This window comes from Erythranthe guttata, chromosome 8 (genome assembly GCF_056151865.1).
Source record: "Erythranthe guttata isolate IM_541 chromosome 8, IM_541, whole genome shotgun sequence".
NCBI classification, from domain to species: domain Eukaryota; kingdom Viridiplantae; phylum Streptophyta; class Magnoliopsida; order Lamiales; family Phrymaceae; genus Erythranthe; species Erythranthe guttata.
The window spans coordinates 23,200,253-23,263,683 of record NC_142540.1 but is presented as its reverse complement, the minus strand read 5'-3'; the positions used below and the strand labels follow the sequence as shown (position 1 = coordinate 23,263,683).

The following is a 63,431-nucleotide window of genomic DNA, read 5'->3' as shown; positions in this document are numbered from 1 at the left end:
GAATTAAAAAAAAATAAAAAAAAAATCATTATATCCCTTTAAACAGGTATCATTCTTATGGTGCTCGTGATTTATTTCGATGTATTGTATATTCATGTGGAAGTCGCTGATCAATTTGAGCTTTGTGATGCTGTTATTTAACTTTGCATATAGGCTACATGTTAATGCTTTCACTTGGCTTGTTGATTGAAGAAGCATGTTACATATTTAGCAAGGCAAATCTTTTATTGTGTTCGTAATACTATTATTTTATTTAATTTATGTTGCATTTGTTTCATCAGAGGTCTTAGAGATCGTGTGGGGCTTACCCGATCAAGAAAATGACAACATGCTTACGTTGAGGGAGTTCTGCATTGCGCTCTACTTGATCGAAAGCTCTGTTCCTGTGGTGCCTTCCTCAGGCCAACCAGCTGCTGCATATGGTAATTATAAACTCTGAAGAGCTAATCTGATGTAGTTTTTACATCTCAAGACATTGCTTATACAGTTAAACCTCTATAAATTAATACAGTTGGGACCGACAAAATTCTGTTAATTTAGTGAAATATTAAATTATCGAGCTAAAAATTTAGTATGTTTTTACCGAGTTGGGACCAGAAGAAATCATTATTTAAGCGAGGTAATTAATTTATCGAGGTTCTGCTGTAATATGAATCTGGTCGCGTACATTCATCTCTATCGGACGTTAATTAGGTTTCCAACAATCCCAAGGAAATAAGAATGCACTTATTTTATGCATTAATTTCGGTGATGTAGGCCAAGAGAAGGCCGAAATTACGGTGCTGGAGAAGCATCATGTAGGCCAACTCGACACAGTGGAGCAGGATTCCTTGAACAATAAGTTCCAGGAGGCAGATAAAAAGGTAATTCTTATTTTATGCAGATTAGTTGCGGTTTTTTTTTTTCTCCCTTTTTCCTCGTTCACTTGTCCTTATTCTCGGTCTGTATGGGGAGGGGGTTCACCATTACACATATATTATAGCCCTTGATTTTTGTTGCTCTTGTGCAGATATGGAAGTATGCTGATGTAATTCGAGCTGGTTTCCTTGGTCGTCGTGAATTTGGTAATGGAGAATTCTTGAATAAAGATTCTGATCAACTGTCTCAGTATTTCGATTTTGATGCTGCATCTGAAAGAGAACAATTTTGGGATATGGATAATATTTCACAGTATTTCGATTTTGATGCTGCATCTGAAAGAGACCAATTTTGGGATATGAATAGTATTTCACATAGGTCTAGTAGATCAACTACCGAATCTTTAGTGGGTGGCGTGTACCGAATTAGGAAGGAAGACGATTTCAACGCTAGGTTAGCCACATTAGCTAACAAAGTCGAGGCGATGGAGTTATGGAAAGTCAACGGAGTTGCTTCTACGTCTATGCATACGCCTAAGGTTAATAAAAATGGTTGTAGTATTTGCGAGAACATGGAACATTCTACGAATTTGTGTCCGATGATTCCTATCTTTAAGGAAGTGTTGCGTGATCGAGAAGCAAATGCTACAAACACATCTAAGAAACCTTATCAAAATCCCTACTCCGAGGAGGCTTATAATTTTGTACCTTACAATTCCACACCTAAGAGGAGTTTAGAGGATACTTCGCAACGATTTATGGAATCTCAAACTATGATCAATAATCAAACTTCCGAAGCGGTTAATGATATTAGAATCACGCTTACTAAATTGACTGCCTCTTCGAGCAGTCTGGGGAATGGTGGTTAAAAGTCCGTTCAAGCACTACGAAATCCCGAATGCCAATCGTGTGTGAAGTCTAGTCTAATGTCGCACTAGCTCTTCTTTTGTCATGTGTACAATAGTATTGCTTGGATGAATTCATATATATAAATATATCTTTTTATTTGATAATGAAGGAACTTGCAACCAACCATACAAGTACACTGGGTGAACCTACACTTTCATATGATAGCTTGCAAAGCATAATGTTACTAGAAATGGATATGTGCGTTCCATGTTTTGGTTAATTTTTTATTTGAAGTTACTTATGTGATTGTAAGTGATATTTTGTATCAAAATAAGTGTAAAATAAAGTATTAATTATTTTGAATGCTTGATTTTCTTTGCAGAAGATATTTCATCAACTCCCCTTGCAATTAATTTTAAGCACTAGCTAGAATCATTAGTAATAATTCAAAAGGGAGATATATATATATATATATATATATATATATATATATATATATATATATATATATATATATATATATATATATATAACATTCACTAATGGGAACAAAAATACTATGAGGAAGCTAAGTGTGATATATTCTGCCATGCATACACTTCAGTTTTGCTCTATCTCTCTCTCTCTCACACACACACAACATAGTCGCGGCGCGGTTGAAGGGCTTTAATTTCATCAACTCGCATTTTTTGTACATAAATTGGTTCCCATCAGCTAGCTTTTGCAATCAGACATTTTTATATCAGTACTCTCCCTTTTCTCAGTACGGAGCTAGCTAGTATGTGTGCATTCTAAGTGCCTGCTCTATATATACGGAGAACAAATTAAAATTTCATTGTTCTGATCTCAAGCTCTTTCAAAAGGTATAATAATTTACATCTCTCTCTTATCTCTAGCTCCACGTTTCACATGCAGAATTACTAGGAATACTGTATTTCTCTCTCCCACTCACACATGTCAAATCACAAATGATTTTATTTTATTGTATGATTTTGTCTTGATCCAGACTTTCAGCATGTCTCATCTCCTGCCGCCCAACTATGATCTACGGACTTTCGGTGTGAAATTGTGCATCAAAGATCAAAGAAGCCATGGTAATGAAAAAAATATTTACTGCATGCGTATATAAAATAATATCTGTTAATTTAATAACTGGTTCTAAAAACGTTAATTTATTTCAAAAACAGATTTTTTTTGTCATGCTACGACAACTTTGGTGAGCTTTGAGCCGAAGAAAAAATTCTCGGAGAGGCAGGCGTACTTAACTTCCCCGCAACATCTACTGAACAACATCTACAAGAACTATCCGAAGAAGGTATCTTTCTTCAAACCACGCAAGTACACACTCTTCTGATAAGTTTACATGTAAACTGCACATGACGTGGACATGGACCATTATGGTTGTTCCGGGGTTACTGAGATGAAGTATGTCATGGTAAACGGAGTGTCATTAAACATGAACTACCGATACGTTGGCTAGATACAACGGAACCAAAAAATTCCAAACGTACGTATTTTTAATGATTATTTATAGTCTTTTAACTTATTATTATTTTATCTAATACAAAATTATATTTTGTAATTCATTTTTTGGTATAGACTGAAAAGATTAAAGTGAATAATGTTTCTTACATATTTAAACAACAGAATACATTATAAAACTACAATCATAATTTAAACAATAAAATGCATTATAAAACAACAATCATAATTTAAAAAATCGTAATTTTTAGTTGCTTAGTGGTTTTGTATGTGCAGTCCATCAATATAACATACGTAAACAGCCGTAGTAACTTAATAGAATCGGAACATGCAAATATAACATCCGTTATTGTGTTGCTCGTTTCACTATCGACGCGATGCCAATGTCGATACTCGCCTTGTTGAATGTTTTGCATCAGAAACTGAATAACAATCATCTCCTCCATTACCTAAGATTTAATCTTGGCCAACTCATTGTAGACATGCTTCATAGATGTTTGTATCGTCGGATCATCTTTCCTTTATCTATCCATGAGTAACATTGGCTTCACGTGAGAATTTCTCAATTCTTTAATTCTTGTTTTCTGTTGTGGAGTTATACGACTAGTCGTACCATGTCCTTGAGGAAACAAAGTCGGAAGATGAGTATGCTTGCCACCGCTGACAGTTAACCGCCATAATTCATCAAACCTTGACTTTTTGCCAATCAATTTGAACAAACAACCACATTTTTTTGTTCTAGTGTTTCTAGCATCTTCCACATCGATATTCGTTTGTCGGTCATGTCCGTATTTGTCACACGTCAAATACTGTGCATTATCCCTTCTAGACTGACAAATCAAACGGTGAGAATGAATAACTGTAGTTGCTTTGGCCCACTTGATTAATTCTTCTCTACTATCGAACACAATATCAACTTGGAAAAAATGAGAGAAATCTTCATATTCGTTTCGCTCCAAAACTGCGGGATCAAAATACAAGTTGTCTTTATAGTGCTGCTTAAAAAAAATAGTTAGATATTTGCACAAAGAAAAATTAGGGATTTCGTGTATAATTACACGAACTACGTGTGTACATTTTGGGTACAAATGTACGAAATATACAACAAAAACAGTTTACTGTTTGGTTCGTAATGTTTTGTACGAAATATGAGTTAACATTTCGTAGTGTTTTGTATGAAATTATTGGTAAAACATAATATGATATTAATTTCGTACAGAAAACCACGAAACTCAATGAAGAATTTCGTGATATCTTACACGAAACAACTAAAAATCGACAATTATCAGACAAAAACGTAATTTTTTAACTCATTAACGGGATCGATGTTGGCCATCTTGGTAATTGTTGTGTTCTAACTGATTGTTGCTAAAATAAATCACGATCTACAAAGTTCGGTATATTTGGAGGTCGAGAGAATTTGATAAAAGTTAACAAGTTTCTCTACAAATGAATTATTTTGCACTCTAACTGAGAAAAATTGCACTGATAATAGCAAACTCCTTTGTATTATCTTTCCAATTTTTTTTCTTTCTTTGTATCTTTCCATATCCATGCAATTGTTCCAATATGTCACTATCAACCACTATAATACCACAACGAAGGATTATTCATTTTATTTTAATTGAAAATAAAACAACCTTGTGTTGTCTTATCAAAAAAAAAACTTGTGTTTTGAAATAAAGCATCAAGAAAGCAATTGTTCAAAATATTATATATCACTAGATTATAATCATTTTATTTAACATTTACAACTGCAATACAATTAATTGATTAATTAATTAATTAATTGTTGTTATGCATTTAATTTATTTAGTATCTCTTTTTTTTTTCACAAAATCAGAGATAGCCAACAAATAATTAAAAGATTTAAAATTTCATGGAAACTAATTAATAAAGATTTAGGATAACTACAACTGGACATTAGAGATCCGACCAATCAAGTATCAAGCTGGCGGTACGTACACCTTTTGACTGATGATTAATTATTTTGAATGCTTGATTTTCTTCGCAGAAGATATTTCATCAACTCCCCTTGCAATTAATTTTAAGCACTAGCTAGAATCATTAGTAATAATTCAAAAGGGAGATATATATATATATATATATATATATATATATATATATATATATATATATATATATAAACATTCACTAATGGGAACAAAAATACTATGAGGAAGCTAAGTGTGATATATTCTGCCATGCATACACTTCAGTTTTGTTCTATCTCTCTCTCTCTCTCACACACACAACATAGTCGCGGCGCGGTTGAAGGGCTTTAATTTCATCAACTCGCATTTTTTGTACATAAATTGGTTCCCATCAGCTAGCTTTTGCAATCAGACATTTTTATATCAGTACTCTCCCTTTTCTCAGTACGGAGCTAGCTAGTATGTGTGCATTCTAAGTGCCTGCTCTATATATACGGAGAACAAATTAAAATTTCATTGTTCTGATCTCAAGCTCTTTCAAAAGGTATAATAATTTACATCTCTCTCTTATCTCTAGCTCCACGTTTCACATGCAGAATTACTAGGAATACTGTATTTCTCTCTCCCACTCACACATGTCAAATCACAAATGATTTTATTTTATTGTATGATTTTGTCTTGATCCAGACTTTCAGCATGTCTCATCTCCTGCCGCCCAACTATGATCTACGGACTTTCGGTGTGAAATTGTGCATCAAAGATCAAAGAAGCCATGGTAATGAAAAAAATATTTACTGCATGCGTATATAAAATAATATCTGTTAATTTAATAACTGGTTCTAAAAACGTTAATTTATTTCAAAAACAGATTTTTTTTGTCATGCTACGACAACTTCGGTGAGCTTTGAGCCGAAGAAAAAATTCTCGGAGAGGCAGGCGTACTTAACTTCCCCGCAACATCTACTGAACAACATCTACAAGAACTATCCGGAGAAGGTATCTTTCTTCAAACCACGCAAGTACACACTCTTCTGATAAGTTTACATGTAAACTGTACATGACGTGGACATGGACCATTATGGTTGTTCCGGGGTTACTTAGATGAAGTATGTCATGGTAAACGGAGTGTCATTAAACATGAACTACCGATACGTTGGCTAGATACAACGGAACCAAAAAATTCCAAACGTACGTATTTTTAATGATTATTTATAGTCTTTTAACTTATTATTATTTTATCTAATACAAAATTATATTTTGTAATTCATTTTTTGGTATAGACTGAAAAGATTAAGGTGAATAATGTTTCTTACATATTTAAACAATAGAATACATTATAAAACTACAATCATAATTTAAACAATAAAATGCATTATAAAACAACAATCATAATTTAAAAAATCGTAATTTTTAGTTGCTTAGTGGTTTTGTATGTGCAGTCCATCAATATAACATACGGAAACAGCCGTAGTAACTTAATAGAATCGGAACATGCAAATATAACATCCGTTATTGTGTTGCTCGTTTCACTATCGACGCGATGCCAATGTCGATACTCGCCTTGTTGAATGTTTTGCATCAGAAACTGAATAACAGTCATCTCCTCCATTACCTAAGATTTAATCTTGGCCAACTCATTGTAGACATGCTTCATAGAGGTTTGTATCGTCGGATCATCTTTCCTTTATCTATCCATGAGTAACATTGGCTTCACGTGAGAATTTCTCAATTCTTTAATTCTTGTTTTCTGTTGTGGAGTTATACGACTAGTCGTACCATGTCCTTGAGGAAACAAAGCCGGAAGATGAGTATGCTTGCCACCGCTGACAGTTAACCGCCATAATTCATCAAACCTTGACTTTTTGCCAATCAATTTGAACAAACAACCACATTTTTTTGTTCTAGTGTTTCTAGCATCTTCCACATCGATATTCGTTTGTCGGTCATGTCCGTATTTGTCACACGTCAAATACTGTGCATTATCCCTTCTAGACTGACAAATCAAACGGTGAGAATGAATAACTGTAGTTGCTTTGGCCCACTTGATTAATTCTTCTCTACTATCGAACACAATATCAACTTGGAAGAAATGAGAGAAATCTTCATATTCGTTTCGCTCCAAAACTGCGGGATCAAAATACAAGTTGTCTTTATAGTGCTGCTTAAAAAAAATAGTTAGATATTTGCACAAAGAAAAATTAGGGATTTCGTGTATAATTACACGAACTACGTGTGTACATTTTGGGTACAAATGTACGAAATATACAACAAAAACAGTTTACTGTTTGGTTCGTAATGTTTTGTACGAAATATGAGTTAACATTTCGTAGTGTTTTGTACGAAATTATTGGTAAAACAGAATATGATATTAATTTCGTACAGAAAACCACGAAACTCAATGAAGAATTTCGTGATATCTTACACGAAACAACTAAAAATCGACAATTATCAGACAAAAACGTAATTTTTTAACTCATTAACGGGATCGATGTTGGCCATCTTGGTAATTGTTGTGTTCTAACTGATTGTTGCTAAAATAAATCACGATCTACAAAGTTCGGTATATTTGGAGGTCGAGAGAATTTGATAAAAGTTAACAAGTTTCTCTACAAATGAATTATTTTGCACTCTAACTGAGAAAAATTGCACTGATAATAGCAAACTCCTTTGTATTATCTTTCCAATTTTTTTTCTTTCTTTGTATCTTTCCATATCCATGCAATTGTTCCAATATGTCACTATCAACCACTATAATACCACAACGAAGGATTATTCATTTTATTTTAATTGAAAATAAATAAACCTTGTGTTGTCTTATCAAAAAAAAAAAAACTTGTGTTTTGAAATAAAGCATCAAGAAAGCAATTGTTCAAAATATTATATATCACTAGATTATAATCATTTTATTTAACATTTACAACTGCAATACAATTAATTGATTAATTAATTAATTAATTGTTGTTATGCATTTAATTTATTTAGTATCTCTTTTTTTTTCACAAAATCAGAGATAGCCAACAAATAATTAAAAGATTTAAAATTTCATGGAAACTAATTAATAAAGATTTAGGATAACTACAACTGGACATTAGAGATCCGACCAATCAAGTATCAAGCTGGCGGTACGTACACCTTTTGACTGATGATTAATTATTTTGAATGCTTGATTTTCTTTGCAGAAGATATTTCATCAACTCCCCTTGCAATTAATTTTAAGCACTAGCTTGAATCATTAGTAATAATTCAAAAGGGAGATATATATATATATATATATATATATATATATATATATATATATATATATATATATATATATATATATATATATATATATATATATATATATATATATATATATATATATATATATATATATATATATATAAACATTCACTAATGGGAACAAAAATACTATGAGGAAGCTAAGTGTGATATATTCTGCCATGCATACACTTCAGTTTTGCTCTATCTCTCTCTCTCTCTCACACACACACAACATAGTCGCGGCGCGGTTGAAGGGCTTTAATTTCATCAACTCGCATTTTTTGTACATAAATTGGTTCCCATCAGCTAGCTTTTGCAATCAGACATTTTTATATCAGTACTCTCCCTTTTCTCAGTACGGAGCTAGCTAGTATGTGTGCATTCTAAGTGCCTGCTCTATATATACGGAGAACAAATTAAAATTTCATTGTTCTGATCTCAAGCTCTTTCAAAAGGTATAATAATTTACATCTCTCTCTTATCTCTAGCTCCACGTTTCACATGCAGAATTACTAGGAATACTGTATTTCTCTCTCCCACTCACACATGTCAAATCACAAATGATTTTATTTTATTGTATGATTTTGTCTTGATCCAGACTTTCAGCATGTCTCATCTCCTGCCGCCCAACTATGATCTACGGACTTTCGGTGTGAAATTGTGCATCAAAGATCAAAGAAGCCATGGTAATGAAAAAAATATTTACTGCATGCGTATATAAAATAATATCTGTTAATTTAATAACTGGTTCTAAAAACGTTAATTTATTTCAAAAACAGATTTTTTTTGTCATGCTACGACAACTTCGGTGAGCTTTGAGCCGAAGAAAAAATTCTCGGAGAGGCAGGCGTACTTAACTTCCCCGCAACATTTACTGAACAACATCTACAAGAACTATCCGGAGAAGGTATCTTTCTTCAAACCACGCAAGTACACACTCTTCTGATAAGTTTACATGTAAACTGCACATGACGTGGACACGGACCATTATGGTTGTTCCGGGGTTACTGAGATGAAGTATGTCATGGTAAACGGAGTGTCATTAAACATGAACTACCGATACGTTGGCTAGATACAACGGAACCAAAAAATTCCAAACGTACGTATTTTTAATGATTATTTATAGTCTTTTAACTTATTATTATTTTATCTAATACAAAATTATATTTTGTAATTCATTTTTTGGTATAGACTGAAAAGATTAAGGTGAATAATGTTTCTTACATATTTAAACAATAGAATACATTATAAAACTACAATCATAATTTAAACAATAAAATGCATTATAAAACAACAATCATAATTTAAAAAATCGTAATTTTTAGTTGCTTAGTGGTTTTGTATGTGCAGTCCATCAATATAACATACGGAAACAGCCGTAGTAACTTAATAGAATCGGAACATGCAAATATAACATCCGTTATTGTGTTGCTCGTTTCACTATCGACGCGATGCCAATGTCGATACTCGCCTTGTTGAATGTTTTGCATCAGAAACTGAATAACAGTCATCTCCTCCATTACCTAAGATTTAATCTTGGCCAACTCATTGTAGACATGCTTCATAGAGGTTTGTATCGTCGGATCATCTTTCCTTTATCTATCCATGAGTAACATTGGCTTCACGTGAGAATTTCTCAATTCTTTAATTCTTGTTTTCTGTTGTGGAGTTATACGACTAGTCGTACCATGTCCTTGAGGAAACAAAGCCGGAAGATGAGTATGCTTGCCATCGCTGACAGTTAACCGCCATAATTCATCAAACCTTGACTTTTTGCCAATCAATTTGAACAAACAACCACATTTTTTTGTTCTAGTGTTTCTAGCATCTTCCACATCGATATTCGTTTGTCGGTCATGTCCGTATTTGTCACACGTCAAATACTGTGCATTATCCCTTCTTGACTGACAAATCAAACGGTGAGAATGAATAACTGTAGTTGCTTTGGCCCACTTGATTAATTCTTCTCTACTATCGAACACAATATCAACTTGGAAGAAATGAGAGAAATCTTCATATTCGTTTCGCTCCAAAACTGCGGGATCAAAATACAAGTTGTCTTTATAGTGCTGCTTAAAAAAAATAGTTAGATATTTGCACAAAGAAAAATTAGGGATTTCGTGTATAATTACACGAACTACGTGTGTACATTTTGGGTACAAATGTACGAAATATACAACAAAAACAGTTTACTGTTTCTTACGTATTGTTTTGTACGAAATATGAGTTAACATTTCGTAGTGTTTTGTACGAAATTATTGGTAAAACATAATATGATATTAATTTCGTACAGAAAACCACGAAACTCAATGAAGAATTTCGTGATATCTTACACGAAACAACTAAAAATCGACAATTATCAGACAAAAACGTAATTTTTTAACTCATTAACGGGATCGATGTTGGCCATCTTGGTAATTGTTGTGTTCTAACTGATTGTTGCTAAAATAAATCACGATCTACAAAGTTCGGTATATTTGGAGGTCGAGAGAATTTGATAAAAGTTAACAAGTTTCTCTACAAATGAATTATTTTGCACTCTAACTGAGAAAAATTGCACTGATAATAGCAAACCCCTTTGTATTATCTTTCCAATTTTTTTCCTTTCTTTGTATCTTTCCATATCCATGCAATTGTTCCAATATGTCACTATCAACCACTATAATACCACAACGAAGGATTATTCATTTTATTTTAATTGAAAATAAAACAACCTTGTGTTGTCTTATCAAAAAAAAAACTTGTGTTTTGAAATAAAGCATCAAGAAAGCAATTGTTCAAAATATTATATATCACTAGATTATAATCATTTTATTTAACATTTACAACTGCAATACAATTAATTAATTAATTAATTAATTAATTAATTGTTGTTATCCATTTAATTTATTTAGTATCTCTTTTTTTTTCACAAAATCAGAGATAGCCAACAAATAATTAAAAGATTTAAAATTTCATGGAAACTAATTAATAAAGATTTAGGATAACTACAACTGGACATTAGAGATCCGACCAATCAAGTATCAAGCTGGCGGTACGTACACCTTTTGACTGATGATTAATTATTTTGAATGCTTGATTTTCTTTGCAGAAGATATTTCATCAACTCCCCTTGCAATTAATTTTAAGCACTAGCTAGAATCATTAGTAATAATTCAAAAGGGAGATATATATATATATATATATATATATATATATATATATATATATATATATATATATATATATAAACATTCACTAATGGGAACAAAAATACTATGAGGAAGCTAAGTGTGATATATTCTGCCATGCATACACTTCAGTTTTGCTCTATCTCTCTCTCTCTCTCTCACACACACACAACATAGTTGCGGCGCGGTTGAAGGGCTTTAATTTCATCAACTCGCATTTTTTGTACATAAATTGGTTCCCATCAGCTAGCTTTTGCAATCAGACATTTTTATATCAGTACTCTCCCTTTTCTCAGTACGGAGCTAGCTAGTATGTGTGCATTCTAAGTGCCTGCTCTATATATACGGAGAACAAATTAAAATTTCATTGTTCTGATCTCAAGCTCTTTCAAAAGGTATAATAATTTACATCTCTCTCTTATCTCTAGCTCCACGTTTCACATGCAGAATTACTAGGAATACTGTATTTCTCTCTCCCACTCACACATGTCAAATCACAAATGATTTTATTTTATTGTATGATTTTGTCTTGATCCAGACTTTCAGCATGTCTCATCTCCTGCCGCCCAACTATGATCTACGGACTTTCGGTGTGAAATTGTGCATCAAAGATCAAAGAAGCCATGGTAATGAAAAAAATATTTACTGCATGCGTATATAAAATAATATCTGTTAATTTAATAATTGGTTCTAAAAACGTTAATTTATTTCAAAAACATATATTTTTTGTCATGCTACGACAACTTCGGTGAGCTTTGAGCCGAAGAAAAAATTCTCGGAGAGGCAGGCGTACTTAACTTCCCCGCAACATCTACTGGACAACATCTACAAGAACTATCCGGAGAAGGTATCTTTCTTCAAACCACGCAAGTACACACTCTTCTGATAAGTTTACATGGTGCACAACACATGACGTGGACATGGACCATTATGGTTGTTCCGGAGTTACTGAGATGAAGTATGTCATGGTAAACGGGGTGTCATTAAACATGAACTACCGATACGTTGGCTAGATACAATGGAACCAAAAAATTCCAAACGTACGTATTTTAAATGATTATTTATAGTCTTTTAAGTTATTATTATTTTATCTAATACAAAATTATATTTTGTAATCCATTTTTTGGTATAGACTGAAAAGATTAAGGTGAAGAATGTTTCTTACATATTTAAACAATAGAATACATTATAAAACTACAATCATAATTTAAACAATAAAATGCATTATAAAACAACAATCATAATTTAAAAAATCGTAATTTTTAGTTGCTTAGTGGTTTTGTATGTGCAGTCCATCAATATAACATACGGGAACAGCCGTAGTAACTTAATAGAATCGGGACATGCAAATATAACATCCGTTATTGTGTTGCTCGTTTCACTATCGACGCGATGCCAATGTCGATACTCGCCTTGTTGAATGTTTTGCATCAGAAACTGAACAACAGTCATCTCCTCCATTACCTAAGATTTAATCTTGGCCAACTCATTGTAGACATGCTTCATAGAGGTTTGTATCGTCGGATCATCTTTCCTTTATCTATCCATGAGTAACATTGGCTTCACGTGAGAATTTCTCAATTCTTTAATTCTTGTTTTCTGTTGTGGAGTTATACGACTAGTCGTACCATGTCCTTGAGGAAACAAAGCCGGAGGATGAGTATGCTTGCCATCGCTGACAGTTAACCGCCATAATTCATCAAACCTTGACTTTTTGCTAATCAATTTGAACAAACAACCACATTTTTTTGTTCTACTGTTTCTAGCATCTTCCACATCGATATTCGTTTGTCGGCCATGTCCGTATCTGTCACACGTCAAATACTGTGCATTCTCCCTTCTATATTGACAAATAAAACGGTGAGAATGACTAACTGCAGTTGCTTTGGCCTACTTGATTAATTCTTCACTATTATCAAACACAATATCTACTTGGAATAAGTGAGACAAATCTTCATATCCGTTTCGCTCCAAAACTACGGGATCAAAATACAAGTTGTATTCATATGGCTGCTTAAAAAAAAGATAAATTAGTTAGATACTTGCACAAAATAAAAAAGAAAAAAAAAATAAATAAATAAATAAAAAAACCTTTGTATTTCGTGTATAAGTACACGAACTACGTGTGTACATTTCGTGTACAAATGTACGAAACACACAACAAAAACAGTTTACTGTTTGGTTCGTAATGTTTTGAACGAAATATGAGTTAACATTTCGTAGTGTTTTGTACGAAATTATTGATAAAACAGAATATGATGTTAATTTCATACAAAAAACCACGAAACTCAATGAAGATTTCGTGATATCTTACAAGAAACGATAAAAAATCGACAATTATCATACAAAAACGTAATTTTTTACCTCGTTAACGGTATCGATGTTGGCCATCTTGATAATTATTGTGTTCTAACAGATTGAAGCGAAAACAAATCCCGATCTACAAAGTTCGGTATATTTGGAGGTCGAGAGAATTATGAAAAAGCTAAAAGGTTTCTCTACAAATGAATTATTTTGCACTGTAACTGGGGAAAATTGCAGTGATAATAGCAAACCCCTTTTTTAAAAGTACATTTATCCCAATTTTTTTATTTAAGATCTTATAATGAGTAAAAATAGTTTGTAAGATCATTATCCAAACACTTGAAAACATTAATTCTAAAACTAAGACGTAACAATTTTTCAGCTCTTTAAACAGCTTATCAAATGTAAAAGATTATCAACTATTTAAAATAAGATTAGCCGAACAGGCCCTACGTTCAAATTCGAATCCCTAATTTCTAAAAGTAATTTTATCACTCGTAATTTTGAAGATCAATATCACTTAAATCGTCCTCATCCATCAATTTTAAACGATTGCCTTCATCTTCATCTTCATCAATCACAAAACCCAGTAAAAGAAACACCTTGAATCGCAAAAAAAAGTCGCAAGAATCTATAGAAATTGAATTAGGGTTGTGATAGTGTAAGGATTGGTGAAGAAATTGAAGAGAAAAGTGTGAATTGGGGTTGGGATATTGAAGTGATTTGTTCAAATCTGTTTTTCAGAGCTGTTGATTGCTTTTCCTTTTTTTTTTCTTTTACATTTTTTTCATTTTTCTTCAATTATGGACTAATATCGGAAATGTATCGTATCGTGATACGGCGATACGATACGATATCTCGTGATATTTAGCGGTATTTATAATAAACGATCTCATAAAAACTCATACTCCCATCATCCTGGCATGTTGCTTACTTCATAATTTTATAAAACAAGAAATGGGTGCTTACCAGTCTGATAGTGATTGATCTACAAGGCGAAGCAGACGTAGAAGAAGAAACTAAGAAGTGAAGTTGATGAAGATCTCGTAAACGTGATTGAACCTTCTAATGAATGGAGGACAACTTTTAGAAATAATCTTGCAGCTAACATGTTCAATAATTGGAGAGCACAAAGAAATTTTACATACACTTCCATTTTTTATGTGTTGCATTTTAGTAGGATAAAATATGTACTTACAAATTTTGATTTTTGTGAATAATATTGTTATATATATTTTTTTATGGTATATTATTTGCGTAATTGTTATCGACAATGTTTTAGAATTCTTAATGTTTATCTTGTAATCATTTATGTTCTTATTTTGTTAAGGATGGACACTCTATCTCAAGATATAAAGGGCCGCGGTAAAAATAAAAGAAAAAGGAAGCCTGAGAAAGATGTCAAGTTTGTTCAAGTACTTCTTGATATGGTAAATATAGGATTGTATAAAGTTAAAAATGGGTTCCAACCTGGCTATTTGAATTATGTGGAGGATAAAATGAAAGTTTGTTTACCTAATTCGGGTTTGAAGGCAAAACCACAATCGAGTCAAGAATTAAGACCTCAAAGAAAGATCTTCATATTGTTTATGACATGTTGAATGGCTCCAATACGATTGGTTTTCGTTTTGATCCAATCAAGAATTACATTACAGCCGAAAAAGCTATGGGATTCATATCTTCAGGTATATATTTATTCAATATTTATCTTGCTGATTATGTTGTTTTATGTAATGTAATTGCCTATTTTACACATTATTGATTTTTAGCCGAAAAAGTTGTATTAAAAGTTGAAGTATGTTAATATAAAAAGTACGGTAACGAGAACAAATGCTGAAGGTCCTGGTGATATGATGGAATATATAGAAAATGAGGAAACAAACAAGGGTGAAATACAGTTAGCAGTCATGTACTATTGAATGCGACAAAACAACCCCTCACCTTACCACTCAACTCTAACGGTGTTAGTTTTTGCAGTGTAGTTACATTTTTACCCTTAGTCTTATTTGATAGAAATTCAATGTAACTTAGGCAAAAAAAAATCCGAACACGTATATAAAAACAAAAGTGGTTCCATAAAAATATGACATGTAGTGTTTGGACCTAAAATATAAATTTTGAGAATTAGAACTACCGGAAGACATTTTTAAACCGAATAATTTATCTATAAATTTAAAAAGAAATTAAAAATAATTTGTAGAATATAAAATTTGTTCAGAAATTTTGGTTAAAATAAAGGACTGGGAACGAAAATTAGGAAGAAATTGGGAAGAAATTGAGTACAAATGAGTGAAGAATGATGCACACTTTTTATACACAATCAAAGGGGTAGTTTGGTCAGAAATTTTCCAACAACTATTGAAAGGGACAACTTTTGTAACATAGAATGACGACACGGGTTGTTTTGTGGCATTTCATAGTACATGGGGGTATATGGGACAATGATGATAATACAGGAGGTGCAAACTATATTTCACCCAACAAAAAATGACGCTATTGATGATGTGGAGACCACTATAGAACTTGTTCTTGAGGATTTTGGTTCTTACAATTCATTATCTCCAATGCAATCTCCAAGAAGTGAACAAAAGTTGCAGCCAACATGACAATGATGTCAGATATTAAATATGCAGCTGCAGCCATTGGAAGTGAAATTGCCAAATCTAGTCAAATTTTTATAAAGCGTTTGGAGTTGATGTAGAAATATCGGAAAGATGCAAAAAATTGATTCTGAGATAAGAAAGATTTCGAGTCTTATTGTAGGATAAGTTTTCAAGACCGTGTATCATATAGCTCATTCTCCCGAGTTAACAGACGTGTTCTTTAGTATCAGCGAAGAATGAAAAGATTAATTGGTCAAAGCTATTTTAAATGGCGATGCTTGAAGTTTTTCTATCGACTAAATTAATTTATTATGATTCATTAAGTACTAGAAATATTTGATTTTTTTATTCTTATTGTTTGTGTCAATAATTATGTTGATTATTTGAGACATGAATATTCAGTTTTGGTTCTTTTTTTTTTTTTCTTTTCGAAATGTGGTTACTATTAGTTTAACAATTATTATTATTATGTTTTACCTATTTTGATTATTATATATCTTAATTGATAAATTAATTTCAACTCTTGTATTGCAGCTATTGATTCATGGGTAAAATTCATTTTCATCCTTGAGGTTTGCACTCAACTTCAAATTAGTCCTTGAGGTTTAATTTAGCTTCAATTTCGTTCTTCCAACCCACAATTCACCTTATTTCACCACTAAATTTGAAGCTAAAAACAAATAAATACCTACCCTGCTCTCCAACGAAAAGTGACAGTTGCATTCAGTGGAAAAAAATAGCAGTTGGAAAAACTAGTTGAGAGAAAAACTGTTCCTGGAAAAATATCTCAATTTCTATAATATGAACCCAAACAATTAAGAAAATATATATTATGCATTCATCACAAAATCCAAGCATTACAATCAACAAAAATAATGGAAAGATAATTAAAATCCAAGCATTACAATCACAAGCCGAAGAAATATTCATTTGCAGCAATCAAACAACAAAAGTAATGGAAAGCTAGCAAAAAATAATTGATATTTAGACTCAAGTAATGCTTCTCAAAATAACTAGATTTCTTAAACCACATAGAACACTTCAAAAATATTTATTAAGCAAAAGCCTAGTTCAAAATACTTGCCAGTTCTTAAACAAAATTAACTCAAAAACCTTAAACATAGTCATTTAAATCCTTGATTGAGAATTTGTGTCACTATGCATTTGCAAATTATGAGCCAACTTTCTGCAAATTAGAAGAAAAAAAATATGAGAATAAATAATACAAACTAAAATATATAAAATCAATATAAACAATACCTGCCCTCTACTGGATTAGCTCAACTCTTGGATTACTCTATCACTAGCACCGCTCTTCATGCAAGTCCTCTTGTTATTCTCAACTTCATTGCAAATTTTACAAGTCACATGAATAGATCTTTTATGCTCTTTAGGAGCCTCATTAGGTTCCCTTCTTCTATTAGTTTGCAGCATGCCTTGTTTGAAAACTCTATTCTTTCTTTGTGCAGAAGAGGCTTCAATGGAGGAACCTGAGTATTCTTTGGCCATTTAGATTCATCGGATACAACATTTATCAATTCATTGTAAGTCATCAAGTATGTTTCTCTAGTCAAATATGGCCTGACATACTCCACTGGATCATACCTCATGTACAAAATGCAGGTCATTGCATGTTTAGAGGGCACTCCACACACTTGCCACTCATTGCATTGACAAGTCTTCTCCCTTAGATTGACAACATACTTTTTGTCATCATTCACTTCAAATAATAACTTAGAAGAAGATATTGCCAATAGTTTTCTTCCATGTCTATGATTTTTTTCTACTTTTGTATTCACATTTGGTGGTAATTTAGTTTGCCAACCTAAAGCTTTTTAATACCTTGTGAAAAATATTTTCATCACATTTGTTCTAATCATTCTAGCATTGATATAATTGGCATTTGTCTCATTTTTCCCATCCATCCATTCAAAGACTCTGTCATGTTATTTGTAACATCAACTTTTGTAACTGTATCAAATCCATGCTTTGACCAAGTACTTGGATGTTCTTTACATGTTTCCATCAACCACTTATATGCTGCAACATCAGCTTGTTTCATTGAGTCCATTGAACCTTTAAAATCTTCTTCGATACATGCATTAACCGCAATCCATAAAAGCTTTCTCATCTTAGGACCATGAAATTTTGCTCTAAAATTTGCGTACAAATGTCTTGTACAATATCTCTGTCTTAAGACAGGAAAATTTTACTTGACTGCCTTCTTCAATCATTTCTGTCTATCACTCATAAAAGTGATAACTCTCTCATCTTGCATATATGTTTTGAGGCAATCGAAAAAGTAGCTCCAACTATCTTCATTTTGCCCTTCACAAATCATAACTGAAATTGAAAAATAAAAATACAAAATCAAAAGAAAATAAATTTATAAATATATGAAAATATATATCAAAATTGAAACAAAAATACATGCTATATGAAAGATTCCAGAGTTAGCGTCTAAAGTAACTGCTGTAAACAATTCGCTTTTGTAGGGCCCTTTGAAAAAACAACAATCTACTTCAATAAAAGGCTTGCAACCTTTGATATAACCTTCGTATTGTGCTTCAAAACTTATAAAATTCTTTTAAATTTTGGAGTACAATTTGGATTGCTAATATCTAAGCCATCACACTTCAACTTCACAAAAGCTCCAGGATTTGATTCCTTAAGTGCAACAATATATCTAGGAATGCTAGCATAGCTATCTCATGATCTCCCAATGCTTCTTTCGTTGCAATTTGTCTTGCCCTGAATAATTTACTTCGACTAGCATGACTCAATTTTTTTTTCCTTAAAGAATTGTCAAGCTCCTCAGTGGATTTATTTGGATTGTCTTATATTCTTCTTTAAATTCATTAGTAATCCATTTAGTTGTTGCTCCACTTCCTTACAAATTTCTGACACAAGTATGAACTCCTTTCAAGCTTTTTATCTTGAAATTCCTCCATCACCATATGTTAATGCATGTAATCACCATGAACAATTCTTATCAGTATTACATACAACAGTGAGCCTCACTTTATCATTTTTTAGTTTCTTCAATTTGATGCCCTCTTGAATTGTATATCTACAAAGTATTTCTTTCAAATGCTCAACACTATCAAATATGTGCCCCTCATTTAACTCTACTATTTTATTCCCATTTTTATCACTGCTTCACTCAAAGTATTCCCCTTCCATGGCATCACTTAAAGATTCTACTGGAAACCTTGCTTGAAAGTCTTCATAATTTTCCAAATCTTCATCACCACTGGAGAAAACTTCTTGGTCTCTATCTGAGTTGTAATCACTCAAATCGTCATCCATACCAAGTCCATCATTTTCAGAATCACTCCATTCAATAATTTGTTCAATTTCTATGATCCCTTCTTCATCTGATTCATTACCTAGCACTATTTTGGTTGGAATCAAATCTTCAGATTGATATAATTGGGTAATATGCGAGTTATCAGCCATTTCTTGACATATTCCAACTTAAGTAGTCATAGCCACCACTGTCCAAATCTTTCAAAATATACTTATCTGCCAAATAGTTGATTTCAAGATTGAACCGCATCCCCTAAATACATGCCATTTAAAAAAAAAAAATCGAAACTTGTCGATATTAATGGCTAAAACAACAGTTATGTGCAAGAAATTGGAAAAAAAAATTACTCAAAAACAAACATAAATGAAAATTGACAATTGAAGCTAAAAAATACACAAACATTACCTTGTAGTTTTGACAGAGGGAGGTGCGGAGATGGTAGTGAATGAAACAAACGAATTTAGAGGGTAAAAAAAGTGAGATAAATGTTTTTTTTTTTTTTGAAGACTCTGCCGCAGAGGCTAGGGTTTGTGATTTGGGGATATTTTGTCGAGAGTAGTTTTGCGTCTTAAGGAAATTTTTGGTGAAGGGTAAAGGTTATTCTTGAAATTTCTGAATTTCCATTGAGATTTGACGGTGAAATAAGGGCTGAAGGACGAAATTGAAACTAACTGAAACCTCGTGGAATAATTTAAAGTTGAGTACAAACCTCAGGGATGAAAATGAATTTTACCCATTGATTAATTGGATTTGTTTTTTTTTAAGAACGGTCTTTATCTTGGTTTTGATAAACTTTAGAATGAAATCAATAAAATAACAATTGTTGATTAAATTTTATACTACAGTGTAACTTGGTAGTTTATAATAATTATATTATATTCATATCACATATTTTGACATACCAATCATAAGATTAAAAACAAATGAGGAATGATGTTTAATTCCTTTCTCATTTACGGTGGATACCAAGCTTCGAAAACGGTATAATTTTATAGCTTCGGAAAAGTATGACCCTTGTAACACATACCCCTGAAGTATATAATGAAACACTTACCCCTTAACTATCATAGAAATTGCACATTAAATTTTAAATGACACTCATAAATTATCATTTATTATTGGATGAAATATTTTTTTATTTATTTATATTAACTATCTAAATTAAAATAATAATTGAAAACGCCAAAACATTAATTTTTATTTTAAAATCATCCCAACTTATCGAATGAAATAGTTCAAAGAAAAAAAATTGATTCCCATGTTTATAAGAAAATTCAATTACTTACCATTTCCAATTTGCAGTTTGAACTGTTCAACAAACAAATTAATATATCATGTACCCACAATTCATGAAACTCGAAATCCAAAAAATAATTGATCCTAGCCTTTTGCAATTTTAAAATTTTGGATATATGTGGACTATCATTTTTGTCCTCAACTTATCTAATAAATTAATTATTTAATATTAATTGAATCATGATTTATTTTTTCTTTAAGCATTTATTTCAGTGCCACATAGATAAACATTTTAGATACCCATATAGTATTTAGTGCATTGGTTAGTTAGTTGAGATGTTTTTTGTTTTCATTTAAATTATTCACTAAATATTAAATAATGTGTAATTATAAGGGTATTTGTGCCTTTTAAAATTTAATATACTAATTAAATAATAGTTGAGGGGTAACTGTTACAAATGATACTTCAGGGAGGTAAGTATTACAAGGGTCATAATTTAAGGTGTAAAGTGTTTAATCTAATTTTATAACTCTTAAGGCTCTGTTTGATAAGATTAAGCGCTTAACACTAAATAAACATTTGAACGAGTAAGAGTTTGTCTGAATGCTGAACATTTAAGTTTGTTTGGTAATTTAAACATTTTTATATCTGAATGATGTGAAAATTACTATATTATCCTTTAGAACGTTGAATCAAATTTTATCCATTGAATTATGAATAATTTCTAAGTAAATATAATGTTTTTAGTTACTCTTCTGTAGTTAAGGAGTAAAAAGGAAATAGGAAAAAATAAAATTTGCTTTAAATAATTGGACATTTTTTTTTTCAAGTGACAATGTTTTAATTTATTAGAAAACATAAAAGAATAACATCACATTTTCGTACTCATTCATTTGTTACACGTGTACAAAAAATTCAGTGTTGTTTATATTTAATAAATATATAAAACTGTATTAAAAAGAGATGCACTCTACAAATCTAATTTATTGGCTAATAAGAGAAAAGGTCATTGAAAAACTCGAATCTTTATTTATGGATAGAATAGTCCAAAATCGTTTAGAATTATGCTGAATGAACAAGTTCAATATTTAGGACCGAATAAGCAATAGTTCTCATTCAGAGTTATTAAGCGGCAATCAAACACGCCCTTTACTATTATTTGTTTTAATTCGAATTGTGCTGTGGTTGTCTTCATTGAAAATGTAGTTCTTTATATTATTAGACTAGAGGTCTTGGGTTCGAATAATATTCCACCTCTACTTTCTCAATTTATAATAGGATTTAGATTTCATGAAAAAAAAAGAATTTTTTTCTTTATTTTTCATATTTTCGTTGTTAGAGCAACTCTAATTAGGGTCCAACATCAGTCGATTTTATCAGTCAACTGATCCACTTTCAACCTGTCCACTTCTAGGACTGTTGTTTTTTGTTCGATAATTTTAACCGACCCATATATAAATGAATAGGTCATAGTTTTCAGTTAACTCAAAAGTCGGTTGGTCGAGTAATATCGGTCAACCAAATTTAAAAAAAATAAAAATTTATTATAAATATTTTCGGAGTTTCAGCTTACAAATCACTTTTGCCTAGTTTCAAATATGATTCGGTCACCAGTAGTATACTTCGGGCACTGTACTCCCCCTTTTAGGTTTCGCTTACTGTTAGTTCCCTATCTACCTTAAATATCTTTAATGTCCCTCACTTTATATCATAATTATAACTACACTTCTTTTCAACTCGTAGAAGTGCTAGTGCTCATAAAAATGTGTTTCGCCAAAAAGTGTCCACGCTTTACTCAGAAATATCCAGTTAGTCATTCTGATTTTGATAATAAAGAGCAAGCATGACAAGTAATCTTATTAAATAAGTAAAACAATGAAATTCGGACAATTTTGATAGTTCGACTCAAAATTCATTTCTATGAAACCCTTCGTGAAAAATACTTGAAATTTTATCACATACTCTACTACAGGTGTAAATTATTCATCTAAAACACTTTGCAAATATATGTAGCAAATTAAGAGGAATAATTAAAGTGGTGCAACAACACAATTTAAAATACAGAACAATGGGGAGGACTTTGAAAATATCTTATAAATTTCCTACAAGATAAAATACCACCAAATTATGAAAAACAATTACAGTAAGTTAGTATTCTATTCCAAAATAATTCTGTCAATTTGAGTAAGTACAATATTGGATTGGATTGCAATTGCGACAAACTACACTTAGGTATAGTTGTAGAAAATAATTCATAGTCAATCGCTACTGATCTAAATCATACATATAACCTACCAAACTGATCATAGTGATCATAACTGAGAGATACACAAGTGCATAAAATTTCATAATTTTCTAAGCAAAATGCATGCATGCATAAAATATATTTTTAAACGTACGGGAATAACACAACGAAATACCATCCAAAAAGCATTTATAGATAAGTTGGTTAAATTTGCTTGCGGTTGGTTACGAGCTTACGAATTACCTATACTAAATAACTAAATTACTGAAACCCTTGCTCACTATCATACAAAATATAACTTTTTTATCAAGAAAATTAGAGCAATCCGGTTGATATTGCGGACATCGTTGTCGGCGGTGAAACTGCGTGCGTAAAATTGCACTGAAAATCAGAGTGTGGATTCTTTATACACTGTATGCACAATGTTTGAAAAATTAAGATAAATGAGGGTTTTAATGCACAATGTCAAAGAGACAACAAGAAGTTGCATCACTGCACTTACATCATACGATTTGCTGCTAGTGGTGTAAGTGGTTTTGACTTCTTATCATAGGATGTAAATGCTAATTGTTTCGACATATCGGCATTTTCCGACATTTCAACCTATTACAAGTAGGATTGCTAATTGAGTCAGGCCTATTCCAAATTCGATTGTTCGATCCGATTTTATTTGAGACAGACCTAATTAACATCTGCTTATGTTCGAATTTGAGTCATTTTATCAAACCCGAAAAATTTATTAGCAGAGTTTGAGCTTATTATGGCTCAATCCGAATAGAGTTTGATCCAATAAGAAATTTAAAAATTTATTTAAATTTATTATTTGACATATTTATTAGCACTTATATTATACAATTAACGCTAATTGACCGAAAAACTTTGATGATTAATGAAAATTTGAATTTACATCCATTCACTGTAGTTGTTTTTAAGCTGATATTAAAAAATAATTTAACAAGTATTCACGGTTTTCATTTAATTTATCTAAAATATTTCTCTTATTTGCCAATGATAGAAACAAAACATTCATTAAAAACTCGTTTTATGCAATTTTACGAATATTTGCAGTACATGGGTATATACATGATCTGTTTTTTAGAGCCCGATTAAAGCCCGGAGCTTGAAATGTTATGAGTCAAGTATGAGCCTTCAACTACAAAGACCGATGTTATGTGAGTTTGAACTTCTAATCATAAAATCCGATGATATTTGAAGGTGATCGAGCCTATCATGGCTAAGGCTCACATAGCCAGATTGTCACTCTTATTCACCGGTGTACCATTTTTGCTAAAAACTTTTTATTAGAGCAACTCCAATGGATTATTAACTGCGGTATTAAAACCGTTAATTACCCCATAAACACCTTTTCGATATCCCAAAATTAAAAATATCTACTCCAATGGAAGTATCAAAATGGATAAGTATATTGATATTCTACATCTTTGTATGTAAAAATACATCCTGAAAATTGTGTTATAAAAAAAGGAACTACCTAAACACCCAATCACAAAATAACACGTGACAATTACAAATAAAATCACTAAAAAAACTTCCAATTGATTATTAATTTTGATAACCATGATTGAAATATATAAACTTTGTAATTCATGATCATTTGATGCTATGTTTGAGACAAATAAATTCATATAAGTACAAAAATAAAATTATAAAAATAAAATTAAATATTTGATCATACTTTTGAGTTGGAGTTGATATAATCTAACAATATTTGTAGACCAATTAAGAGTGGAAAACAAGAGAGATAGAGAGAGAGCATTTACGGGGGCCGATCGCTAATAGAAACAAAATCATTTTTCCAAATCAAACAAAATAACAAATTGATTCTCCCAATTTCTCCTCTCCGCCCTCCGCCACTGAAAATTCACCAACGGCCCCCATCCACCGCTGCCACCGGGCGGCTCCCTCCTCCACCAATTCCGTCGGCAATCACCGCCGTCGCCGTCGCGTTGCTCGACGACGCCGACAATTTCACGCCGGAAAAAGTCGGTGCAGTGTTCTTCGCTGAGCTCCCCGCACACAACTTCAAAACGACGACGCTGTTGTAACTCTGACAATCGACTCCGTTGCAAGTCCTTTTTGCAGGCAAAGCTCTCATCTCTCCAGATCCTCGCCAAATTCATCGCATCTCGATCAATTTGGATCTGCGAATTGATCCGTGGTTTTGGATCCGACTTCGCGAACAGATTGAAGTGTTTTTGGACCGGAGAGAATGGCGGGGCAAAATCCAAATATGGAGCAATTTGAGGCATATTTTCTGAGAGCCGATATGGATCGGGATGGTCGGGTTAGTGGGAACGAGGCAATTGCTTTCTTCAAAGCCTCGAACTTGCCCCAACAAGTTCTCTTTCAGGTCCGTATATTCTTTTCTCTGTATTATTCCCTTTTTTTTTTTTTTTTTTTTTTTTTTTTCTTATAATGATACTTATACGTTATTCCTGAAGCCGGATTTCCATTGCTGTAATTGGTCTCATCGTAAGCAATTTGCGGATTAGTATGATGAGATGATGGACTAGTTTTTTGATTGTTTTGAATTTGTGGTTAGAGTTTGTGCAATTAGTAACCATGGTATTTGGGATAAGCACTAACTATAAGATTTAAGCATATCTGATGTAAATTTAACTCTCGGGGAAAATAGGGCAGTACAGTTAACAATGGCAATGGCAAGATGAAATTCATTGCTTGAGGTGGATCAGTTTTGTTTGTCGTGCGTCAGTTGGCTAATTTTCTGTTCATTTAGTATCGAGATCAATTTAGAAAGTTATTTGCTGCAACATGGTTCAAGGATTCCTTAAGTGTGATTGAATTGTTTGTCCTTATGTTATCTCATTTCCGTTATGAGTTAGAACTGGCGTAACAAATAAAAATCTACACTTTCCTCGTTTTCCTATGTCCTTCCTCATATTTCTCTACCTGTGTAGTTTCAGTTCTATACATATGACTAGGTATGAAATTCAACTGATAAAATCTATCTTTAAGAATACTTGATATAGTGTGTTGAAACAATAATAACGGATACTATGTTGAAAGGATGTGTAAGAACACGAGGCTGCTAGAAGAGGGTGGGAGGTGTTATAACCAACTTTCTCATTTATCATCTAAGACACTTTATTCCCCATATCTGGACGTCATGCAATGTCTATCTGATTCCTTTATTATGTTTACTTTTTTTTTTTTCTGGTGATTTGAGTGATGAGTAATTTGCTAATTTATTTTTCTTATAATCTAGAAGTTCTAAGAGGCCTCATAAGGTTGCTCGTAAAGTGGGGGTCATTATGTCTTTCCTTAATTAATATTTGTAAATTGTGGATTTCTACTTAGTTATTTAGTTCTCTTACAGCAGGGTCAAACTATTGTTGTTTCTTTAGTAGATATTATTGCTTCAGCTAAAGCATTAGATGATAATTAGATTCACATAAAACCAACTATTACCTTTTCAATCTTTCTGAATATGTTTTGATTTGGAACTGAAATTGACCTTTTTTAGCTTTCGTGCAGATATGGGGGTTTGCTGATCAAAAGCAAACTGGTTTCCTTGGTCGTCCCGAATTTTATAATGCTCTTAAACTTGTTACAGTGGCACAAAGTAAGCGAGCGTTGACTCCAGATATTGTGAAGGCTGCCTTGTATGGTCCAGCTTCATCCAAAATTCCTGCTCCCCAAATAAATCTTGCAGCCTTGTCTGGTCCTCAGTCAACTATGAAGGTAGGTGTGTCTCCGGCACAACCAAGTGGCACTCCTACATCCACCCAAGGTGTAGGTGTAAGTGGCTCCATTCGTTTTCCTTCTCAGCAGAACCAATTCGTAGTGCCACCTCAGCCTCGACCTCCTAGTTCCGGATTCCAGTCTCATCTAGGTGTTTCAGGCCAAGGAATCCCTGTGGCAGGTTCTCCTTACCCGACATCTTCTAATTTGGTTCCTGGGAGTACGGATGGTTCTAGAGCTGGAATTTCTGCTCAGGTTTCCAATAGAAGCTTAAATACTGCAAGTAAGGAAGGCATTGTCTCCGTATCTTCACCTATTACACAACCTAAACCACCAGAAAGTACGGGTTTTTTTCAGTCTGGTCCATCCATGCATAATGACACTGCTTCCCAGGTTGGAAAAGAAGAGTCCAAACCACTGTCAGCTACAGGAAATATGTTCTCAGTGGCACCTTCTCAACCGAAGCAAAACTCCACACAACTTGCATATTCTTCTGGTAGCATACCCCCCTCATCTAACGCAACCTTCACTTCTTTAACAGACTATTCTACCATGAAGCCAAATGATGTTTCTCAACCTCCAGCAATTCAAGCTCACCAGCCCCCATCCACAGAGAAGAAAGTAAATCAACATGTTCTGGCTCCTAATCCAGTTGGAGCTGGAAACCTTGCTTCTGCTCATTCTCAGCCTCCATGGCCAAGAATGACTCCGTCTGATGTTCAGAAGTACAGCAAGGTATTTGTGCAAGTTGACACTGACAGAGATGGAAAAATTACTGCCGAACAGGCACGGGACCTGTTCTTTAGTTGGAAGCTGCCACAAGGTAGGATTTCAGCCATTTATAATCTGGATTTAAATAATTTCTCATGTTATCCGTTTGAACTGGTATCAGTCTTTTGCTGCTTGTTATTTATTTTGATCTAATGAATCATCAGTCAGTTGATAGCAGATAATATCTTTCTCCCTAATGACAAAACGGTGTCCGGCAGGCAATAGCAATTTATTGGACTCTTCAGTATCTATTATTACTAGTGGAACAATACTGAATTGAAGGGTTATAACTTTATATTTTTCACATTACCCCTCTCAAAATTATTATGGAAAACCAAAAATGAGAACCATCGCTATTGATATACCTTGCTTTACGGAGGAAGCCATACATCAATTTGAGTTTTATGATGCTGTTATTTAAGTTTGCATGTATGCTGCATTTAATGCTTTCACTCGGTTAGTACATAGATCCTATATAATAACCAATTCACATATTTCATATCAGTTCTAGTTTCTTTTAGCAAGGAAAACCCTTCAGAAGAAGGGCTATTGGGGCATGGGGTTGAAGAAACATTGACCAGAGCAAGCATTTGGAATTTAAGATTGGCGTACTAGGAGTATAGTCATGGTAATGAAATGAAATGCCACACAATATTTGTTCCAAAATCAGGGTCTTTAGTTGCTCAAGGTTAGAATCAGTAGGACCACTTGCAATTTTGTTTTGGAGGGTTTAAATGGGAAAAAAGGAAAGTAGGAACAGGAGAAAAAATGCCAGAAAAGCTGTAATGTATTTGAATTTTGCAGATTCACTTTGTCTTCATTGATGTTTTTCTCTATGATTAACATAACTTCAGTCTGTTTCATGCTACATGTTGCTTCAGTATAAGAATATTTAATCAAGCCGAAAATTCAAGACGCCGGTATTAATTTGACGAAATATATTCTTTAATATTTTTGGATTTCTTATTATTATTATATTGAAAAAAGTTATGGCACTATTAAGTACATGTTTTTTTTTCGTTATTTTATTAATATTATTTTATTTGTTGCATTTGTTTCTTTAGGGGTCTTAAAGCTTATTTGGGACTTATCGGATCAAGACAATGACAGCATGCTTTCGTTGAGAGAGTTCTGCATTGCGCTCTATTTGATGGAACGATTTCGAGAAGGTCGCCCTCTTCCTAATGTGCTTCCAAACTCTGTTATTGATGGGTCATTGTTTCCTTCCCCAGGTCAACCAGCTGCGGCATATGGTAGGTTTTATTTCTCAATCAACATTCTTTATATCGGAATATAATTCACATGGCTTCATTTCTATCTGACTTTAATTAGGTTACCAACAACCTCAAGGGACTAAGAATGCACGACCACCCCCTTCTGCTGGTGGAAGAAAGCCACCTCGTCCAGTTCCTGTTCCCCAACCTGATGAGCCCATACAAGAAAAGGCCAAAGTCCCAGTGCTGGAGAAACATCTTGTAGACCAACTTAGCACAGAGGAGCAGGATTCGTTAAACAAAAAGCTCGAGGAAGCAAAGGATGCAGAGAAAAAGGTAATTCCATTCTATGCATATTAATTGCAGTTTTTTTTTCTCCCTTTCTCCTCCTTCACCTTCCATTATTTTCTGTTGTTATGGTTCTTAAAATAATTTCTCATCTTGTAAGAGTTTAGGACAATGGAAACTGGTGGCATATGTAGACGTGGTAGGTTCTGTGAGGTGTATATTGTATATATATACTAACTATGAATATTTTCCAACGTTGGTCGTTTAATACCTTTAATATAATTATGAGGAACATGTTAAGAGTTACACTTTGGTGGTACAGTGCCGTTAATTTTTTACAGGAACCCCATCCTAAAAACAATATGGAAGAAGGGCAGAGTATTTACTTAATTAATAAATTCTATGTATGTTGGTCATTAAAAAATTATGGTGCTTTTCTTGTCTTACTTTCCTGTTTCTTCAGGGGATGAATTACAACTACTTGCTTGCACTTGCGGCGATGATTCAAATGTTATTTGCCGCTCATGTGCCTTTCACGAGGCTTAATATCATACTGCATGATGTTGTTGCTACAAATGAAATGCCATTATTAGCTTCCTTTTTCTGAAAATGACATTGAAACTTGTGGAACTTATAGCCCCGAAATTCTGAGGGAGCCGTGATAGTTGCATGTATATTGCTACTATATGTGCTCTCCTTGTCGTTTTGAATTTTGATGGTTGCATATTTTTGCTGAATGCATTTTACACCAGTCGTATCCTCTATGTCTAGGTGTACTATTATGCAAGTAATTTGTGCTGATGAGACAATTCATTCGGTTCCTCATCCCAAGAAGTTAAATTCCTTTCCTTGGCATCTGTGCTTTCAAATTTTACGTAGCCCATCAGAACTAGGTGAAATATAACTTAGAGAAACACTTCTAGGCTAAGAACTTCTCACTAACGCTTTAATTTGTGTACTGTTTTGGTTAGCCATAGTGGCCATATCCTTGAAAGTAAATATTTGATGTGGGGGTAGAACTTTCTAATATGGCTACCTATTTTCGGATTTTGCTTTCTTCTTTGCTAACATAAATATAATCTTTTGATCATTGGACTATTATTGAGTTACTTAGTGGATGATGATTGACATTTTAAAGGTTCAGTCCAGGATTTCTGCTAATATTTGAAGAATTGATTTTATAGGGTTGGTTCCATAAGTTTATGTTTCTGTTCAGCCTTATTCTGATGTTTGATTCAAATGATAAACATAATATACTTAGACAAAAACAAGAAATAGTATCTTCCACACAAGAACAGTTCCCTTCAGGTTAGGTGGAAGGCAATCCCGAGTTAAATGAAAAAGTTTCTGAACGTGGGATCATAACTTTCCTCACCCCAGAACATTCAATAAATTATCTCTGTTTGCTTCTCTTGCAGGTAGCAGATTTGGAAAAGGATATTGTAGAAGCCAAACAAAAAATTCAGTTCTACCGTGCCAAGATGCAAGAACTTGTGAGTTGATTGCTCATCTTAGTTGCTACAAGGAAAATGTTCACTTACAGTTTCAGGCTTTTATATCCATTTTCATAGAGATAGTCATATGCATATGCACATTTGTATACATATTTAGTGAGAATCACATTTTTTGCATTTGGGGAGGTTGCTAAATGGAACTTATAAGTTCATTAATGTTCATCGTAGCTCTGGTCTCTGATCTGAGTGTTGCTCTTAGAGATTAGAGAGTATATTATTTGCCTTAATAATCTTGGTCATTTTAAGGCCCGTTGAAGTTTTCTCTTAGATTTTGAATATCCTCTCTTGGAACTTTATGCATTAAATGAAGAGAGTTTCAGCTGAGAATGAACTATTTGCTGCCTTTTCTAATAGCATCACTTGCTGCAGATTCTGTACAAAAGCCGATGCGATAATCGGCTGAACGAGATCACCTCAAAAGTTGTTGAAGACAAAAAAGAGGTACACTGTTTAAGATGATTGGCGTAGATTTCCATTTGACTTTGCATTTTGTTGGACTAACTTAGTCTGAGCTGTTTTTAGGCTGAGTCATTAGCAAAGAAATATGAAGAGAAGTACAATAAGAATGGAGCTGTTTCATCTAGATTGACCATTGAAGAATCCACATTTCGTGATATTCAGGTATTCTTGTCACCTTCTTTTGCTATATGCCGGTATAACCAATTATTTTGTGTAGAGAATTGCAAGCTTAAACTTTTAGAATGTTCACTTATGTAAATTTAACAATCCTGGTTGTAGGAGAAAAAAATGGAACTGTACCGCGCAATTGTTAGACTGGACCATGATAAAGCTGATGGTATTCAGGTATGTGGTGCCTTCACCTGACTTTACAAAGACTCGATAATATTTTCTTAATCTGGAATTTGGTTTCTACAGGATCGAGCTAATAAAATCCAGTTAGAGGTTGAGGAACTAGTTAAAGCCTTGAATGAACGGTGCAAAACTTATGGACTACGTGCGAAACCAACTTCACTTCTCGAGCTTCCATTTGGTACGTATTATCATGTGAATAACTATAAATTTATCCTTTTCTTTCATTTATTGCTGTAACTTGAAGTCTTGAACTATAAGAAACAATTGCTTTTACTGCTGGTTGGGAAAATCATTTAATTGAACTTCATATGTTCTTTTTCCTACTCTTAGTTACTCAAAGAAATTTGCATTTTAAGCTCGACAGCATTAAAGAATCTGTTGATTGCTATCCTTTCTGTATGACTTCCTCTTTCACCTCCACCCACGGCCACCTCTCCACCTCGTTGTTGTTTTTTTCTTCTCTTGATAACTTCCATTGCAAATGAAAAGCCCTGATAATCAGTATTTTCCTTATAGCAACCATGATCTGTCGTTATGATGAGTGGCTGGTCGGTTGATACTGGAAAGATCTTTGTTCTTTTCTTTCTTAATCTCATTTTTGTTTAAAAAGATAAATTTTAAACAACCAAATAGGGTAAAGTGTTAGTCAAATCGAACTTAATACGGAGGTTTGGATAATTAATTTTGTAAGGATCTAGCTGTAATGAGACTAATTTAGAGTGGGCGGTGTAAGTTCAACGAAAAATACCATTATTGTGAATGTAAAAATCTCATTTATTAGGTTTCGGATTGATTTGTAACCTAAATCGAACCGCAAGGGAGGTTTGTGTAATTGTTCAAACCTGAAGGTCTAGACCCATATATATGCTTTTTAAATGCACAGGTGCGTTTTCATTAGTAAGTAAGGTCAGTCAATTTTTATTAAAATATAAAATGGACAAAATTTGTTGATGGTTGAATTAGGGGGACTAAAGTTGTATGGTGTAAAGGGCTATAATTTTACTTCTCCCTCCAACATGCATAAGTTCACAGTATTAACCTCTCCTTGTCTAATTCTGCATCTCATTTCCAATTAGTGGGTCAAAAAGTTTCGGTTTTCTAAAATTTTCAAACTGTTTCTACGTGTCTGATTGGTCGGAGCTTAATCCTGCTAAACAACAGCTACAAAAGTCTGATTGACAACAGGAAAGTTCAATAAAGAGCATAACAAACAGCTAGATAGGGTGAAAAAAATCAGATTGATTTTGCTTTACCACCTGGCTAATACGATAAATGTTAGAATTGGACATCATGTTCTACGAGTGATATGCTTGATGATTTCCGTGTAACACTTGTTGCTAAAATTCTTCTCCAGGTTGGCAATCTGGCATTGAAGCAGCAGCCGCGGATTGGGATGAAGCTTGGGATGTGTTCGAAGATGAAGGTACTCTTACTGTTCGATAATTCTGATGCTAAAATAAAATGAGATTTTTCAATTTTTCGTTTTTTTTACGTATAATCTTCACTTATTCGATTGCTAAACCATTCACAATTTCAGGATTTATGCAAGTCAAAGAGCTTACTCTCGAAGTGCAAAACATCATTGCCCCTCCCAAACCAAAGACTTCATTGATTAGAGAGAGAGTTACTTCTTTAGATAGCAGCGATACTTCAAGATCACCATCTAAAGCTGATGACAAGTCAGAAATCACAAATTCTGAACTTGATAATGAGAGGCCAAAAGCCACCAACATTGAGAAAACAGCAAGAAGTCCACCTGGCAGTCCAGCTGGCAGTAATGCAGCTGAGAGCCCATCAAAGGAATTGCACGATCTGCGAATGAGGAACATCAATGTAAATGGTTCACCTCGTGCATTCGACACCCAAAGGTAGTTTATTCCTTCTGTTTCGTGATTCTTTTCTGCCTTTCCGTGTTTTTTGTTAAGTATTTAGTTTGATTTAGAGTCTCTTGATTTGCTAATACAGTGAAATTGGTGGAGCCGATTCTGTACATTCTGGGGAAAAAGGTTTCGATGAACCAGGTTGGGATTCCTTTGATGCCCATTATGACTCAGATGCACAATCGGAATTCAATTCTTTCAAGGTATTAAGGCATCAGTTCAATGCGGTGTATATATATATATATATATATATATATATATTCTTTCAAGGTATATTTTCCCCCATTGCATGCTCTTCCACTAAACTATTTGTTTCACTATAATTCAGGACTTTGAACGTGAAAGAAGAAACGGAAGCTCTTTATTTGGTGACGAAGACTGGGGTCTAAACCCGATTAAAACTACATCCACGGACTCAGATAGAACATTTCCAAACCAAGGACCATTCTTCGATTCAGTTCCGAGTACCCCACTCTATAATTCCACCAACTCTCCTAATGCAGATAACATTTTCTCAGGCAAGCCGTTCGGATTTGCAGATTCTATGCCAAGCACGCCAATGTACAATTCTAGCATCTCTCCTCGGAAATTCAACGAAGATCAAGAAGAACACTATTCATTCGAAAGCAACAGCTTCTCGAGATTCGATTCCTTCAACATGCACGATAGCGGTCCTTTTGGTTCACGCAATGATTCCTTCACGAGATTTGATTCCATGCGTAGCACTCGAGATTCTGAGTACGACCAGGGCTACTTTGCACCACAGGAATCTTTGACCAGATTTGACTCTTTTCGTAGCACGGCAGATTCCGATTACAACTTTGGGCAGTTTACTCCACGTGATTCTTCTTTCAGTAGATTTGATTCCATGCGTAGTAGCACAAGGGAATCTGAGTATGGCCACGGTTTTCCATCGTTCGATGATGGTGCGGATCCTTTTGGATCCAGCGACCCGTTTAAGGTATCGAGTGAGGATCAAACTCCGAGGAAAGATTCTGACAGCTGGAAAGCTTTCTAAACTTTTCCTATTTTTTTTTTCTTTTGCCATTCTTTCTCTTGTGTGCGCCCTATCGTCATTCGTCTGTTGTGTTTGTAACTTCTTCTGTTGTGACCCATTTTCGAGGTATGGCAGTTTTCTTATCCTTTGATTTGGCGGGAAATAGTTGATTGATCGGTTTTATCTGTACCATTTTCACCTTAGTATTGTGGTTACCTAGAACATATTATTTTTTTTTAGTTGATTATTGTTTTCCTTTTTGTTGATGTTTTTTTTTGTGGAGAGATTGTTGATGTTAATATATTCATATTTTTTTTTGTATCCTGGTAGTGTTGTAACATTTGTAACAGATATGAAGTGACTTCAATTGATTGGTGTTTGAGATGGTTATATTGATGAGAGATTTGCTATGGCAAATTATGTATTTTAGAGTTTTGTTCCTACATCTCTAGTATAAGTTCAAAAAGCAGCTTTACAAAGATTAAATTTAAGAAAATTAGTTTGATTTAATTTAAAAACACCCTCTTATTTACATGCCATCATCCCCCACCTAGGGGATAGGACCAGCAATTTAGCTGAACCTAACCAAAGCCCGATGACTAGATTTCATTATATAATTTTTAGTAAGCCGGATTGAGTTTGAACTATTTTATAAAACACAATTCATTTATTAGCCGAGTTTGAGTCTATTGTGGCTCAACCCGAATAAAATTCGACCGATTAAGTTAATAATTAAATAAATAATACATTTATAATTTTACGTTTCTTCATTTTGGACTCTGATGCATTATTGGTCATATGAATTATTTAGGGATTAAACATTTGCAATGTTAAGCTTCGTTTGTTTTAAGGAACAAACTACGTTTTTTTATTTTATTTTGCGACTATAGTTTTTATCTTATTTTACTTGTAATAAATATCTTAGATTTTCCACTTCAGCTGTGAAGTTTTTTTTTTCTTTTTTTTAACACATGCGACTGCAAAGTTGTTCGCGCGATATAAATCCGAAACCTGAAAAAATACAGGAGCCGGGTTTGAGCCTATATTAATGTATCCGATAGGATAACAACTTGAGCCTATAGTAATAAAGTTCGATGGTATGTGAGTTTGAGTCAACCCAAGCTCGGCTCACATGTCCCGATTGACAGCCCTACACCCATCTATATCAATTCTATAATTATTTTCCTTGTCATATTCGGACTGGAGACAGAATACAACACACCAAAGAAAAATCTGAAACAATTGGGGAAAAAAAAGAACATTTACATAAATCGAAATACTTATTGAGATCACATTCTAACTAGACTGACTCCATGCCAATACAAATTAAAACCATCATACATCTATCCCTACAATTCCAAACTATTGATGACTAACAACTATTTAAAAAAGAAAAGAAAAAAGAAAAAAGAAACACAAACTCAAATGTGAGAGACTAATCTCAAGAATTACTAATAAGCACATCTTTCAAAAGATCCAACCCTTCGGCCGATATACTCCTCCTCTTATTCGATTTCGGTACAATGATTTGCGGAGGAGGATCCTTCGAGAAACAAACAACCACAACCGTCAGATTATCGCACGTGTTTCTCTTAAGAGCCTCTTTCACAAGCTCCTTCGAACACTTGTGCGGGTCGTTGTGCACCATAAGCTCCTTGCGTACAATTGTTACCGCGTATTGGCTACTCATCACATCCCATAGACCATCGCACCCGATTATCAAGAACTCATCTTCTTCGGTCAAGATCGTCTCGTGTAGCTCGGGTTCCGAGCTCAAGGGACACTTGGCACCTTTAGAGCCCTTGATGTGCCAGTCACCTAGTGCACGAGCCACGGAGAGTTGACCGTTGAGATAACCGTCGTAGATAACTCCACCTAACTTCTCTATTCTAACTCTTTCGGATGTGCAGTTGGGCTTGTGGTCTTTCGTCAGTTCTATTGCTCTTCCTCTTTTTCCGAGCACGGCTCGTGAATCGCCGGCGTTCGCGATGATTACAGTCCTGTCATATTAGCGTATACCAAGAAGGACGAAAAAAATCCCAATAAAAAAGTTAGATATATACAATATGATCACTAGATTTGTGGGTTAACTTCATTCAACACCCCTTAGTAAGACCCCCGGTGATATACATGTTAGCAAAACCCCCCATGATTCAAATTTATCAGCAAACCACCCCTAAATTCGCATCACTTAGGGGGTTGAGTGCTACAAAAATTTCGGGTAGGGGTAGGAGCGGGGTGGTTGCTAATTGTTGGAGATATAAATATTAAATGATGCATCTCACTAATAACTTAAACTTTTGGCTGATATGGTCATTTAACATGACTTCAGAGCCACCCGAGTCCGGTCAAATGGAAGGTGTTATGTTCGAATCTCATAGGCTTCAACAATTCCAAAATTCTAAATGAAAAACTTCAAATTTAATTCACCTGCACTCGAGGGGGCGTGTTGAGATGTTAAATGATACATCCCATTAATAGCGCAGTCATTCTTCACTAAGGGGGTGTTTGCAAAAGCTTTTTAAAAGTGATTATGAGCTTTTTTTTTCTTCTCATAATCTGTTTTTCAGGTGTTTAAAAAATCAACTTTTGCTTTTGCTTCTCTTAAAATAATCTTCTTTAAGTTTTTTTATTAAAGTTCATTTTTCGGAATAATTGCATCCACGCCCAACTTTTAAAATAAGCACTTAAAACTGGCTTAACTCACAATCACTAACTTCTACTTTTAAATAATCATTTGAAAACACCACCTAATATTTATAATAACTTATGCTATTGGTTGAAGTGGTCATTCAACAGTTATATTTATAACACGAGCAATTTTTTAGCAATTCTATATAACACAAGGGTGATGAATGCGATAAACTCCTAGATTTTTATAGTCAAATTAATTTGTTGTACCTTCCCAACATGAGAGCGGTGAGAGCCGTGGTGCCGGATGAATGGTCGAGATTCTTGGCATCCAAGAGCGCATGATCGGCTTTCACGAAAGCATTCTTGAGTGCTCTTTTCACACCATCCGGAAAATTGAAATCCTCGACGATGAACTTAAGTATATTCTTTTTAGTGAATGATGCCGCATCTGTGCCACCATGACCATCAAACACCTTGATGAAAAAAAAGTGAGTTAATTAATTGTTAACCACTTTTACGTCAAATACTTGATATTAAATTAGTTAATTAACAAGAATCGAAAGTATTAGGGTACATATATATATATATATATATATGTATACCCCATAAAACGCTCGAGGAGAGGGTAAACCATTAGCTGCACCGAGATGTTCAGAAAGATCGTCAACACATATGTACTCATCCTCCATATATGGCTTTGGGCCTATCTCGGAGCAACTTCCCGAACGAAATATAGGTACGAATCCCGAGTCCTTGCTCGATGATTTTGGACCAATTTCGATAGGACACTCCTATACATTGAAATGAAGTCGAATGATTTTCGAAATTAAATTTCCACTCTAAAATCGTATATGATAATACCAACAATAGTACAAATGACTTGCTTTTAATTTCCCCAAAACAATCATATCTTCTAGTGCTAATCTTAATTTTCATGAAATTGGATCAAGTGCAAAATCCAACTAATATGAAGCTAGAAACTTTGTCATAAGTTATCCGATTTATAGAAATCAAACAAACATATAAAGATAAAACTAAGGTCGAAAATTGACCAAACTATCGCCTCCTCAACTTTGCACGGAAAAGCTAGTTCAAACTTTGTTTACGGAACACAACAAACCAAATTTGAATATTTCCGTCATTCAATATTACCTGAAAATTCAACTCGAGCTCGATTGGACAACAAAAAAAAAAAAAAACAATAATAAAGAAAGAAAGAAAACCTATGCATAAAACGATCAAACTACTAAAACGATCAAACTACTGTTGAGTGATCACCTCAACCAACAATTTAAGTTAGTGAAATGCATAATTTAATTCTAGTATCTCCAATACATCTTCCAATACAACAAATTACATTAGAAGCCTTGCACTTGAAATATTTGAAATGGACAGTTGTGGCATAAAACACAAGACCTTTTCATTTGGTTGGCTCTGATATGTGGTGGGTGGCTCTGATATGACACTATACCACGTTGAATGATCATCTCAACCAAAAGTTTAAGCAGTTAGTGAAATAGTTAGTGAAATGTATCATTTAATATTAATAACTCCAATAACCACTACTCAAACTTAGTTTACGTCAAACTCGAAGAAAACTCGTTGTAACTCGACTCACAACAAATATTTGAAAGAAATCCAAAGAGAGAAAACGTTGAACAAAAAAAAGAGAGAAGGATTTATGGTACTGACCAGTGTAAAGGGATCAGCCAAAGTTGCATGGCTGATGCAATGCCGCATCAATGGAGGGCGTGACACTTTTGCTTGGGCAGAATCGTCATTTTCCTCTTGCTGTATTTTCTTTTCAATCTCTTTCGAATATCCATTTTCCAATTTACCTTGATACGATATTGCATCTGTGCCTGGACCCATCTAATTTATTTTTATTTATTTATTATTTATTTTTTAATTTAATTTATTGATTTGAGCTCATGAAAGAAGAAAGTAACCCATAATTAATTTTAGAGTTAGAGAGAAGGTGGAAGAAAAGAAGAGGCAAAGAATGGGAGTAGGACAAGGTTTGTTGGTTGTATGTGAGTGGCTTTCAATGGCTTTTAGCTTTCATGCACACATTTGTAGGGAAACCTTCTGAGTTTCTTACACGTATTTTTTGTGACTTGGCACCTTTTTCTTTTCTTTATACCAGTACAACCTCCATAAAATAACCTCGCTTAAATAATAGATTTTCCCGGTCCCGATTCGGGGACAACGTGCTAAATTAATAATTCGCTAAATTTATAAGATAATACACATTTGAAAATTTTATGAAGCCCCATATAATATATAAATTAATAATGCATAAAATTATAATTCTTAAATTACATCGTACAGATCTATGAAGGCTTAATACAATACAATACAATATAATATAATAGTCGCTTGTTTCTTGTTGAAGTTCACATTAACATCAATCTTGTCCCTCACTTTTCTTAACATGGTTAGAACTTTCGATATAGTTTTCTCATAACTCAACATAAAATCGTTATATACCATTGCTACTTTAAGAGCTTTCGTTCGTGAAACAGGCTCTATATATAGTGCATTTAACTAATAATACTATGAGTAATATACACGTAATTAAAAAAATGTATTTATTGAAAATAATAATAAAAGTAATTTCATAAATTAATAAGTTATTAACTAATGTATAAATTAATAATTATTAATTTATTGATAAGTTAATATTTCACTAAATTAAAGAAATTTTGACGGTCCCAATTGTATTAATTTATAGAGGTTTAACTGTATATTTGACATGGAAATCGAAGAAATTTTCGTTTTCCACCGATTACGTTTTGATTTTTTTCTTTTTCGAACTATATTTTTTTTCGTTCTAAATTTTGAAATTTCGATTTCAAAATTTTCTCGACTAGGATTGGAATAAATATGAGATTCTGATTTTCTCTACGGTCCGATTTCAATTTTTGAAAATTGTGATTTTTTTACTGAAATCTACACTTATAATATACTCCCTCCGTTCCTAAATAGGTGTCGTTTTTCACTTTGGCACAAATCTTAAGAATCTTAATAAATATGTCTTGATTTTAGGGAAATAGATATTGATGGACCAAAATATCCTTGTTTATTAATTAATGCAGGAATAATGCTATAGAGTTAACAAGGGTAAAATTGAAAAATAAGCAATTAATGCAGCATTAGAATTGTAAAGTAACTAATAATATGAAACAAAAAAAATTCTCAAAAGAGACAGATATTATGGAACAGAGGAAGTACATATTGTTATGTATTTTTGTTGAAAATTTCCATATTCCACCGATTCCGATGCAAAAGTTTCCAATTTTCAAACATTTTTTTTCATTCCAATTCCCAAAGTTCTATTTTTTAAGTTATATAGTTTTCCACTTTTTATTTAAAAAAAAAAAAAGAATCAAGGGGTTTTGCGCGTAAAATCCCTTTGGTCTAGTTTTATATACAATTTAGTCCTTAGTAGTATGCTTTGGACACTGCCACTACCTCTTTTAAATTTCGCTTACAGTTAGCTCACTACTCAGCCTAGAAGGGGGGAGTGCAGTGTCCAAAGTATACTACTAGGGACTGTCCCATATATGAAATTGCTTTCATTAAGTTTTTAATATTCAATTTATGGTGTATTGAGAAGATCCATTTTGTTTGACGATAGAAAAAACTATTATTTTTTTTAAAGATACAAAGTGCCAAAATACCATATTTTAAGGGTGCAGAGTGGAATTAAGGGATTCATTAATTATTAGGGGTATATGTTAAGAGCCCCTCAAATCAAACCTAATTTGATCTAAATTACAACCTTAAATTTAATCTTTTAATTAAATCCCTACTTTCAAATAATATATGAGCAACATCCTTTAATTTTTTTTAATCCATAGTTTACCCTTATACCCTAAATATAATATCTATGTATTCACGTTTCTACTATCAGATCTATTTCTTTTATTTTGTTTTTTTTCTCTGCTTCTCTCTCGTTCTCTCCCTCTCGTTCTTTCCCTCTCTCAATCTCTATCTCTCCACATCCCTCTCGTCGCTCAGTAATGGTTGAGCTGGTGATGGCGGCTATGGCGGTGGCTATGGTGGCGGAGAACAACAGATCTGCAAATTCCGGCGGTGGAATCGAGAGAGTTTGGTGGAGGCGGCAGCGACGGGTGGGGGCTGAGGTTGTGATTATGGTTGAAATGTTATGGAAAGTATATTTTGACTAATCAATTGAATCTAATTTCCTTGTGTTTGAAAGATTTTTGTTTGATTTAGGTTGTTCAAATGTCAGATTTAGGTTTTTCCAAAGTTGGTAGGTGACTACAGTCGCAGTGGCTATGAGCGTGGGTTGCTAGGGTTGGCGGCGGCTGCGTTGACTGCTAGGGTTTGCGACGTTTATGAGTTTTTGGTGGTTAGGGTTTAGTAGTAAAGCATAGTACACCGTAGTATACTATATTACACCGTAGTATACTATAGTACGCCACTACACTATAGTATACTATAGTACGTCATAATACACCATAGTCTACTACAAAAAAAATTTAAAATATATAAATTGAAATTAAAAAAAAAAATAGCATGTCTTTTTTTTTTTGTAATATTTAATTTTATGTAGAAAAATAAAGAAATTTTTATAATAGTGTATAAAATACCAAAATGAATAAAGAAAAAAAGGATGACAAGCGGATATTCTGAAGAAAAAAATATTAGATGGAAATATGAAAATATTAAATGCATAATAAATAAAATGACAAATACAGTTTGAAATTTACTTAATGAATATTTCGAATTTGTGAGTGGAGGGAATTTTTGGATGAAATTTGTAAAGGATGTGAAACAATTGTTTAGTTAGACTTGTCATTAAGTTCAAATAAGTTTTGTCACCAGAGACCTATATCCCGATACCCCTAATTATTAATTATAAGATGTGTGTGAATTATATTTCCTATGAATTATGCGATTGGTTACCCTTTAGCCTTTAAGGCTAAATTTACATTATTAGCCCTTGCAATTTGTGTTCCACCCAAATTTTGAATCGAAATAGACACGTCACACGATAGGGAGAATTACACTTTTGGTCCCTCAATGTTTGGCCCGATTCCACTTTTGGTCCTTATTGTTCCAAACTGAGCAAAGTTCACATCCAAGGTTCAATTTTAAACACTTTTGTTTCCCGTCGTCACATGTCCGTTAGCAAGTAACGGAAAACACTATTTTTGGGGTAAAAATTGAAATTTAAAATTTTTTTGGGCTTGAAAAATAATTAAAAAAAATTAGCTAATCAAATTATTTTTAAAAATTAAAAAATATATGAGACCATAAAAACAGATCCCAAAACTCAAAACTCTTCAAAAACCAACCACAAAAAAATAAATAAAATAAATCCCAAACCGAATAAAAAAATTCCCAAACTGAAGAAAAAATTAATTAAAATATTTTTGGGACTGGAAAATAATTATAAATTTAAAATATACTACAATTATTTTTTTATTATATTAAGTATTAATGAAATTTCTAATTATTTTCGAGCCCCAAATATTTTAATTAATTCTTCTTTTTTCAGTTTGGGAAAAATTTCATTTTTTTCTTTGGTTTGGTTTTTAAGGAGCAAGGTTGATGAATTTTTTTACGTTGTCAGAGAGTTTGTAATTATTAAAAATAATTTGTTAAGCTAATATGTTTTTTTACTTTTAAAATTTTTAATTATAAGTAGTACACTTCAAGTTTTTAATTATTTTTCAGCCCAAAAATTTTTAAATTTCAATTTTAGACCCAAAATAGTGTTTTTCTTACTTGCTAACGGGTATGTGACGGCGTGGATCGAAAGTGATTAAAATTGAACCTTGGAAGTGAACTTTGTTCAATTTGGAACAACGGAGAACAAAAGTGGAATCGGGTCAAACATTAGGGACCAAAATTGTAATTCTCGCTCACACGAATACACTAAATAATTTAAAAATAGTTTTTACCCTATCTTTTTGCCTAATCACTATCTTTATATATAAAAGAAAGGTTTTGCCCCGAAACCCTAATCCCATTTTTGTGATATATTTGTAACCATAAGGTCATTTTTGGAAAAACATTATTCAATCATATTTTGGACGGTTTCTTTAGCACCGTTAGAGTAGAGTCCTTATTTCCATCATTTATTCTGTTTCTTTAGCCGGTAAGTTTTTCCTTCTTTTTCTCCTGATTTTTTGCAGACGTGTTCCACCTAAGTAGTTGTGTGTGTAGTTTAGTTTATTCGACAACTTCTCACGTTCTAATAACTCCCATGTTTTCACTCATATAAACGTTTTATCATCGATCGTGTCCTGCAATTTCTCATGGCTTATGAGATTTTTTTTTTTTTTTTGCATTCTCTGACATTCCACCAGTTATTAGGACTTTGTATGCTGCCCAGTGAAATTTGAGTATTTGTTGCTCAAGAATTCAAATTGTCCTTCAAGGAATTCAACCTAAAAGTTTTGAAGAGTTGGCCACTCGAGCACTGATATGGAATTGAGCATAACTGCAAATGAAGTCGAAGAACCTTCATTCCAAAAGTTGCACCTGCTCAAAGAAGAACATGTTGAAGAAGAACAAGAAGATCATGAGGATGGCGGCAAGTCTTTTGAAGAAACAACATCCTATGCAATATGACAAGTCAAATCAAATTAAGCACTCGTTGACACGAGTTTAAAAGGTCTACATGTCCAAATCAAGTTAAATACTCGTTGACACGAGTTTAAAAGGTCTACAAGTTCAAATCAAGTGAAATACTCCTTGACATGAGTTTAAAAGGCCTACATGTCCAAATCAAACGAAGTACTCCTTGACACGAGTTTAAAATGTCTACAAGTTCAAATCAAATCAAAGCTCCTTGATACGAGGATAAACTATCTATATATCCAAATCAAATCAAGGCTCCTTGATACGAGCATAAACTATCTATATATCCAAATCAAATCAAGACTCCTTGATACGAGCATAAACTATTTATATATCCAAATCAAATCAAGGCTCCTTGATACGAGCATAAACTATCTATATATCCAAATCAAATCAAGGCTCCTTGATACGAGCATAAACTACAAATATATCCAAATCATATCAAGGCTCCTTGATACGAGCATAAACTATCTACATATCCAAGTCAAGTCAAGGCTCCTTGAAACGAGCATAAACTATCTACATATCCAAATCAAGTAAAGGCTCCTTGATAAGATCATAAACTATCTACATATCCAAATTCAAGTCAAGGCTCCTTGATACGAGCATAAACTATCTACATATCCAAATCAAGTCAAGGCACCTTGATACGAGCGTAAACTATCTACAAATTCAAGTCAAATGCTCCTTCAGCATGAGTTTAAACTGCATATATTTCTCCTTGTCCACATGAGTATAAACTGTGCACGACATCCCTCAAAAGGATATATTTTGAACTACGTTATGACTTCATCCCTTTATAGGGTACGTAGGCAACTTAGAATTTCTCTAAGTTCAGTCATGATTTCAAAGATGTATGTGCTTTGTTAGATAAAGCTGCAATGTAGACGCATAAAATTAATTAAATGGTTAATTAAATTAGCCAATCAAATTGTGTCTAAATTAAATTATACCTTGTCTTTGCAAGACAAGTAATGGAGATAATTATCAATTAATTATTGGCCAATATGATTATTTCTTCACTTCCAAGTTATAAGAGATAAATATCAATTTAAAGAGAGCCAATCAAATTGCGCCCCGTCATCAAGAAGACTTTAAGTAGGACTCTTATTCTACCACTATAAATAGGGACCCTCCCTACACAATTCAAAGGACAACTCAAGAAGAAGGAGAAAAACCGTAGAGAAAGTTCTCTCTACAATATTCAAGTCGTTCTTCATCAAATTCAAGGCGTTCTTCATCAAATCAAGAGCGTTCTTCAACAAATCAATCCATCAAGAACTCCAAGATCTTCAAGTCAAAACCCGTCAAAGTTCTGCGTTCGATCCGAGATTCAAGTCGCAAGACCCTCGAAAGACGTTATTCAAATTCAAATCAAATCCGGAGAAGATCAAGTCAACGACCCGACTCCGAAATTCAAGTCAAACGCATATTGTTCTTGAGAGAAGAATCAGAGGATTAAATTAGAGTTTGTAACCCGCAATATTTATTTTTGAGATAATTACACTTTTCGTCCCTATACATTACCACTTACACGATTTTCGTCCCTAAACAAGATGAAGTTACAATTTTCGTCCCTAAACATGTCACTTTTATGCCGTTTCTGTCCCTCCGTCCATTTGTCCAGTTAGTTTGGACGGAAAATCGCACGTGCGCCGCACGTGACACACAAAAGCACCTCTACACCTCAAAACGTTCAGATTTTTAGAAACCCTAAGCCCCAATTCTCCGGAAAACCCTAAGCCCCAATTTTCGAAACCTCTCAATTCCTTATGAATTCATCATTGAAAGCACAATTAGAAAGTGGGCAATTCAAATTTTGAAGCTTCTTCAGCGCAGGTAGATAATTTCAGAACTTGCGATCGCGAATTCGAAGTAAATTTTCTTCTCTCTTTATTTATCTTAGATTTTAATTTGGAAACAAAATTTAAGAATTTTTTGTTTTATATTGGGGAATGGAGCCTGAAGGATGAGTCAAAACAGTGGTTCTAGCTACAATTCAAGATCTGCTAGAAGTGAAGTGTTTTATTGTAAATGTGGAGATGAGATGCCATTGTTGACCTCATGGACTCCTAGTAATCCTGGAAGAAGATTTCGTGCATGTCCAAACTACGAGGTAATTTTTTGTATATATATATATATATGTGTGTGTATGTGTGTGTGTGTATTGATATTATTTGTCACACACAATTGTGTTTCTTTTGGAACAGAGAGTTAATAACTGTAATGTGTTCAAATGGCATGATCCTGAAATGTGTGCTAGATCAAAGAATATTATCCCTGGATTGATAAGAAAAATAGACCGTTTGAATGATGAATTGGCTAGCTGTAAGGAAAAAAAGAGATATAAGGGCAAATGAAGAAGATATGATGGCAAAGGAAAAGAAGTCATATGAAAGAAAAATAAAGAAAATGGAGAATTTAATTGTGATGTATAACAATAGAATGAAGATCTTGAAAGTTCTTTTGGTTGTCTTAGGTTGTTTAATTGTCATTGTAATGATGAAAATTAGTGGTTAGAATTTTCAGTGATTAATATTAGTGGTTAAGATGTAGTTGTTTGTGGTAACATTGTTATTTTTTTGTTTAATATAATGCAAGTTTGTATCTCAATTCTGTTTGATACATGCTAACAGAGACACATTATTGACAAAATAAATGCAAGCATCACTTACAAAAAATAAAATAAAACATAGACTACATTATTGATTCCAAAAACATCATTCATGATTCCAAAAACATCATTCAAAGTACAAACATATGATTTGTTTGCAAACATAATTCAAATTACAAACTTGTTTTAAAATGATAACATATGACATCTCACATTAGAGTACATCAAACTAAACTGCAAGTTCACAAAAACACTACATAATTCAAAGTACTTCATAGAACAAATTACATATTCATAAAAACACAAGAGTGTCTTCAAAATAAAAATGTCATCTAAGTCTAAGATGCAAGATTGGAACCACCAACAGCCTTAGATGCAGAACCACTAACAGACTTGGACTTGGATGAAGAATCACCAACAGATTTGGACTTGGAATGTGAGACACATGCTTTCAGATTGTTCAGAGTGATAAAATTGAGTCCCCCTTTGACAATAACAGGAGTGCTAACTGTTGGAGATGATTTACTGGCTTGAAAAGCAATTGTATTTGTCCTTCCTTTAACATTCACATTCTTTTGAGAAGGCCTTTTAACCTGTAATTATCCCAAATAAGTTTATTAAATACTAATTCACAAAAGACTGTAAATATATTTTAACCATACTGAAAAATAAAATAATAATTGAAACCAGTAATTTTGTTTTTCTCTGTGGTGGTACACTTGAAACAGAAGTTTGAGTGGCCAAGTATTCTTGAGGAACTTCAAATACAGACTCATTTTGTTGGCCAACTGTATCTCCAGTTCCACTTTGACTTGCTTGCACCTGCTCAACTGAAGAAAATTTTCTTTTCTTGCATGTTTTTGAGTTATGGTTTGTGCCCCCACATGTTTTACATTTATTGTTTCTTTTAATTCCTCTCAATCTATGTGTATTTGCACCTGGGGCAGGGGGATCATCAGGTTCTCTCCTTCTTAGCCTTTGAGGCCTGCCAGCTTTTTCAATGTAGTTTGGAGGCAGTGGAGCTTCTAATGCACTTTTGGGCCACAACTCAGGTCCATTAAATCCTAAGATTGGAGGCTCATAAACCTGTAAATATGTCTCAACCTTGTAACAATTATGTACATATGATTCAGGCTCCTCATTTCTAAACCATATTGCTGAACATGCATGTTTACAAGGTATGCCACTTAAATCCCATTTTTTGCAGCTACACTTTCTCTCCAACAAGTCAACAGTATGTTGGTCAAATGGACCAATAATCTGAAAATGATATTCATCACATTTCATAGGTATACACTCCCCAGCCTCTTCCATAATCTTCATCAAGATCTTTTTTATCTTTGGACACAAGTGACCTTCCCATTTTGCAGCTTTTTCCTTGTTAGATTGCATCCTAGTCATTAACAGATTTCTAGTAGTTTCAAGCAAAGAAATTATTGGTTTTTCTCTTGCTTCAAGAATGAAACTATTGAAACATTCACACATATTGTTCAGTAGGATGTCACACTTAGGATGTGGACTGAAATGGGATCTAGTCCAGTTTTGAGGAGGCTTTTTCACTAACCATTGATAGGCCTCTTCATCAATGTCTCTCAACTCTTGCATTTTTCTATTAAATTGTTCAGCGCTGGTTGCTTTAGTTGCCTCCCATAATGCTGTCTTGATTGCCAACCCAGTGAATCCATCCCTCTTCATATTGCTATGTAAATGTCTCACAAAAAATCTATTTTCAGCATTGGGAAACAAAGTTTCAAAAGCTGGAATTAACCCTTTTTGCTTGTCAGACATAAAAGTCCAATTATGTTCATTTTCAAATCCAATATCTGCATCAACAAGTTCAAAAACCAGATCCAACTGTCTTTTGTTTCAGATTCAACTATTGCATATGCAATTGGGAAGATGTTGTTGTTTGGATCTAACCCAACTGCACTTAATAGTTGACCTCCATGCACCCTTCAAGAAACAACCATCTACCCCAATTATAGGCCTACAACCATTTTTAAACCCTACCTTACATGCATTGAAACACATGTATAACCTATGGAATCTTCTCTCCTCAGTCAGTTTCATGATAACTGTAGAACCTGGATTAGTTTTTTCAATTTCTAAACAATAATCATAAATTTTTGAAAATTGTTCCTCCAAAGTTCCCTGGATTATCTTAATTGCCTTTTTTCTTGCTCTGTAAGCCTGTGACCTGGTTATATTGGCCTTCAAAGTTGTACAAATTTCACTTCTGAATTCATTTGTACCCAACTTTGGATTGTCTTTCAAATTTTTCATAAATGTTTTGCCAATCCAACCAGACTTAAGGCTTGTATTGTTATAATTCCAGGAACATTTAGTGTGTATTGGGTTATAGGTTTTCACTTGCCAAGAGTGGTCATTTTGCATTTTGGAGACATGAATGTACCATCCACAACCCTTTTTTTTACACACAGCCCTGAGTCTAATGGCATCATTTTTTGGAAATTTCACCATCATACCCCTCCTAAAACAATGAGACTCAATAGCAAATTTTGCCTCTTTTTTGGAACTGAAAATCAAGCCTAGCATGATGTCTGGATTCTTATTCTCAGTTTTAGGATTAAATTTGGGGAACTTCATTCTACCCTTACCCTCATCCTCATCACTACCATTTGAGCTGTCAAAATCATCATCACTAACTACACAATCTTCATCACCTTCTTCATTTTGCAGCCTATTATACATTTCCTCACTAATGAAATCATCATCTGCAACAGACTTACCCTTACCCAACCCCCCAAACTCAGCCTCAGGATCTACAAATTGCTCAAACAATTTATCATCATCTTCCATGTCATAATCACTTTGATAAAACACATCATCATCCTCACTAAATTCATCAGAGTCACTATTATTCTCTCCCTCCAACCTTACATCATCAATTATAACAGCCTCATTGACTAACGTAACCTACCCCCAGTTTCACCCTCCACATCCACTCCCAGATTTAGATGTTCAATAAATATCTAAACTTCCCAATTTTTTGGAATATGCCCTCTTATATTAAACACATCACTATTAGTCTCAATACACTTGCAGTGTTTATCAAAACCTTTTCCATGCTTAAGCCAAAACCTGAGACTCCATTTTTCAGTGTACCCCAGCTCCTCAGCAAAACCCCAAAAGTCAAACATCCCTATTTGATCTATTTCGACAAAATCAAACCATTCAAGACTTCCTCCTGTACTCTCTTTTTGGAGAGTGCTTCATAATTCCACCATGTCTCATTTTAATGGTGAAACATGTTAATTCCCCAACACAAGCTTTATTTAAAATATTAAAAAAAAAAAAAAAAAACTCCAATCAGTAATCAGCTAAGGCGAACAATTTCGTTCAAGCAAAAGTAAATTTAAACAAAAGAAACTTACCGTAATTCGGAGTACATTCAAGCATCAGTGAAGCTCTTCTCGACATTTTTGTTGTCCTTAGATGAAAAACCCTAGTATTTGTCGCAATTCCGTAGCTCCACTCCGAAAATCGTGATCAGTGATAATATTGGTGATTGAACACTTTTTTACTTCAAGAAACTAGGGATTTACAGGTGAGATGTGGAAGAAATTAGGGATTTAGAAAAGGGGGCATTTGGATTTCAAGAGAGAATTATGGCAGATTGTGTTTACGTGTAATGCGTGATCTGACGTTTTGAGGTATAGAGGTGCTTTTGTGTGTCACGTGCGGCGCACGTGCGACAAATGGACGGAGGGACAGAAACGGCATAAAAGTGACATGTTTAGGGACGAAAATTGTAACTTCATCTTGTTTAGGGACGAAAATCGTGTAAGTGGCGTGTAAGTGGTAATGTATGGGGACGAAAAGTGTAATTATCGCTTTATTTTTAATTCAATAAAATTATCTTTGTGCAAATTTTTCTTATTTGTCTAAATCGCAAATAAGAATTTGTTGCTACAATTAAGTCCACAATGTGTCAAATTCCTAGCTCCGCCACTGGCTGTACTTCCGGCAAAACGTGAAGACTAAAGATGGCCAATCCCACATAACTGCGAGTCATACATAAGATTACTATTCTATGCTTTGAAAACTCACTTTTTTTTATCAATGGCAAAACTTCCTGCTGCTTAAATTTTAATTTTCACAATGTATTAATTGGAATCATTTTGTGAACAATCATTGCCATATTTAATCATAATTCTCACTGCGTTAATACTATTATACATGAATATTTTTATATTAAATAAAAGCAATTTGAGAGATGCTGGTGGGGGCATGGCCCCTGCCCTATGCTGCCTCCGTCACTGCTTTGACTGTTAATTCTAAAATGAACTGTTCTAATTACTGTGTCTATATGCAATACTGATACTAATATTATATTACACTATTCTATAGGTAATCGTATTTCCTTGAAAGGCCTTGGAATAATCCCATCGTGATTGAATACTCGTTTACGAGAAACCATACGCTACTCCTTTATTGCTTTGGTAGGCGTTTTCGAGAGTATTGGCTCTCAATGAATAGCTATTGCATGATAAAATTTACATGAAAAATAACGACAACGCCAAAAACAAATCGCTCACTTTCTATGTAATATATGTAGTCTTTCTATATATATGGTTGTTCCATGTATATAATATAGTATCGTCGAAAGATTTGTTTTTACGTTAAGATCCACATGAAAACAGTCGACCAACCGGTGAGGGCAAACGCTGCAACCAGATAAGTCCAAAGAAAGAGGATCGAACACTCTTCTTGTGCCACGTCAAACAGTTGTGTCATCGTACCTACATTTTCAATTTGAACGAGTTTTCATCGTAAAAACGAAGAAAATAAACTTGGAGGATGAAATTAAAATAAAATAATTCGTAGCAGAGTGTCACGTACATAAAGAAAAAAGAAAAAAAAAACGAGCTAAATATGAAAATGAAATAAAGAAGCATACGTACCGATATTCATGGCAGGTGGGAGAGTGAACTGAATCATGAGCACAAATTGGTAGAGTGGATCGGAAGAAAGGAAGCCAAAGTGTGAAGCTGTTCTCACAACGAAAATCCCGACTATAGGTAGTAATACGTATCTCACACATATCACGGCTATTATTATTGATGGTTTCAGCGTTCCTTTGCGTAAACCTGCATCCATCGATGAATCAAAATATTCGTTTTATTGGATTCTTATTCTTCTTAAGTTTATATATCGGGAAGAAAAAAAAACGTACCTTGTGTTAGGTTGCCTCCTAGTATTAAAGTGATGCAAGGAATGGTTCCATCTCTACAAAATTGTCATGTTTCACATTTTAGGGTCGTGTTTCGATTAGTGTAATATGGGGCGTAGGATTATTTGAATTACCTACCCGAGTAATTTAATAGTGTCGTTGATTACTCTGAGTGGAGCGCTTTCGCCGATGATAAGTTCCCGGAGCCATGTTACTGCTCCGAATATAAATCCAATAATCTGAAAAATTAATATGCCCGAAATTAGGAAAACGAATCTCGAAAATACTGACTGAACAGAAGAGGAGAAAAACTCACAGCTGCAAGAATCGGAGGTGTCGTTAGCTCCTCTGCTAATTGATGTACGTTTGCCATTATCCGACTCCACCATGCTTCGTTGTGCTTCAACTCAATCTTCTGTATGTAAGTAACGGGACTATTAAATTCCGGGAATCGTTTTTTTTTGTTTTGTTTAAATGTATATAAAGAAAGAATGAAACTCACACTTTGTTCCTCTGTAGTATTTCCGGTAAGAAGAAGAGACGCTTCGTTTGTTTCTAGATCTTTGTTAGGCTCTTTTGTTGATGACTCGTCTGCAATCATTGTTCTGTATTTTATACCGGCTCGTCGTATTAAATGGAATGCGTAAGTCCATATGTATAAGGCACCAACCTATTGAATAAATTCAACCAACACTTAGATAATTACTTTAATGGAAACTACTAGAAGCTTTCGTGCAGGCTAGAGGATTTTTTACGGGCCTCATTCGACGAACAAATTTGGGTGAAAAATGAGAGCATATAATGTGATGCATTCTCTATAAATTAATACAGTCGGAACTAGCAAAATTCTATTAATTTAGCGAAATATTAAATTATCGAACTAATAATTTAATAGATTTTTACCAGAGTCGGGATCAGAGAAAACTATTATTTAAGTGAGGTTATTAATTTATCGAGGTTCTACTATAATATTTTAATTTGGTGTTTCGTGTTGCAATTGAAATGACAGATACACACGTGCTGTCTCCTTGAAAATCGGAGCAGAAGATTTGAAGAAGAGTGAGATGGAAAAGGCGAAAGGTAGATTTACCGCCATTGAGAAAGAAACGTATGAAAGTCCGACGCTCGCGCAAACATCCTTGTCTCCGAATGGATTGCCGTTTTCCTTGCAGATAGCTGGTATGATTATCAACAGAATATTCCCCAAGTTTCCTATGTTTCAATTACCGACATGTTATATACGTATATATACCCGAAATAGAAACTGAAACGAAATTGAGTTGCTAAAAAAAAAAAAAAAACCTGCTGAGCAGATGGCAATGATTAGATCCTGAATATGTGGTTGTGGCCTTACAATTTTAACCGCTATCCATCCGAAAAATCCTCCGACTAGGAAAGTTATTCCGATGTTCACGGGCATGAACCACCTTCATCCAAAAATTTTACCATCAAATTCATTTTGCCAAGAATATTCATCAACAAAAATATGTATGTCTTGTTATTTTATTTAGTAACGACGTTTATTTCTTATTTTATCATCGTACCACGAGATGATGTCTTGGAGCGTGACCGTCTTCGCGAGACTTGAAAACACTAGTGATGGAGTGAAGGCCACAAACACAATCTGCAAACAAAAAAAAAAAAAGACTATAATTTAATATTTCGATAAGTCGAGAAAACGAAATACGTTGGATATAGTAAGTTTATACCTTGTTCAAAGATTTTCTGGCATCGGACGACAGAAGATTGAGATAATCGGTAGCCATGAAAGCTCCCAATATGCTTATTATGAGAACTTGTATTATAGGCATTGATGCCACTCTCAATAGTGACAAGAACCCCATTTTTTTTCAGACAGAGTTTGTGTGTATGAAACCCTCTGAAACTATTGTCTGAAAAAATTGTGTTGAGCAATGAATATAAAAGAGAAACTTATTAGTTTCATCAAACACCAACAACTCAGGATTTGCTATTTATTAATATTATTATTTTTTTATTTTTTTTAGTTAAATTATTGCTCATTAGTTAGCTGTTGAAGATTGACAATTTGCCTATTATTATTATTATTATTGTTATTTATTAAATAAACAAATGGTGAAATAAAATGATTATAGTATTGCCCTATGGCACTTCACATGGATCTCGTGGACTTGCTATATGTTAGTGACTAATTTATGGTAATTACAGGTAAGCAATCTTTATTAAGCAAGTTTAATTAGCAGCCAGTGACTCAGCTACCACATTTTGAAAATAGGTGCTACTATATGCAAGATTTAATTAATCTGGAAATGTTAGATGTTGATTCAATTTTATTGATATCGTTTTGAATTTGAATGTGATTTTGACCATTTTCTAGTCTGATTTTTGGCAGAATTCAAAATATGACACTGTAGTTCTTCGAGTTAATATTATAATTCAACTTCAATCAGTAGTTAGGTTGTAAGGCTACTATTTGCAAGATTTAATAATCTGAAATGTTAGATGTTATTTCAATTTTGTTAAAATCATTTTGACTTCGAACGTGATTTTGACTATTTTCTAGTCTAATTTTGGCAGAATTCAAGACACGAAACTGTAGTCCTCTTGAGTTAAATTTGTAATTTAACTTGAATCAGTTAGATTGGATGTCGGGTGACAAAGTGATGCATAAATGAGTTACATTTTACAACTTTAGATAACTCAAAATATAAAAGTTGGAGGCAATGTTCATTGATCCGTGCATATCTTTCCCAATCGATATCCAATCGTGGTGATTCAAATTGGATTAGAAATGTAACTCAAAAATTTATGTATTATGTATTTTGTGTTTTGCCAACTTTAGAATAAAAAAAAGGCCAAAATCGCATTTGAAATCGAAATAGTATTATTAAAACTGAAACGACATTTATCACATTCCTTTAATAATTCGATGGTTGCAATTTTCAAGCTGTCGGTCAAATATTCAGACCATAATCAACTATTGTTTCGAGGTTATAAACTTCAATTACCAAATAAAACTAACTTTACATTATAAATGTGGATTTTTCCACAAGGAGATTAATCAATGTACTAGTAATTCAGAATTTCTAATAAAAAAACTTGATTTTTAATAGTAATTTCGTTTTTAAAATTATTAATATGGTGTTTGCAGAGAACTAATATTTTGGTGCTGGAAATTTAAATAGCATATATACCAAATATAAAAACAATTACTTGCCTGGTTGTAAACGTTATTATGAGGCTTTCTGGACTTTTTTCCTGCAATTAATTGACGACAAGAAAATTTAATGCTTTTCATGCAACAATTTTTCTGTCCATAATTATAATTATAATTATATATATATAATAGAATTAACTGGCTCAATAAAATAATTAAAAAAAAAAAAAAAAAAAACAGCTAATTAATTTACCCTGTGATTGGATGGATAAGAAAATATGTGAAGAAGATGCGATATGAATTATGATCGATCTCATGAGAATTTAAATTGTTCTAAGGGAATAAATTCCTGAAATTGAAATTCGATTGATGGCTCATCATACACACACACACACCCGTGCGGGTGTGTGTGTGTTGGGGCTACTATTTCATGATAATTAGGAGACTACTACGTAATCATTAAAGAATCATAGTAAAGATTTTTGCTAATAAAAATAATATATATATATATATATATATAGAGAGAGAGAGAGAGAGAGAGAGAGAGAGAGAGAGAGAGAGAGAGATTTCTAACAATTATTAAAATAAACATAATGAATGCTTATATTCAATCTGACAAAGAAGGAGAAAGAAGAAGAATACGTGTATTAATTGATAATTTAATGGTTGGAGAGGTTGTTGCGGAGTGGGATTCGGATCTTTTCTAACAAGATATTGCTTAGTTAAGTTTTAATTTGTATCTGCATATCCATAAATACATATATTATTATTACTATTTTATATATATTTTTGTACCGTAAATGTGAAATCCATCGTCCAATGGAGGGATGTAAATTCATGATGATTCAACGGCTTGTTAGGGTAGTGGACCTGGACCTGGTGCCCATAAGAAACCAACTCTCATTTGGAGTTGAAATTCCTACATTGCAGCTGCCAGCTGCCAGAATTCGATCCTAACGATGGTGGAACATTGACGAGCGATGTAGAACCCACGATAAAAAATAAAAAAATAAAAAAATAGTAATTTTGAGTAATATTTTAAAAATACAGGATTTTGTCCCCCAATCTTTTGTATATATATATATATATATATATATATATATATATATATATATATATATATATATATATATATATATATATATATATATATATGATAAAAGTATTAAATGATATTTCATTTTTTTAAAGAATGGATGTTGACAAATGTAGTTGGCTATAGATTTAAATAATACATATTATTGAAAGACATAAATTAAAAAATAACAATTCTTGTACCAATGACGCAGCTTCCTCCAAGTGATGTAGAACCGCCAGTTGTCGCGGTGAAAGGACAATAATTTGCTTGATGGCCTTTTTAAGCCCTAAATCATATTTGTGAGTTCGTCTATCTAAAGGGAGGGTCCCTTCAATAATATAAGGGTATGTTTTACCTATATGTTCTTCAAAATCACAATTAAAATAGTTATATATATTTCATTTTTTTTATTCCTGAAAAAAAAAATATTGATTTATATTTATATTCATATTGACAAAATTACTTTCAACTCTTTAAATGTATCTAATTTATAATTTAAAACTCTAATTTAATTTAAATTCAGCAGTTGATCATTGACCTCTCATTGACCGCTAATCAGTAATCAGCACTGTTGACTGCAACAATATTGTTGTGTTGACGATTAATAGAGTGATATTAAATTTTATTTTTCTTTTTTTCTTTTTTATTTCCTACAATGTAAATGTGTCGATTGGTCGACACAAAAACATTAATGTATTGTTCAAACCATATCTATGTATTTTTCAAAAAAATCACCATAATTATTTGGATTATTGTACAGATGCATGAAATTGCATTACTATTAGAAAAAAAATGTTATCTTATATATGAAAGTAAGAAACGATAGGGCAGCCAATACTCTTATCGCTTCGGTAAAGCATGTTGTATAGAAAGCAATGGTGGAGCCACCCTTTGACAAGGGTCGGCTCCAGCCCACTCTCATTAAAAAAAAAAGTTCTAATTATATATTATATCTATATATAATTAGCCCACCCAAATAGTTTAATTTAGCCCACCCAAGTAATTAAGTTTGACTTATCTACCAAAATATTTATGCTATGTAAGTTGAAGTTTAGAATTTGTAGTTATTTTATGTTAATGAATCAAAAAAAAAAAAAAAAATCGGGGGTGATGCCCTCGAACCCCCGTAAATGTTAAGCGCACTCACCCGAGTAATTTAGTGTAGCTTATATTAGTTTATGTTTATAAATTTTTAGTTATTTTTATGTGAATGGATAAAATAAAAACGGGGGTGCTTTCCCGAATCCCCGTAAATGTTAAGCTCACCCTGTCTCAAATTTCTGGCTCCACCACTGATAGAAAGCATCTATATAAGCACGATGACCAATCATATAGGGCGTTTATAATTTTGTCCCAGCGGCTTCTCTTCGAAACTATTTTAACAAATAAATTAATGAAGTAGAATTTTTTGAAAGAGGAATAAATGGGTTTATATAAAAAAGACGTTAGAAATATTCCAAAATAAGCAATACTGACTTAAATCTTATATATAAAAGTACGTAAAAAACGCGAAGGCAATCTAAGAAACCCTAATGTCATATTTGTAATTTTTTCAATATTAATTAGAGTAAAAAGCAGTTTGCACCCTAAATTAATGACTGTTTTGCACTTTGCCCCCCAAACAAAAAAATTTTGCACGTTTTTACCTAAACTCGTTAATTCCTTGCACGGTGCCCCCTGAACTAAATTTTCCGGCAATTTTGACCGGAATGCTAAAACATGTGCATTGCACGTGAGATTTGGAGGGATAAATTTGTCCATTCATATACATCCTATATATTGAATATAAATAAATCATTTAAATAAATTAAATAAATAAATAAGCAAAAAAACAAAAAGAAAAAAAAGAAAAGAAAAAGCGCTGTAACGCACTACCATCCCAACCCATCTCCAAGCCCAGCCAAGAGAAATCCCAACTCAATTGAGAGGATTGCAGCTGCGATTGTAAAGACGGCGACGATGGAGGTGGAGCAAATCTCCTACAGGTCAATCTCCGCCGCCATAGATCGGAGACTGATCAAGGATAACGACGGTGCCGCCGCCGCCGGCGGCTCCCGTACGACCATCATCAAGAAACAATTCTATAGATTCTTACTATGGCAGGTATTAGCTTGATTGTGTCTGGAGGTGAGCAGAATTTGTTGAGAAAGAGGGTCGGAGGCGGTGGTTTGTTTGTGTTGGGCCTTTAATGCTTATTTTAATGTTAATTCGACTTCGAATTTGGTTGTTGTTGGTGAATTTGTGATTTAAGGTTTTTCTGATCGGTTTGTTGCAACGTACGGTATTTCCTATTGTTCCAGGGGAGAATGCTTCTCGATGAAAATTTTGGGGGGTTTCGGTAAATTTTTGGGGCTTGTTTTGATCGTAGTGAAACCTTGGGTGTGTCTTTAATGGCTTGATTTTGTCGGCGAGCAACGAGTTTCTCTCCAATTGGCGACTGAAATCGAAGGTGAGACCGGCGTCGTTGAGTTCTTGCTCAATGTTCGCTTTAATTGGATGTGGCAAAGCTTATTGATGCTTTGGATGTTCTTGGTTATTCCCTTCCCTGCGCCGCCGTGAAAGTGGTGGTAGAAGGCAGAGATACGGGTGGGGATGGAGGAGGCTATGACGAGTTTCTTCGATGAATGTTTTCGACCCATTTTCGGCCCATCAGTGGCTAAGAGTTTTCTTCAAGATCTTGTAGGTCATGATTAGAACCAGAGAGCTGGGGCTAGTTGGGGAAGAAGACCAAAATAGAAGATAATAAAAAATTGAAATGGAATATAATAAAAAATTGAAGTCAGACAATAATTAAAGTAAAAAGACAAATTTACCCTTCCAAATCCCACGTGAATGGCACGTGCGTGAGATTCTGGTGACATTTGCCGGAAAATATCACTTTTAGGGCACCGTGCAACAAAAAAACGAGTTTAGGTAAGAACGTGCAAAAAAAATTTGTTTAGGGGGCAAAGTGCAAAATGGGTCATAGTTTAGGGGGCAAACTGCTTTTTACTCTATTAATTATTAGTATTTTTTCATCTCCTATTTACCAGTTTTGTTTTCTCTAACGACTTTCATAGTAAATCAGATTTGCAAATCTGCTAGCAAAATTCTAATCCGTTCGGATATAATTTTTTTTTTACTCTTTCTCTCTCTTATACACACCGATGTGGATTAATTAAAACAATCAAATTATCATATATTTAATTTTTTTCTTACCTTTTGCAATGCCATGCATCGATTGTTAGTTATTTTAATAGGAAAAAACAGCAATAGAAAATTAATGAAAAATAGGATATTATATTATAGAAAGTGCAGAAATTACAAATAATTATGCCCCCTCAAAAACTTGGTGTATGTATATAAATAATTAATATCAACCAATTAATGCCGATCAATTAATTGAGTCCTTAAGTACTATTAATCGCTTGCCAAGGAATGAATTAATTAAACTGCCTGAAAATCAACGACCGCAACCGCCGGAGATGGTGGTGGCGGTGGTGGTGCATAGGCGGCACCACCACCGGAGACGTGCATTTCAATGCAGTTCCCCCGTCCGGGATTGCCGGGGATGTACGTGCATGGAGAACCACTGGATGGTGGCACCGGAGCTCTCCCCTCCGCTAAATTCAAAGACATCGACACGAAGAGGAAAACGTAAAAGATAACGCAAACATTAACCTTAAATGAAGCCATTTTTTTGTGTAATTAGGGGCTTAATTATTAATTAATTAGGAGATTCAAATATAATGCTGAATATGAATATGCTTATTCTTTTGAATCCCCGATTTGTGAAAGGCGAGAGTGGGTGATTATTTATATAGATGGCCGACGGTGAAGCTGCTCCTTAGGACAGGAACATGGTATATACTTTTCGGTTGGCCAAGAATTATTATTTCGTTATAAAACGGTTGGTAAATAAATATAGAAATTATATTAAAGGAAAATGTGTGTAGGAAAATGCACCTACTTATTTTAGGAAAAATAAGCAAGTGTAATTTAAATTTTACTAAATTAAACTTGCATAAAGGACCTCTCATTATTTTATCGTAATATTTGATGAATCTAATTTGTTGATATTATAATTCTTAGTTTTAAAACATTCATCACCCAAGAGTAAGGGTGCAAGTTGGAACGGAAATTCCAATTTCCGCCGGTTCTGATTCGAAAAGTTCCGATTTTGGAACAATTTTTTTCATTCCGACTTCTGAAATTCCGATTTCTGAATTTTTCCGATTTTTTTGGATTGGAATTGGAATTATATAAAATAAATTTGGAATTTCCGATTTCCGATCTGATTTGATTCCGAAATTAATTCCGAAAAATTCCGATGTTTTTCCGAAAAATACACCTATAAATAATAAATATTATATAATACTTATCTTCCGAAAAATACACCTTTAAGTTTTGTTTTGGGATTTTGACATAATGAATTGTTGTTAGAAGTTTTATTAGATATTATGTTGTGCTTATGTTTATTTATTTTTTGAACTGAAATTTAGTAGTTATTAGTTTTACTTTTATCGACGTGAATGTTCTTATTTTTGGAAAATTATAAACACTTTAAAAAAATTCCGCTAAATTTTGAAATTTTTAAGCTCATGTGATTTCCGATTTTTTTCCGAAATTCCGAAAATTCCGGAACTTTTGGAATTGAAATGAATTTTTAGATGGAATTGATTTTGTACTTCCGAATTTTTTTGGAAATTTTCCGAAAAGACTAATTCCGATCCGATCCATCCGACTTTCACCCCTATCCATGATTAACTAAATAGTTGAACTTTATTTGATGTTTTGGTATCCTTCATAACTTGCTAGGTCGACCTATAAATATTATGTTATCATGGCTTATCTTCCATTTTAAGCATGTTTTTTTACCTTCGACCCTACACCCGGTGATAAACACCGGGTGGGTCTTCTGCTACCACGTGTCCCTTTTTTTTTTTTTTTTTTTCTAAAATCCCTAAAGGTAAACCCTAGCGGGGAATATATTATCAAATACAAAAAAGAGACACGTGGCAGCAGAAGACCCACCCGGTGTTTATCACCGGGTGTAGGGTCGAACAAATCTTTTTTTATTGGACCTTCCATGGTCCAATAAAACAATTAAGTTTCATTAGATTATTTAGTCTTATCTCGTTTAATCTTATCCCGACCATGGTTGTAAGAACCGGACCTGACCAGCCAGTCTGACAAGTCCGACCGGGAACCGGTAGAATTATGGGTCGGTCGGACATGAAAAACCGGAAAAGTCAAAAACGGGTCCAATAGCCGAAACCCGGTTCGACCGGCCAAAACCCGGAAAACCGGAAACCGGCTTATGACCCCGGTTTTTGTCAAAATTGGTGCGCAGTGGCCGGATCCCGGCCGTAAAGGCCGTTAGGTGGACGGATCTGGGCGGCGGTGAGCTGGATCTGGGCGGCGGTGCGCCGGAAATGGAGAAAGAAAGAGGAGAAAACAGAGAGAAAAATTTTTGAAATTGAGAGAATGAAAAAGAGAGAGAGGAGATGAGGAGAGATAAACGGGGTTGCTGCTGGTGCATGTGTGAAGGCAGAGAACGAAGAAAGAAAGTGGGGAAGTTGATAAACTCATGGAGAGGAGAGAGAAGAAATTTGTAAAAAATAAATAAATAAGAAACAAATTAATTAAGGTGTATGGTATTAAAATGGAAAAATGTGATAAAACAAATATAGAAAAATAGTATTTTTGAATTACTAAAATTAATAAAATGATAAATAATTAAAATAATTAAAAAATTAAAAAAACCCAAGTTGAACCCGGTTGAACCGGTCCAACCGTGACCCGAATGCCTAGCTGGTTTTGTGTCCGGTTCGGTGCTGACAACATTAATCCCGACAACCAAACGGGGCCTTACATCATAAATTTATAAGGTAATTCTTTTAGAATGTCTTCACTTATTACCCGTTTTACGCCTGAATTGTGTGTGGTACATAAATATACCTTGTATAATGAATGATCTACATTAAGATAATCATCATAATTAAAAGCGTAAAATTCATTTGCACCTCTGTACTATGCGAAATATATTGTTTACCCCCTAAAGTATGGAAAACATCAAACACCCTCTGCCGTTAGCCTTTTTTCTAATTTCCGTTAGTCAAACTCTTTAACCGACTATTGCAAAGAAATATTGGTTCTTTTTTGACGAAAATACCCCAAATTCTTTTTATATATAGGTTTCTTAGTTTTGACAAATGTTCACTAGATTATTTACTTTTTTTCAGCTTTTTTTTTCCACTTTATTCAGTCATTTTTTTACACTATTTTAGCCGTTACTCTTATAAAAAAACTGAAAAGTCGAATAAATAAGAATGAAGCTTTGCAAATTATAAATGTAAAACCCACAAAAAGAAAACTAAAAACCCTGAAATCTAATAAAAAAATCTAAAATTGGAATAAAACCATATGAAAGAATTGCAAATAAAAAACAAAGTTTTTCATATTATAATGGAAAAATCCCCCGAAAAAGAAAACTGAAAACGCCAAAAATCAAATACTGTTGTAAATAGCCCTCATGGTATTGCTCTATTGTTTGATGATTGTGGGAAATAAAGTATGACAACAATATTAAGGGGGTGCATTCTTGGGGGAGGGAGAGCTCCATTATATAGGTGTAAAAACCACTCGGAGTTACAAGAGAATTACACAGGGAGTTACTAGTGGGAGTTGGGTGGTAATGTTAGGAAGCCCCGCACTAATACATTATTTACAACAAATACAAAAATCGACAGAAAACAATAATTTGAACGAACGCTAAAAATCGTCAATAATCCACAAAAAATATACTTAAAAAATTAGGGATTAGGGATTATATCAAACATAAAACAGCAAATAATCATTGCACACTCAAATTTAATATCGTTAAAAGTTTGACCATTGACCGTTAAAAATAAAGGGGTGTTTGATGTTTTTTATACATCAGGGGATGAACGATATATTTCACATATAATGTGTAAAATGAATTTTACCCTAAATAAAAAGTATAGAATATGGAGATAATAACAATTGTAAAAAATGACTAACTTTTGTATATATATTTGATATATGTATGTATATAAAATTGTGAGGAGGATGGTCCAATGAAGTAATAATTAGGACAAGATCCACATGAAAACAGTGGACCAACCAGTGATAGCCAAGGCTGCAACTAGGTAAGTCCATAGGAACATGGCTGAACACTCTTCTTGTGCCACATCATATAATTGTGTCATTGTACCTACATTGTCAATTTAAATTTATTAGTTTTAACTCTTAATAATAGTAATAAATAAATAATATTTATTTTATTATTATAAACCTATTCTTCATCTTGTCACATTCTTGAATCTTGATAAATTATTATTCATCATATTCAAAGAAATAAATGTAGTACAGTTTGTTTTTGAAAAGGTTATTTAATTTGGTTCAATCAACAAGTAATTAAGTACGTTGTCTAATGTCCATGATGCACTATTAAGGGTTGAAATTGAAACGGAATTTTCGGATATTGCAGATAGCCAATTCCTTAAACCAAAAGTCCTAATTTCTGGCATTTCCTAATTATTTATTTTGGAGAATGAAATTGGAATACAAATTAAATTCTGATTTTTGATCCGATTTTATTTTCCAAAAATTAAACTTATAATATCAATATCATTAAGGTCTTGTTTGATTGTAAGATAAGGATTAGCCAACATAAGATTAAATAATCTAATGAAATGCA

General features: G+C 33.4%; 5 protein-coding genes and 1 pseudogene across 9 annotated transcripts in view; 2 read left to right on the top strand and 4 right to left on the bottom strand.

Moving 5' to 3' along the window:
- The window catches only part of LOC105965023 (uncharacterized), a 3,420-nt gene extending 1,531 nt beyond the window's left edge, over positions 1-1,889 (top strand). Inside the window, exons 3-5 of the mRNA XM_088822437.1 lie at positions 282-422; positions 757-863; positions 1,010-1,889. Coding sequence (XP_088678563.1) covers positions 282-422; positions 757-863; positions 1,010-1,726 — 965 coding nt within the window. The 3' untranslated portion in view covers positions 1,727-1,889. The remainder of the gene's footprint in view (positions 1-281; positions 423-756; positions 864-1,009) is intronic.
- A 23,002-nt stretch (positions 1,890-24,891) lies between these two features.
- Positions 24,892-34,844, top strand: LOC105965099 (Calcium-binding EF hand family protein). Of its 2 annotated transcripts, none has more exons than XM_088822436.1 (13): positions 24,892-25,626; positions 26,772-27,801; positions 28,814-29,002; positions 29,082-29,299; positions 30,670-30,744; positions 31,135-31,206; positions 31,288-31,386; positions 31,504-31,569; positions 31,642-31,756; positions 32,933-33,001; positions 33,116-33,446; positions 33,544-33,669; positions 33,787-34,844. In XM_088822436.1, the coding sequence occupies exons 1-13, from the start codon at positions 25,486-25,488 to the stop codon at positions 33,845-33,847; spliced, it is 2,592 nt and encodes an 863-aa protein (XP_088678562.1). In that variant the 5' UTR covers positions 24,892-25,485; the 3' UTR covers positions 33,848-34,844. The 2 variants fall into 2 exon arrangements, with proteins under 2 accessions (XP_088678562.1, XP_012845068.2); XM_012989614.2 differs by having other exon boundaries at positions 24,977-25,626; positions 33,544-33,661.
- Positions 34,845-35,679: 835 nt separating this feature from the next.
- On the bottom strand, positions 35,680-39,104 carry LOC105965032 (putative protein phosphatase 2C 47). The gene is made up of 4 exons (XM_088822435.1): positions 38,782-39,104; positions 37,692-37,880; positions 37,357-37,562; positions 35,680-36,455 (listed from the first exon to the last, which is right to left on the bottom strand). The coding sequence occupies exons 1-4, from the start codon at positions 38,959-38,961 to the stop codon at positions 35,897-35,899; spliced, it is 1,134 nt and encodes a 377-aa protein (XP_088678561.1). The 5' UTR covers positions 38,962-39,104; the 3' UTR covers positions 35,680-35,896.
- A 7,555-nt stretch (positions 39,105-46,659) lies between these two features.
- LOC105971096 (uncharacterized) lies at positions 46,660-49,223 on the bottom strand (annotated as a pseudogene).
- Positions 49,224-50,747: 1,524 nt separating this feature from the next.
- Positions 50,748-55,406, bottom strand: LOC105964917 (protein PIN-LIKES 7). 3 transcript variants are annotated; one of them, XM_088822433.1, is made up of 12 exons: positions 55,294-55,406; positions 54,712-54,752; positions 53,225-53,407; positions 53,060-53,139; positions 52,818-52,942; positions 52,606-52,727; positions 52,018-52,185; positions 51,832-51,930; positions 51,654-51,754; positions 51,519-51,571; positions 51,247-51,432; positions 50,748-51,084 (listed from the first exon to the last, which is right to left on the bottom strand). In XM_088822433.1, exons 3-12 carry the CDS (start codon positions 53,357-53,359, stop codon positions 50,960-50,962), a joined length of 1,194 nt encoding a protein of 397 aa, XP_088678559.1. In that variant the 5' UTR covers positions 53,360-53,407; positions 54,712-54,752; positions 55,294-55,406; the 3' UTR covers positions 50,748-50,959. The 3 variants fall into 3 exon arrangements, with proteins under 3 accessions (XP_088678559.1, XP_088678560.1, XP_088678558.1); XM_088822434.1 differs by lacking the exon at positions 55,294-55,406 and adding an exon at positions 54,905-55,153; XM_088822432.1 differs by lacking the exon at positions 55,294-55,406 and having other exon boundaries at positions 54,712-54,804.
- Positions 55,407-62,557: 7,151 nt separating this feature from the next.
- Positions 62,558-63,431, bottom strand: part of LOC105965098 (protein PIN-LIKES 7) — a 4,803-nt gene continuing 3,929 nt past the window's right edge. For both annotated transcript variants that reach the window (XM_012989613.2, XM_088822431.1), the window contains exon 10: positions 62,558-62,945. In XM_012989613.2, coding sequence (XP_012845067.2) covers positions 62,821-62,945 — 125 coding nt within the window. In that variant the 3' untranslated portion in view covers positions 62,558-62,820. The remainder of the gene's footprint in view (positions 62,946-63,431) is intronic.

Coding starts and splice junctions, on each gene's coding strand:
- LOC105964917 (XM_088822433.1), bottom strand. CDS start 53,359: ATGGGGTTCTTGTCACTATTGAGAGTGGCATCAATGCCTATAATACAA. Junction 52,728..52,817: donor CATTGCCATCTGCTCAGCAG/GTTTTTTTTTTT, acceptor ATTGAAACATAG/GAAACTTGGGGAATATTCTG. Junction 51,931..52,017: donor ATACTACAGAGGAACAAAGT/GTGAGTTTCATT, acceptor ACTTACATACAG/AAGATTGAGTTGAAGCACAA.
- LOC105965032 (XM_088822435.1), bottom strand. CDS start 38,961: ATGGGTCCAGGCACAGATGCAATATCGTATCAAGGTAAATTGGAAAAT. Junction 37,563..37,691: donor CTCCTCGAGCGTTTTATGGG/GTATACATATAT, acceptor TTTTTCATCAAG/GTGTTTGATGGTCATGGTGG. Junction 36,456..37,356: donor ACCGCTCTCATGTTGGGAAG/GTACAACAAATT, acceptor CTAATATGACAG/GACTGTAATCATCGCGAACG.
- LOC105965099 (XM_012989614.2), top strand. CDS start 25,486: ATGGCGGGGCAAAATCCAAATATGGAGCAATTTGAGGCATATTTTCTG. Junction 27,802..28,813: donor TAGTTGGAAGCTGCCACAAG/GTAGGATTTCAG, acceptor TTGTTTCTTTAG/GGGTCTTAAAGCTTATTTGG. Junction 31,387..31,503: donor CCACATTTCGTGATATTCAG/GTATTCTTGTCA, acceptor TCCTGGTTGTAG/GAGAAAAAAATGGAACTGTA.